Consider the following 72,089-nt stretch of genomic DNA (forward strand, 5'->3'; position numbering starts at 1 on the left):
AATTGCGATTCGCAATTTGCTAATCGCAATTTGAGAATAATTTCAAAGGTGCAAGGGTGTCACGATGACACCCTGATGCACCCCTGAAATGGGCATGTGTGTGCATATGGCGCACATACATGCCCTAAGGGCATGTATGTGCGCCACGTGGCACTTTATAAAATTCCAATAAGTGCATTTTTAACAGAAATCGCAAATTACCACCAACTAGAAGTTGGTGGTAATTTGCGATTTCTTAAGGATAATTTGCAATGCTTTGGTGCGTGGTACATATCATTTAAGAAATCGCAATTTGCGATTTCCTAAATGCTTACGCAAAATTAAGAAATCGCTAAATTAGCGATTCCTTAAATTTGCGATGAGAATTTGCCTCATACATCCCGTTTTGCGAATTTTTAATCGCAAACGCTGTTTTTTGCGAATCGCAGCGTTTGCGATTAAAAATTCGGTTGATACATATGCCCCTAAATGATTTAGGGGCATATGTATCAAGTTCCGTTTTTGCAATTCTCAAATAGCGATTTTTAGGGAATCGCTATTTGAGAATTGCAAAACGGGATGTAATAAAAAATTCGCAAATGTTTTGCGATTCCTTGGCATTCCTTAATTGCGATTAGCAAATTGCTAATCGCAATTAAGGAAAACCTTCCCATTCATTCCTATGGGCTAGGAGGCCCATAGGAATGAATGGGAAGACATTCTCATTTTGCGATTCGCAATTTGAGAATCGCAAATTGAGAATGCAATTTCAAGGGTGCTAGGGTGTCAAAAGGACACCCTGTTGCACCCCTGAAATATGTATGTATGCACATGTGGCGCACATACATGCCCTAAGGGCATGTCTGTGCGTCACATGGCTCTTTGAAAAATGCCAAAAAGTGCATTTTTCAATGAAATCGCAAATTAACACCAACTTGAAGTTGGTGGTAATTTGCGATTTCTTACAGCCAAATTGCAATTTTTCTAGGCTTCATACATTGCATTTAAGGAATCGCAATTTGCGATTCCTTAAATGCAATCGCAAACTAGAGAATCGCAAATTTTGCGATTCTCTAATTTGCAAGGTCGTTTTGGGATGATACATCCCAAAAGGCCTTTTCCCGTTCGCAAACGGGCCGATTCTGAGAATCGGCCCGTTTGCCAACGGGAAAAGGGTTTGATACATATGCCCCTCAGTAACTAATGCAACCCTACACGAATCTTGGAATAATATTCACATAAACCTGGAAAAGACTTGACCTGATCTTTTGAATTTGGAAGAGAAGCATTTTTGATGGCATGAAAAAAAGTCTTCTTTGGGTCTGATTCGCTCAGAAGAAACCAAGAATCTTTTTTTAATGGTTGGCCACTAAAACGGGGGACACTCGTTCTGCAATTTCAGAACTCTCAGTGACCTCATCTGTAACTAGTTGTTGTAAATATTTTCTCAACTCAGCCCTTAAGCCTAATTATATATATATTTAACTTTCTGCTTTCTGAATACAGGACCTGCCTTAACCCCCAGTATAGTTATGTGATCAAAACCTTCAACACACCATAATCTATCTTGAAAAATGTGAGGTATTTCTCCAAAATACCTTCCACCGTCCAATAGGTCACATCCATTAATCTTATTTCGATAACATTCTAGATGTGCTCCCATCCCTAACTTTCATTCGTCACACCAGCCTAATATGTTATACCCTTTCTGAGCCACGCAAACTTTAGTGTTAACCCATCTAGCTGAAACTAAAAGTGTATCTTCAAAGAAACCCAGATGTTTGTTTTTCTGTCTGTAGTACGTGGAAGGTCGTACATCAGATAAATTCAATGTAATATTACCCTAAACATCCTTACCAATCTTATTTGACATCAAAATAATTGAGGATCCCATATAAACCACAGCCCATAGTTCCTTAGATATAATCCCAATCTTGAATATGGGATCTTCTGACTCGTGACTGTCCTTTGAATGAATCAGCATCTTGGACAGAATTACCTTGAGTGTTGATTTCCTCTGCGCACTTTTGTGAAACTGTTATCATTGATTCCCAATAGCGGGACAGGTTTCTGAACTTCCTAAATGTACTTTGGCCCTCAGCTGAAACAAGTTCATTTGTTCTTCCTCTTTTTTGCAATCACTTTTAAAAATCACAGCTCCCACGTTCTTCTACTTCATTTGAATTGTTTAATTATTTATATGCTGCAATTGAGTGATTAATCCCTGTTTGTCAAAGTTGCTGCCAGAGTCAGATTTCTGCAGCAAAAAACACTTTATTGGGTCTTTTTATAATAGGGGATCACTTGGTCTCTCAAGTATTGATCAAACAAGAAACCAAAGTCACAGGAAGCAAACAAAACCACTGAAGGCTGCAACATACTCATTGATGGTCTTTGGAGGAAGTTTATTCCTGGTAAAAAAAAACGTTGCTTAGTGAAACCTTGCTAGATTCATCTGAAATCGGTTTCTTTGAACACAGAAATGTTTCCATGTATTCAAATTGTCTCCCCAGCGGCGGCTCCTCCACTAGTGTGAATGAGCGTCACCCCATTGCTCTACGAGCAGTAGTAAAAGGAAAACTAAAATGATAATAACCAACGTTATTATCATTTGAGTTTTCCATTTCCTGGTGCAGGGTGGGGCTGCTCTGCTGACAGAGCAGGGGCCAGGGGGAGGAGGGATTTGCCCACTCAAAGTGCGTATGAATGTTTGGCCAGCCGTCTCAGGCCGGCCAAACATTCATGCGCACTTTGCATGTTCACCACTCAGGCTGCTTTACACAGGCTAGTGGGGAACATGCACAGGCTCCCTGTCCCCATCTGAGCGTCGATCCACAGCGCTCAGACCAATCACAAACTGCATTGTAGCATTGTCCAGACAGAAAGAAGAGAAGAAGAGGACGGAGGAGAGACAGAAGTGGGCAGTAGCCAGGTAAGGGTTTTTGTTTTCTTTTTCAGTCATCAAATATAAGCAACTTGATATAAAAGGATCAAGAACTGGATGGACTTTATACTTAGATTACCTTTTCCATTTATGGACATCACTTCTCAATCGTGCTCCATCACGCCATCCACACCCTGAACTCACCCGCGGTGACTCAGTTCAAAGTGTGCACTATTCAAGATTTATATGTTGCATGAACGAAACAGCAGAAGGAAAAGTCAGATCGCTCCAGAGAATGCTGGATGAAATTTAACATGTGAAATATAAACAAGACCCGAATTACTCTCATGGATTCTCCTAAGGGTTCTTGCATACTTGATTGTTAAAATTAAGTGTTTTATCTGTAAAGTTAAGGACATGAATATACGGTCAGGTAGGGAGCTGTTTCAATGTTAGATTGTAATTACTGTCGGGTCTGGCACTGACAGGACCCATCCCACTTAAAGTTCTGTATGTGTTTGACATAGCGGCGAAATGCTGGTCTGGCTGCTTCGGACCACTTTAAGCCACTATAAATTTACAGGGAAAAAAAACACTGCAATTTAGAGAATATACATAATCCATTAAGGGTTTAATTCCCAATTCAGGAACATGCTATTGTTGTGCTGTATTATATGATTCTTTTCTCAATTAATGTCCATCAATTGTGATTGTAAATGTACACTCTCGGTTCTCATTGGAAAAAGTCAACTTTTAACCATCGTCTATGCACTCCCATTTTATTTGGTAGCTCTAGATCCCGAGCCCCGGGGGGAGAGAGTAATTTCATTTGCCTCGGGTCACGTGCGAGCGCTCAGAAGAGAACACGCGAGTCTTCAAAGTGCTTGTGCTCAGTTGTTTACTGGTGTGCGCGTGCAGCTGCACTCTGGAAGGGGAGACCCCGTCGGCGCTGGCGTGCCTTCTTTTCAAGCGCTGTCCCCTTTAAGTTGCTGGAGTCTCTGGCAGGTAAGCAGTGCTGCACAGTGCAGAGGGCTGGCTCCTTATGTATGCACCGCATGCCTGACTGCAGAGCCAATTGAGAGCCGGTGGCTGCCCGGCTCCGAACCCAGCCTCCGCGCCCAGTGCACAAAGGATGCCCGGGGTGGATGATGCAAGCACCGCGTCGGAGCAGGTATCGCCGCCTCAGGGTCACACCGTCATAATGCAGCGGAGCCGGGAACGCGTGCCGCGCCTCGTGCCTGCAGTGTGTGCATGAGGAAAGGCTCGTGCCCCGTAACCTAAAGCAGAGTCTGCCGCTTGGTCCCAGAGCCTACCCTCGCGGGTCCCAGTCCTATGGTGGTAAAGTTGATGAGGGTCATGGACGTGTAACAAGCAGAGGTAGCGTGAGGGGGGATATGCGTGTGAGTATGTGGCGGGCACGGTGAGACTGTGGCACGGTATGGAATACCTGCATCATTGTATTGCATGGTCTAAAAAAGTTATAGTATGATGTGACACCACAAAGCAAGGCGTGGTTGGTTTTCGTATGCTATGACATTTCATTGCTTTTTATTGTGCAGTATGGCCTATCTTGGCTTGTATGATGTGGTCTGTTTGGTATGGTATGGCATGAAATATCAAGGTCTCGTATTCAGTGGAAATGTGTGGCCTTGTATGGCATAATCTGTTATGGTCTTTTGTGGCATTGTATGGTGTGGTATAGTATGACATTGGAAACCATAGCAGCGCACAATCTGTTATGTTATGCTATAATTTTGTGAAGTTTGTTGCTGCGTGGCAGAGCATTCTATGCATGCTATAGCTTAGTATTGCAAGGTGGGATCTCATGATTTACTGTGATATGACATGCTATGCTATGACATATTCACTTGTATGTACTGGTGGTCTGTTACATGTTTAGTGTTATGTTTATGAGCGTTTATTTAACGGCACTTGTGTATCTCCAGCCATTGCCATAACATGGCAGAACAAAAAACAATGCTCACAATTGGATACTGGTTGTGCATGTGCGAATCCTAGGAAGGCAGCCTCAAAGCGGCGAGGCGCTGTGCTTTGGCTGTATTGTGCATGGCTTTGTGTCGGCGCCTGGTGCTGGCGCTGTTACTGGGGATGCTTCTGAGAGCCAGGTTTGAATATGCAGCAGGAATGTCTTCCCCGCCCCCACCCATACTCATTGTGTGGACGCAAATGCTGCAGCGACCTATACCATGGCCCCAGCTCCACTCCCTCCATCTCCTGCTCCCCACTCCCTCCATCTCCTGCTCCCCGCAGGAGATGGAGGGAGTGGAGCTGGGGCCATCTCCAAATCGGGGGAAACCTTCCCACCTCTGAAGATGTGCGGGAAGGAGCACTTGGCGGCTGCTGGGTCTGTCACGGAGTGAGGGCGGGAGGGGCAGCAGTGTGGGTAGGGAGGAGGGGTGTAGGAACTCCGGCTATAATATTATGCTGCTGAACAAAGGGGGAAACACTGACGCAGAAACACGTGCGCCCTTATTTCTAAGCAAGATTCACCCGAGTCAAGCATGCTACAAACAGTAGAGATGTGTGAGCAAGCTGCAGACCAACTGTCTGAATTTCATTAAGTTAAACACGTAGGTTCATACTCTCACTGCATTGAAGGGTGTGGGGGTGTGTTTGTGTGTGTGAGAGAGTGGGAGTGTGTTTGTGTGTGTGTGTGTGAGAGAGAGTGCGTGTGTTTGAGAGAGTGTGTGTGTATGTGTGTGCGTGCGTCTGAGTGATCTAATGTGCACAGCTGAGTTGGTAACAGTAATAACATGTTGTTTACAATGGGTAGCTGCCTTGTTTGGGCCGAGAGAGGTGCAGCACAGACCACAGACTAGCTTGTTGGTGTGGAAAAGGCCGCTTTTTTGAAAACAGGTGCACTTCACATCAATATTCCTTGGCCTGCGCCGTACCAAAGTAAGCCTCGCTAAATATTATCCTCCTACCTTTCCTCCCTCCCCCTCCTCTAAAAATGTTCCCCCCTCCAAAACATTTATAAACCCCCAAACTTGCAACTTTTAAACCTGTCTTCACCTAGCTAAATAAGTACACTCCTTATGCTCTTTCCCCTTCCTACATGCTCCCAGAGTGACCTTCCCAACCAATAAACAGTAACTGCAAACCGCTGTACCCACCATTACCCAGGAAAAAAACGTCCCCAAAAACATTCTTCGCCACACCAGCACCTGCTTCCAGCGACAACCAATTTACATATCCCCCCCCCCCCCCAGTGCACCTGGTCCCAACAAAACTACCACCGGGAAGAAAACCTCAGAAAAAACATACCTACCCCAACAAACCCTCCGGCAACTCCATAACCGAAAGAAAAAAAACCCTTCCTAGGGCGGGAGGGTGGGACAAATTTGCACCGCTATGCCTCCCAGGCCGGCTGTCGTGTCACAACCACTAAAATGGTGGCTGGTGACACGACATGGCCGGTTATATGGCCTCCAGTCCAAAAGTAGCCCAACCACCAGCCCAACCAGCCCAAAACCGCCCGGGGCAGCCCAACAAGCCCAACTGGGCTCCGGCTGCCCCCCCCCGGCCCAAAACCCCCCGGGAGGTGCAGGCCTCCCGATGGTCGGCCGCCCCCCCCCCAAAGCTCTATTGGGCCGAGAGGGGTGCAGCACAGACCACAGACTAGCTTGTTGGTGTGGAAAAGGCTGCTTTATTGAAAACAGGTGCACTTCACATCAATATTCCTTGGCCTGTGCCGTACAAAACTAAGCCTCGCTAAATATTATCCTCCTACCTTTCCTCCCTCCCCTCCCCTAAAAATGTTCCCCCCCAAAACATTTATAAACCCCCAAACTCGCAACTTTTAAACCTGTCTTCACCTAACTAAGTACACTCCCTATGCTCTTTCCCCTTCCTACATGCTCCCAGAGTGACCTTCCCAACCAATAAACAGTAACTGCAAACCGCTGTACCCACCATTACCCAGGAAAAAAACGCCACTCAGAAAAGTCTGGGCATAGGCTTTTCTGACCCCCCCCCCCCCCCCTTAGGACTCCTGACGTTTCGGGTATCTGCGGATGCCTAACGCCCTGTCCAAAACCTCCTTCACCTGTACTATGTATAACTCCATACCATAGCGGGACAGATGGACCCCGTCTTCCCTAAAGAAGGAAACCGCCGCATAATGCAGCTCTGGGTGCTCCATCCTACCAAAACCCTCCTTGCTGCAAAAACTTCTCATATCTCTGTTAATTTTCCTCCATGCCCTATCTATGGCCGCTGGTCGCTCCGCCCCCCTCCAATACCTCCTGGGAATAAACTCGGACCATACTACATGGCAACCCGCCCACTGCTGCCGAATTTCCAAAAGGTCCCTCTTCATTTGCTTCAGCAAAGCTAAACCCTTACAGGTCACCAGGTCGTTCTCCCCCAAGTGGATAACCAAAACATCCGGGCAAATCCCACCTCTAATCGACCTGTTCAATGCCGGCAACAACTCGTGCCATCTCATGCCCCCTTTCCCCTGCCAATGACACTAAAACAAACTAGGATCCAACTCCAAATTTAAACTGTAATTCTTGTCCCATTCATAACGCTCGGCTCTTTTCACAAACGAATGCCCGATGATGAGAATGGACAAAGCCTCCGATGCCGACCCCGCTACTGCACCTGAAAAGACACATATGTGAGAACGAGGAAGGAACATTAAGCCTGGACCCTTCCCGGAGCCCCGCATCCTGATGTATGTCCTATAACAGTCTGATTTCCATCGCCCAGGTGCATCAGATCTTCCCTCCCCCACCCCTGCTTCGCTGCGTCCATTGCCGCACCTATGCGGAATGAATGGGTCCCAAACTGCCTGGGGTCCACGCCGGGCCCTTGCAGGGCGCGCCTCAAGACCCAGATGAGTTGAGCCACCGTCACCTTGCCCCCCTCCTCCCTGCGAAAAACCTCCCCGACCAGCTGGCCCCCCCGGCTGCCAAAATCCTACCCCAGGCCTCAGGGCATACCTCCCGTTCCCCTACCGGCCCCATCGCCACCCACATCCCTGCTCCCTGTTGGTCCGTCTTTGAGCGCCCCAGGCGAACTGCCACCTCTCTGGACCGCAGATCCACCTCAGCCCACTGAAGCCCTTGCACCCCCCGTATACCCAAGAGCTCCGAAACCCTGAAAGCCCCGAAATACATCCCCGACATCAACATGGAAAAGAGCACCATTTCCTCGCGGTTGCGGCATACCTGTGTGTCCCTGGCTGATTGCCTGTTCACGACCTGCACCACCAACAAATTGTCCACCTTGAAAGTCACCCTCTTGTGAGCCAATGCCCGTGCCCACACCACCACCGCCACCACCAATGGGAAAAGTTCCAGAAATGCTATGCTTCTCCCCCCGCTCTTCCAGTGTGACGGCCATTCCGCGGCGCACCACTTCCCTTGCCAGTACAGCCCAAAACTCCCGCCCCGCCGCATCTGAAGAGATGGTAATGTCCCAGTCCCAGTCTTCCGCGGGGGCCATTGGAATACCATTAAAGTGTTCCAAAAATGTTCTCCACATGCACAAATCCGCCTTCGTGCCTGCCGATAAGCACATATGGTGATGCGGCAGCGACAGCCCCGACAATGACATGCCGAGCCGCCTGCAGAAAGTCCGCCATGCCCGCACCACCCTGCACGCGAAATTAAAGTGCCCCAGTAGGACCTGTATCTCACGTAGCGTCACCTTCCTTTTCGCCAGCGATGCGTCAATTAACAGCAGCATACACCCTTTTTTGTCAGAAGGCAAACGGGCCTCCATGGCCACTGAATCTAATTCGATACCCAGAAATTATAGCACCGTGCTGGGTCCCTGCGTTTTCTCTGGCGCCAAGGGCACACCCAGGTAGCCCATGAGCTCTGTAAAACTGTCCAGCTGCTGCCGGCAGTCCGCTGAACCGGGCAGTCCCACCAAGAAGAAGTCATCCAGGTAGTGCGTCACCATCTCTTTGCCTGTATGCCACGAAAAAAACTACTGCAGGAAGGTACTGAAACGCTCAAAAAGGGCACAGGGTATGGAACACCCCATGGGCAATGCTTTGTCCACGAAAATGGACCCATCAAACTGTATCCCCAACAAGTGATAATGCTCCGGATGTACCGGGAGCAACCGAAATGCCGACTTGATGTCGCATTTTGCCATAAGGGCCCCCGTCCCCACCATCGCGACCACATCCACGGAAGAGTAAGACACGGAGAAAAGCTTGGTTACAATAAAATCATTCACTGACGCTCCCTCCGGCCAGGACAAATGCTGTATCAGCCGGTATTGACCGGGCTCCTTCTTCGGAACCACCCCCACAGGAGAGATGATCAGGTCCCGCATAGGTATATCCCGAAAGGGGCCCGCCATACGCCCTTCCCGTACCTCTTTGTCCAATTTTTCCTGCACCACTGTGCCATGGGTCTTGGCAGATTTCAAATTCTCGGCCCACCTGGCAGCCAACGGACCCCCGTACCCCAGACGGAAACCCTCCCGAAAACCCCATTGCAGCAGTCCCGCGTCCTCCGTCCGAGGGTAAACTGACAACATTGTGTCGAGCTGATCCAGACTAATTGGAGTAAGAGCCTTTGCCCAAATGTCCCTGTCCCCCCCCCTGCCCTCTCTACCCCCTGGCTGCTGTCCCGCCTGTGCGGACTGCTGTCCGTGCCCGCCGCTTCCGGCCCCACCCCAGCTTTGCACCACGGGAAGGTGCCCTGCGCAGTTGGAGCATTCGTGCCTGAACTTGCAATATTGTTGGGCGCAGGTCCCTTTGTTAAAATCCCAGCACGTGCCCACTGACCACCCTGCCGTGGCTCCTGCCTGCCCCACCCCCCCACGGGTGGGGCAGTTCGGAAAGGGGCGTGGTGCTAGCGGAAGGCTGCTCGCCGTGTAAATCGTCTTCCCGAATTTGGCCCTCCCCATGGTCTGCTGGTAGAGGTCCGCGTCAATCTCCCCCCACTTCGCCTCCGGATCCCAGGCCAGCCGCGCCCTGAACTACTCATCGTAATGGGACCAGGCGTATCCCCCGTATGTCACCTGCGCCCGCCTGATCACGTCCATGTACTTGAACAGTGCGACTGACCTGTCCGGATATTTTTCGCAGTACACACTAGCGAAAATCAAAAACCCCGCCGATCAATTCTCGATATTCATCGGCACCCTCGGCCTCTTGGCCAGCTCCAGCTCCTCCTCCTTGGAGCCCTCCTTCGCTGTCAGCTCCCTATGAAGGAGCTTTAGAATATCCACGTACTCGCCCTTCCAGATTTTCTCTTTGGTCGCTAGCGTCAAATGGGCCCCCAATGGTTTCGTGATGCCCATATATGGCAACTTCTTTACGGGGATGTCATGGCTCTCCTTACCTTGTTTGGGCATTCCCCCTTCCTCCTTCCCACCCCCTGACCCCTCGGCCGACCCCGCGGACCCTTCCACCACCGGCGCTGCCCGACTCGTGTCATCCATACTCCCCGACTCTGGCCCCACCCCCGTGTCTTTCACGTATGCCCCTTTGCGCAACCGCACTCCCCCCTCATCCCCCCACCCCCTTGCATCAGTGCCCACCGAGACCCTGGCCTGCGGGACACCACCCGCATTCGCCCCTGTGTGCGCCTTACCTGGCGTCAAGGTCGGCGTCCGCACCGGATCCCGCCGCCTAACCAGTCGTGTAGGTGGGGCCATCACACTGTCTGCTTTTTTCAACCGAACCACACCGCTCTGGAAAACACTAGGTACATTGTTAGTCGCAGCCCCCCCAGCCTGCCCTTGCTCTACACTTTCTCCCTCTTCCACACTCTCTTCATCATAGTCCAGCAGTAATGGGCCGTCCTCCTCGGACTCCAGCCCTGATACCCCTGCGCGGCCCCTATCTAACCGGCTTGGCCATGGGCCGCCCTCCGCAGGCTCCAGCCTGCTCAAGCCTGCCCGCTCCCTACATGTGCGTAGCAAGTCCCCCAAATCTACACTATCTCTCCACTGCCCTGCGCGCTTCTCCTCCTTGTCCTGTTCCTTGTAGTCGGACCCATGACCCAGTCCCCCAGCGGCCGCATCGACCCATCGGGGTGAAGCCACCGGGACCAAGTCTCCTCTTGGTGAGTTGTAGCCGCATGAAACTCTCCTGAGCGCCGCACCACACTGTCCTGCCAAAAAAAAAAAAGTGGAGTCTGACATGCCGGGGTTAATTCTACTCCCCGCACTGCCGCTCCCCAAACCCACCCCCCGTGGGAACCCCCACCCCCGGCCTGCCCCCGACGCACTGGAGGAATGCCCCCCCGCCGCGATGGAGTGGCCTGCCCGCACCCGGCCCCCCCCACCCCAAGCACCCCACACGCCCCCTTCCCCCCCTCCCCATCGCTCCACTCCAAAGACTCCAATACCCACTGCTCCGCCGGCCCGTGCCCCTCCCCCCTCTCACCACCCACCGCGGCTGCCCCCAACCCACTCCGTCCGACCACCGAGCGCGCAGGCCCTCCGGCGCCCTGTCTAGCCATCCCCCCGCCTCTAATAGGTGCTTCGGCCCCCACGCGCCCCCTCTGCGACTGCTCTCTCTGCCCCCCTCCCCTCCACTCCCCCCTTGGATTGCCCAGGGGGGCCCCTCGCCCCCGTGCCGTCCCCCTTTTCTCTCACCCCAACCCCAACCTCAGCCCCCCCACCCCCACTCGCGAGCCCCCTGGCGGACTGTGCGTGGGCCCCCACGCCCGCCTCCCCTGAAGCTCCTGCCCGCCGCTAGACCCTCCTGCCTCCTCCCCTTCCTGGTCACTATCTATCAGTACTGGGGAGGCCCACCCGCTGTCAACCCTCGCGGTGGTGTGCCCCCCGCTGCCCAGTGCTTGACGCTCCTCACCTGTTTTGGCCTCGGGCGGCCCCGCCCGCCTGCAGGCACCTTCAGTGCCCCCCCTGCCCCCTCCCGGAACCTCAGAGCCGGCCACGACACCGAACCCCGCCCCGAACACGCTTCCCCAGCGCGGCCGCGTGAGCAGTTCGGGCGCGGCCCCCTGCCTCTGCACTTACCCTTTTTCGTGCACGTGGCGGCTCACAAGCCAGCACCGCCGCCGCAACGCCGCCCTCCTAGGTGGCTGCACTTTGACGTCGGGCCACAGCATGTCCATGCGGCCCGCATCCTCGATGCAACCGAAGCGCCTCCACTACGCAGGGATCCAGTAAACCCGTCATCCGATCACCGCAGTAAGCGAAAAGCACGCAATCCACCAACCGCGACCGACAACTGTGCGCTCTGCCCACAAATCCGTCAAATTAAAATGGTGGCTGGTGACACGACATGGCCGGTTATATGGCCTCTAGCCAAAAAGTAGCCCAACCACCAGCCGGGGCAGCCCAACAAGCCCAACTGGGCTCCGGCTGCCCCCCTCCCCCCCCAAACACCTCCCCCTCCCCGGAGGTGCAGGCCTCCCAATGTTCGCCCCCCCTCCAAAGCCCTATTGGGGTTTACCGCCATCGTGCACGAAAAGCACTTTCCTTTAGCTCTAAATGGAGCATATTCCGCCAGCAGCCCTCGAGATACCTTGCCACGCTGTTATCAGTGGAAGTGTCATTCTTCAAAGGCTGCAGGTGTCTGTGGAGATCACGCGCCTCCCGCCCGCTCGCGCACCGGGTGGGGCTGCACAGTAGACATGTTAAGATCGTTTCCAGTGAAACACTTTCTGCTCGCGCCGGAGTCTCCAAGCACCCAACGGATGCAAGGTCCCTAGACAGCTCGTTTGCGTGAACGCTCAACCGGAAGTCACGTGGCAAGACCCGAAAAGTGCGAGTTTAGAGCCGTTTGAAAGGCTTGGATTTCCTTTACCTTTAATCCTCCGTTGTCGCTGGCATTCCAAAGATAAATGCGCTGGACCAAAGCAAGAGCCGCTTGAAAGCCTCGGATTGCGTCCTTTCTACATTTGCGTTTGTGCGTGTAAGGAACACTCACCGTTGTACCTTCTGGAGCCGTCAAGGGGCTCGGTGCCTGTGCAGGATTTATCCTCATATAGTCTTTGTTTCTTTTCACGCGCTGAAACCACGCTGTTTCCTCCTGAACTACGTCTTGGAGTAGAACTCCCATGGGACTGCACGGCTGAGGACTTAACTGTGGAAACACTCCATGAACTCTTTCAGCTAAGTACTCTTCTATGTTCCATTACCTGTAGGCCAGAATAGTGCTGGAAAAAGCGCAGGCGCTGCGTACTGCCTTTGTAGGCGACTCCACAACCCTGGGTATAGCGAAACAAAACCCTGTTTGTTCTTCTTACCGGTTCTGGTGCTGGTTTACTAACTTTCCTGCCGCTGCCGCTGTCGTGCTCCCTAGCGGCCGCAGAGTGCAGGACTTCAGCCCCCAGGAGCCCTAGCGGCGGAAGGCCGCCTACATCACCAACAACGCGCACGGAGGCGCATAAATTTGAACAGAGCCCCGGCTGAGCAGGCGACTCCACAACCCTGGGTATAGCGAAACAAAACCCTGTTTGTTCTTCTTATCGGTTCTGGTGCTGGTTTACTAACTTTCCTGCCGCTGCCGCTGTCGTGCTCCCTAGCGGCCGCAGAGTGCAGGACTTCAGCCCCCAGGAGCCCTAGCGGCGGAAGGCCGCCTGCATCACCAACAACGCGCACGGAGGCGCATAAATTTGAACAGAGCCCCCGCATCGCGGGACCGCGCGCGGGCGGCGCCGGGCTAAGCCCGGGCAAAGGGCGGGCCCTCTGTGGCCCTCAGAGGCTCGAGGAGACTGGTCTGGGCCCATTCACTTATCGCCGCTGTTTTAAAATCTCTGCATTACTTCCATTATATATTTATGGTGTGCACATTCTCCTGTTGATCAGGAACTCTTCGTTACTTACCTTCAAATATTTCATCTTCTTTTAATTTAACATATATTTATTGTATTCATTTGGGGTTATAGTACCTTGTTGTATAAAGATGTCGGCCAAAAAACTACGTTCGGGGAGAGTTTTAGGGGATAGGGTTTGTATGTTGTCAAAACCCACTTCCCCTAGTAACAGATCTCCCAGTAACCCGCTACTAAAGGGTCAATCCCTGCTGCCTCAATTTTGGGAGAAGACGGTTTCTAGTAGGGGGATAAAAGATCAATCAGATATCCCGCCTTCCGAAGACCCCTTCCCATTGCCACCTGATAGGTCAGGAAATAATGGGGATGTTTCTTTTTATCCCAAGATTGAGCAGCAAACCAATGTGCCAGTCATTTCTACAGAGCTTCCTCTTACTGATCCCATTAGAGGTTCACAATTAATGATGGACAGTAAGGGTGTTTCTCAGTTGTCAAGTATTGACCTTGAGCTTTGTGGTCGATACTTAGCTGACGGTCTTTTGAACTTACCTGAAGTGATCAAACCCCCGACTGGTGTTTCTTCTTCTGGTCTTTTTCTTTTTAGTAGTACCCCCTCCCTAAAATCGCCAGATATTTTTTCTCAGTCTAATTTTTCCATGAGTCCACTGCTTAATTTATCTGACACTGGGCATAAGGGTTTGCTCGGTTATGATAAAGTGGAAAAACCGATTTCTGAATCCTTGATTGCATTGGAACATGTGCTGGCCTCCATCCTGCAGTTATTGAGTAAATTTGTGGGAAGTTCCGATTGCATTCTGGAATCTGTTACTCAGATATTAAAAGCTTTATTGTTAAAAGCTCCGGAAAAGGTTCTTGATATAATTCCTAAAGTAAGCCTTCAGGGGCACGAGTTGGGTAGTGTGCTCTTAAACGAAAATGAAAACTCAATCCAAAATAAACTCGTGGATACCCCTAAAAATAAGCCCCTTGTAGCCCCCATTTTACTCGTATCTAATTGCGCAAAGCTCTGCGACCTTGAAATTGAAGAAGAAAGCGTTGAGATTGCTGCTCCAAAAGCTGAAAAAGAACTATTTCCAATTTTTATACCTGAATCAAAGGGATTAGGGGGGGTTGAAAAGGGAAAAATTAGAAAACAAAGAAAGAATTTAGGAAAAAAGAGGAAACCAATCCGTAGATTTAGAAAGAAAAAGCAGAAACAAATCATTTTTGAGGATTCTCAGGTTTTAGACTTTAAGGTCCAAATGTCCGGAGAATCGGCGGGCAAGGAGGTGGTTTCCCATTCCTCTGATATCTTAAAGCCCCCAGTTCCGGGCACAGAAACCTTTTCTGATTGCCCTGGGAATGGTCCCCCACCGGAAGTAGGGAGTTGGGCAACTCCTTTACCCGAGGTAGAATTGCCTGGGCCGGTCCCCTTGCAGTCTGTAGCCCTTGATTCTTGTGCCCCCGTTTTTCCTGCTTCGGATGTTGGAGAGGTTCGGCCCCAGCATTTGCCCTCAAAAATGCCTGAAGCCTTTGTTGACACATTTACAGTAGATTTTTTACCCTTATTCGATTCTGACTTATACCTAAATAGAGCATGGCTACTCAAATATTTTAAGGAAATTGAGAGCCTAAAATTAATTCATTCAAATGATATCGACTTAGTTTCTATATTAGGAACAGCATCCGCTCCCTTTGTTAGGGTAAAGTTCTACTCTAAACTTATACTAAATCTTATTTTGCAACAGGCGGAGAGTTTTCAGTGTAGGGGAATTGATGTTTTACCTGTTCTCCCCTTTGGGAGAAATTGTTCCCCTCTTAATAGACTCTCTCAGCAGGGCAATGATCAAGATACTTTCTCTTCCCTATATGATGAATTAAAGATCTCTGTTTCTAAAAATACTCGCCGGGTGACGCAGGTAATGCCAGTTTCGTTCTCCCAGAATATTCCCCCAAACAAAGATAATTTTCAGTGGAATTGGTTGCCTGGGGTTTTGTCTACTAAAACCTTAGACAATCCTAAGCTCTTTCAACATCTTTAGCAACAGTTTAAAAGTTATCTCCTGGAATGCTGCCGGGATACATAATAATCCTGAGAAACTTCAATATTTATTCTCCATGAAAGCTAGTATTATTTGCCTCCAAGAGACCTGGTGTCCTAGTAGTTTATGTGCAGGGAAAGATTATTTTGTCCTTGAGGCAAGGGCATCACCATCAAAGAAAGGGCATGCAAAAGGTGGTCTTGCGTGCCTCTTGTCAAATAGTTTGAAATGGAATTTTACACATTATGTTGACCCAAAGAACCTCTTTCAGGCAGTGACCCTCCGCTCGCTATCAAGTAGGGGTACCAATACTTCATTAGTTATAATAAATGTATATATTCCCCCAGATGAATGTTTTAATATTTTATTGAAGCAAGTCTTTTCATATATTAAACAGCTTAAAGAGCTAGATACACCCCCCCATGTGCTGTTAGTCGGTGATTTTAATTGTAAGGTCTCTAACTCTAGTTTAGAGTTATTTAGAAATAAATGTAAAGAAGAAGCCTTCCTTATCCCTCAGATTCTCTTCCCTAATAAAATCAAAACTAATAAAAGAGGGAAGTTGTTATTGGAAGAACTTTCTGCAACTGAGGGGATAATAGTGAATGGTAGGCTCCCCTCTGATTCTCCTGCCAATTATACTCATAGATCCCCCTTCAGTCAGTCAATCTTGGATTATGTAATCATTGACTATGATATCTTTTCTTCTGTAAAAGATTTGGTAGTCCTACCGACATTATTTAGTGATCACAAGGTGATTACTATAAATTTGTCTTTATTTTTTCCAAGTTCAGACTCATGGTATCTTAATAGCGATATAGTTAATTTTCATAAGAATACTGGAAGATGTTTTTGGAATTTTAAAGCCAGGAAGGGCCTGAAATGTATTTTAGGAAAAACTATCCTAGAATTGAATGATTGGCAGGGTTCTGAACTGACTCATTTTGAGAACTTCATGAAGGAGGTTATTCGTGTTGCTAATAGATCCACTTTTTCTGAAAAAAGGAGCTTCGTTCCCAGTTCTTTGATCCCTTTAAATAAGGCGATAAATAGGTTAGTGCGGGAACAATTTCTGTGCAGATCTATTGAATTAAAAAACAAAATATATCTGTTAAAAAGAAGGAGAAGTCGCATTAAGAAGAAACTTAAAAAGGAAAAAGAGGATTCTCTTTGGATAAGCTTACGGGAGGCGGTTGTTCATGGTAATGTTAGAAAATTTTGGTCTCTCATTGGAGAGGGTTGTGGAGTTAGAGTCAGCCCTCATCCTATTCCTATTGCTGAATCGTTATGGGTGTCGTTTATCTCCGACCTTTATGCTGGGAATGGCGTAGCATTTGATTGTGAATGCTCCTTAGGAGCTCCTAGAGATGTTGAGCTTCCCATTGAAGCCCCCTCAGAGAAAACCATTGAAATGGCCATTAAGGATATGCGCTCCTCTGGAGCTATGGGGCCCGATGAACTTCCCATTTCGATACTAAAGTTAGACCCTGTCTTATGGAGTAAGATTCTCTTTCCTCTATTTAGAGCTTGCTTTTCCAGTAAGATTGTGCCATCCTCTTGGAAGGGGAGCATTTTGGTTCCCCTGTTCAAGAAGGGAGATAGGAATAACCCAATGAACTATCGTCAGATAGCCCTTCTTGATGCTATTGGAAAAGTTTTTTCCAAATGCCTTCTAGCTCTAATTACCGATTGGGTCGAGGTGAACCAGATTTTACCTCTTGAACAAACGGGCTTCCGCAAAGGGCATGGTACTTTGGATAACCTTACAGCCCTGCAGGTTATGCTAGATAAATATGTAAGAGTTCGGGGCGGAGGAGTCTATGCGGCCTTTATTGATTTCTCCACAGCATTTGATAAAGTGGATCGTCCTTTGCTGTGGAGAAAGCTAGCTATATTGGGTATGCCCTCTCTTCTATTAGACCTAGTACGATCTCTACATTCGGACACTTGGTGTCGAGTGTTACAGGGTGGAGAAAGGGGGCTCTCGCGGGCTATTCCCTCCACTAATGGTTTAAAGCAGGGTTGTCTTCTGGCTCCTCTGCTGTTCTCCCTGTATATTGCTGATCTTCCAACTTCACTTGCATCTTGTGTTGGCATAGCCCCGGTAGTGGGGGGTTATCCTATAGCCTGCCTTCTATATGCTGACGATATTTTAATTCTAGATCTAACCCCTAAAGGTCTAGCTAATCGTCTGCAGGCTTTACATGACTTTGCTGAGTCCCACTTCTTGAGGATAAATGCCTCAAAAAGTAAAGTTATGTGCATTACGGGGAGGAAAAAATCTAAATTCGAGAATTATGGCTGGTCAGTAGGTGGGCAGAAATTGGAAGTGTTTAAATCATATACCTTTTTAGGAAGAATTGTTTCTGCAAACCTGAGCGAGAGGCAGCACATTGATAACAACTCTCGTAAAGCCCTGTCTCAAGGCAAAAGCTTGAGTGCTCTTTATTCCGCTACAGGGAGAAGACACTTTGCTTTTTTACTAGAGGTTTATAAGGCAAAAATCCCTTCTACTCTCCTATATGGAATAGAATTGGTCGATTTAAAACACTGGGGCTTCCTTCATATGATTGAAGGAAAATTATTAAGGTCTTTAACCTCTCTGAATTCTGCTTGCTCTACAGCTGCTCTTAGACTTGAATTTGGTCTGCGTAGCAGTTGGGTACAGGCCCTGTCTGCATTAGTACGTTGGGTCGCCAGCCTCGCTAGAGGAGAAATGGGGACTCTGAGATCCCTGCTCAAGAGAGAATTACTGGGAAGTTTTAAAGAGCACTCTCAAATTGTTAAGAATTTCAGAAAGGCTGTGGCACTCCTTGAATTAGATGAGAGTTCTATCTTTACTATTTCTCCTTCCCAACTAAAATCTCTTTTGAAACAGGCTTCCTGGACTCTTTGCTTCACGAGGGATAAAGAATCCATGACAGCCAAGAAGCGAAGCGTCCTTCTGTTTAACACGTATTCTAGGAAGCTTGCTCAATCTTATGTATTTTGGAATTTATCACACGGCATTCGGAGATTTTGGTTTCTTTTGAGGCAAGATCTATTGCCGCTTAATTCTCTCTTGGCTAAATGGTATGGATCTTCACCCCTATGTAATTTTTGTAATATGTCCGCACAGGATTGTACTCATGTATTGTTTATTTGTCCTGCATTGCGCTCACTTCGTTTAAAGTGGCTACGATCAATTTGTTTACAATTGGGAATTCTTGATGCAAATTCTTTTTTAAAGGCTTTATATACTCCTCCCAATTAAATGTTTTGCTTCAATATTTTTAACTTTTTTAAAGGTTTTTTAGATATTTATTGATGAAATAAGGAGGACTGTGTCGTAGTATGTCCTTTTTAACGGAGAGTGTTGTAACTGTTTACCTTTTTCTTCTTATGATGGAATATGTACATGTATTTTGTGTATTTTGTTTGTGTGGCCCTCTTTGGAGTGCCAAAACATAATAAAATAAATTTGAATTTGAATTTGAATTAATATGAATAATACAACTTGAATGATAACAGTAATAATACAATAATGCACACAATATTAGCAATACAAATCAGGCCAGTAATTGTATTGATAATAGTTTCATCAGTAAGAACGATGATAGAATCTATATCCCAGATAAGCTTAGTAATAAGTGTGATGCTAATACTTGTCATAATAATACACTCATCGGGAATGATGACAATAATGGTTATTTACTCTTTATTTCCACCATCTTGCGGCCCCTTGAAAGGAAGGGCAGGAGTTACCATGTTTTAATGGATAGCTGCCTTTTTTTCTAGCAGAAAATGCATTAACAACAATCACGTTGCTGGGCTTTTGGGGGAGCAAGTGGGTAAGGGGCAGGGAGGCCGATGCGCACGCATGTCCTAGATGAGTTCCTGTGCAGGGAGGCTGGAGAAGGACGTGCCTGCGCGGCTACTGACTGTGTGCCTTGTTTGTTGCATTGCAGAAGCATGAGGATCCCTGAAGCCGCCTAGGACCGCAGGGCTGAGACGGTGGCTGCGAAGCACGGGCTCTCTGCAGAGGCGGCTCTCGGCGCTCCCTCCACCTCACCGCTGTGTTTTCCAGGCCGCGTCACTCCGCCCGAGGACACAAGGGACACCGGCATTTGCTTAGTTTAGCATCTTTTGAGCCTCGGCAGAAGGCTCTGCACAGACGCGCCTCTTCCCTCAAGGGATGAGGTTCTGAGGGGACCAGGAGCTTCTCGTGCCTGACGGCGCGCAAAGTCGCCAGGCTCATTCCGGGGCCTCCCCTGCAGATGATGACTCATCAAATGTGCTAACTTGGCAAACGGCAAGTTATGGGATGCCGGTGTTCATATTTAGTATTCCCTGGAAACCGATCCAAATAATCTGTGTTGCTAGGCGACCCCCGACTTGCTTCCTAAGGTAACTTCATGTTTATATTGGCATGCCACTGTTCCTGTACGTCATACCCACTTCCAGTGACGAATGCTAAAGCCAGGGGGCGACAACACGATCAGTCACGTGGGTGCAGTTGCCTCCTCTGGCAGTCACGATGATATTGTATAAAAACACAGAAGACAGGTCGGAATAATAATGCTTATGTAGCCCTGACATTTAACGGGGTAGATTGGTAGTTTGAGCAAATATTTGCGAAATCATTAGTAAATACGTTATTTTGCACTACCAGTGTAAGTAGGTGTTAGAAAACAGAACAGTTGTGTTTTATGTCTGGGATCCATACATTTCCTGGAGGGCTTACTACATTTCTACCTTAGCACTTCCGTTGCGACAGTATGTTTTTTAATTTTTTTTTTATTGAAACCACAGTATCAAAAGACAATACAAAAAGAGAGGAAAACATAATAATTTGACAAGATAAGGTACATTCAATCAAAAAACACTACCCCAAGGGGAAAACGTAAATAAAAGCAGAAAAGTTAATAAAGCTACCTCCCAGTATGATTGATCATGGCTTTCCAAATAGTGAGGCCAAATTTCTCCCTACTAGGCCTTTTAACAGAGTATAAACTAACTTCTAAATTAAAAATATTATAGAACTTTGCACACCACAGTCGAGCTACTGCTGTTGCGATACAAATTAAATAACAAAAATTAGACAAGGATTGACCATCCCTTAGTTCCTCCCCAATCCCTAATAGCATCATACTGGCTGAAATTCTGACTGGGTTTCTAGTAACTAATGACAAAAATCTTTCTATATCGCCCACAAACTGACATAGCTATAAATAAAATATATGCAAAATATCAGCATTGTCAGTCCTGCAGCGAAAGCATTTCCCATCGTTTACATTATTACCAGCACCACCCCATTTCATCATTACGGCTGGAGTACGATAAAGGTTAAAAACTGTTTTATAATGCTGCACCCTCAGTGAAGCTGAAAGACAAACTTTCCGAATAATTTCTATCGACCTTTGTACGGAAATCGTATTGTATCCCAAAGTATCTAGCCACCTAAGGTTGACTTTATCCAGGTCATCAGCCCTGCTGGTTAGCAGTATTTGATACAAAGACCCATTCCTTTCCTTACGGATGATAGCATCGACTATTCTATAAGGGGTTAAGGCAGAGGCATGTTTACTAAGAAAATCCCGAATCTGTAAAAACTTATAGAATTGTGTAATTGGTATTTTATATTTATCCCTTAAACTATTAAATGAAACACACACCCCATCTAATGAAAAAAAATCCCCCTGACGTGCAATACCTTTTAATCTCCATTCCAAGACAATATGATCCCAAAAAATAGAAGGCAGTAATAAATCCGCCGACATTGGTTTATAAAACGACACCCTGGGGATATGAAAAAGTCTTCTAACGGTGTTCCATACCCCATAAGCAGCCCTCAAAACTTTAAAGCGTGTCCTCTTATAATAGCTGCCATCCAGCCTATTAAAGAAAGAGTTATAAGTCGCAGGGCCAAGAACCATTTGATAAATGGAAGGTACCTCCGCCGGATTACTAATTTCTTCCCCAGACAATAAAATACGCATGTTAGCCAACAGACAGGCCAAATGATAAAAAAAGAAATCCGATACTGCCCACACACCCCTGTCAAAAGGCGGAATCATAAATCTAACCGTTCTCCGAGGTTTCCCCAGGGCCCAGAGATACCTTGCACAAAGTGATTGAAGATATTGAATCCGAGGTTTAGGTATCTCTAAGGGCACTGCTCTAAAAAAATACATCGCCCTAGGCAAAATAACCATTTTCAAAAGATTAGACCTCCCGACTAATGAGAGGTGCAGGCTCTCCCAGCTTTCTAATGTAGCTTTAGTCTTTCCCAAAATAAGGTCCCAGTTGATCTGAACTAAATCATTTAAGCAAGGTCTGATTTTGATGCCCAAGTAGGTAGCTTCCTCGACTACTCTATAATCCCTAACCCGTGTGCGATCTGTACAGACAATTTGGGTTTTAGTTGTATTAAGCTTATAGCCTAAGACCGCTCCGAATTTCCCAGCTAGATATTCAATTTCAGGCAAAGCTGTATCCGGGTCAGCTGTTAAGACCGCAATGTCATCTGCGTACGCCAAGACAGAAAAATGCTCGTGCTGTACCATGAAGGGTAGAATGTGATGACTTAACTCTAACATATTTATAAAAGGGTTAATATATAACGCAAACAGGAGCGGAGAGCACGGACACCCCTGTTGCGTCCCTCTAGAAATTACAATGTCCTTAGAACAGTACCCCATTGTACAGATCTTAGCTGTAGGAGATTGGTACAGAACCTTCAAGGCCCGAACAAACCCTTGACCAAATCCCATGAGTTGTAAAACCCTCATAGGAAATTCCAGGCCACACGGTCAAATGCCTTCTCGGCATCGAGCAGGACAAGCCCCAGGGTCCTGGACTCGACCTGTGCGATGTCGAGAAGGGTCACAACTCTATTAATATGATTAACAGTCGCCCGCCCTGGAATAAAGCCGTGTTGACGTATCGAAACCAGGGGAGACACGACCTTCGCCAACCTGTTAGCAAGCAACTTCGCATAGAGCTTGCCATCGCAGTTAACCAGCGAGATTGGACGGTATGACCCAGGAAGGTCAGCGGGTTTATCTTTCTTCTTAAAAATTATTATATGAGCCTCCTTCCAGGTTCGAGGCGTGCAACCCAAACGAGGTGCCTGAAACGTGACCAACATATCTTCCTTAAGATCTTGAAAAAACACTTTGTACACTTCCATATGGAGTTTGTCAGGACCTGCGGCTTTGCCCCCTGTCATGGGGCTCAGGGCTTGTTCCAACTCCTCGCTAGTAAAAGGACTATCCAAAAGCTCAATACCCTCACTGCCCAACTGTTCCCAAGGCAAGGGGGGGAGTCCCAAATCTAAGGGAAGATCCACAGGCCCTTGCTCAGTATAAAGATCCGAGTAAAAGGCATGTAAAACCTTCAGAATTTCTTGTGGGTCATGGACCGTTAGGCCCCCGCTATTTTTAATAGCTTGTATTCTCTGCTGGGCTTCTCTTGCTCTAATCTTCTGGGCAAGACACCTACCCGTAGCTTCACCGTATTCGTAGCATTGCTTCTTGTAAATCTGATATTTAAAAGCAATTTCTTGAGACCATATATAATTTATATTAGATTTACATAGTGCCAAATTATCCAATACATGAGATAGGTCATTACCGGCTGCTATGCCACGAGACAGACTCTCTTCCGCTATTTTTAGTTGGTTACATAAATTCAACATGGTAAGCTTAGCTTGTTTTTGTAGAAAAAGGCTATAGCTCAGCACTTCGCCTCTGAAACAAGCTTTAAACGAATCCCAAACCATATCACACGAGGCTGACCGTCTATTTATTTGAAAATAATCTTTTATCCAGCTCTTCATGTAAGAAACAAATGAAGGATCCAATAAAAGCTTCCTGTCAAAGGAAATTTTTTTATCGGGCTTAAAGGTCGCAACTTTAGGAATACTAATTGTCACTGGAGCGTGATCAGAGGTCACCCTAGGATAAAGTTGTATTAAAGAATCGGAAGCCAACCCAGGAGATGTAAAAAAAAAATCTAATCGTACCAGCTTATTATGAGGGGAAGAAAAAAAGGTGAATCCGGGCTCTTGAGTGTGCAGAGTAGCCCAAACATCCACTAGCCCATGATCAGAAAGTAACTGGCTTAGTGCTTTATAAACTTTGGGCTTTCTGCCCTTATAATCCTGGATCCCTGATTGTAACATATTGCCGGACAGATTAATATTGAAATCCCCACATAAAATTAGTGGTGTAGGCCATCGCGCTAGTTCCTTGTTCAGATATTCCAAAACCATGGCTTCGTCCAAATTAGAGCCATAGACAGTACATAAGGTGAATCTTGCATCCCCGACTAGACACTCCAAAACAGCCCAATGGCCCTGAATATCTACGGACTGACAGCCTGCTGTCACCACAGTGTGCCTAGCCAAAATCGCTCCCCTCTAACCATATTAGATTGCTTAGATGCTGCTAATGTGATAAACCCTAAATCAGTCAAATTCTGCCGCTTCACCCAGGGGAGATGAGTCTCCTGCAAGCAAACTATATCGGGTTTAATAGCCCTAAGTTCAGCTTGGACTCTCTTCCTTTTGTTGTAATTGTTAAGCCCACATACATTAAAGGAACAGATTCGCAAACCTAAATTGGCCATAGATAAAGCAGCTGCATCAACCTTTTGAAATGTACCAGATCCATGATCAAAAAAAGAATTTTACTCAGAAAGCATGATACTGTGGAATTTTTTTCTTTTAACCCCCCCAACAACCCCGCAACACCCTTCCCCTCCCCCACCCTTACCCCCACCACCCACTCCCCCCCAACCACCACCCCCACCCACTTCACACGGCAAAGGGACCATAGGTCCCTGGTGATGAGGAGCTGGAGGCCCCCGCTGGAAACCCCCCTCCCTAAGAAAAAAAAATGGAGAAACATATTATTAGAAAATCAGCTCAAATTCGTCACAAGGCCATGAACCATCTCATAACCCACATCAACCTAAATCGAACCCAAAGGGCACGGCCTGCAAATAGGTAACAAAAAAAGGAGCAATGCAACTCGAAATTACTATACAGATGCCTATATGGCATGTTGAATTGAGTGCAAAACTTCTTTGGCCTGAACTTCAGAAACAAAAAACTTTGTCTGCCCCTGATATAGCACTTTTAGTTTTGCTGGACTGAGCAAAAATGCTTGTGCCCCTTTTGCTTGAAACAAAGAGATCAGTTGGCGAAGCTGCCACCTTCGCTCAACTGTCGCCTGGCAAAAATCTGGCCTTACAAAAAAGTCACAACCCTTCCCTACTCTTTTCTTATTTGGCCTGGCCAGATCAAATAGAGCTTCTCGAGCCCAAAAATTATTTAGAGAGATCAAGATAGCCCGGGGTTGCTCTATAGATTGTCCAATTTGCTGTCGCATTTTAAAAGGAAACCGGTGGGCTCGTTGTAGTTAAATTTTCCAGTCCCACTGATTTAGCTCTGGGAAAGCTTCTGAAAACAGTTCTATAACATATTGACTGATGTCAACACCTTCAGTCCCCTCTGGAATACCCAGAATCCGAAGGTTATTCCGTCTCATCCGGTTTTCTAGATCAGAAAGTTTCCAAGTCACGTCATCCTTCTGTGCTTTAAGTGCCTCTGTGAGCCCCTTTTGCACAGCCAGATCATCTTCAAGCATGGAGATCCGCCCCTCTGCCTCACCAACCCTGGCTGCGATATCTGAGCATGCCTTGGCTACCTTTCTGATGGAATTCTGTACCTTGCGACAAGCCCCCTGGGTTCGAGCACTTTCCAGCCTTGTCTCAGCACGGTGAGCCATAATAGTCTGGTATATTGTGTCCAAAGTTATCTCTTTCGGAAGATCTTGAGCTGGAGTTGTAATAGGCAGAGCTTCACCGACTTCTGCCAGTAGGGTATTACCAACCGGAGTAGAAAAAGAGTAGTCCCAAACCATGGAACCTACATACCCCTGTGTATTACTAGAAGTAATATCTTCATACTTTCTCTGTTCTTTAGCTCTACGAACAGTTCCTGTCTGGAATGAGGATGTATCTTCCTGGCTTCCCCTACCGGATGGCCAGCCAGCACTATCAGTCTCATAATCTGCCCAGTCTTTACTCCGATTTACATCCTCAGAGGATGAGGAGGGGTCTGATAATGAATAGAACTTATCCAATACATCAATTTCTCTACCAAGATCAGTTTGATGTCTTTCTTGCAGATTGGATTGATCCATAACAGTCTTACTATAACAAACACCATTAACCTCCAAAACACCATCTCCTTGCGTATATTTTAAGGAAACTACAGGACCCACAATGCCATAGCTGGGTGACACAACCTTCCTACTGGGTTCAACCCCTTCAGATGCCTTGCTTTGTATTGGTGCCGTTTCAACAATATCTGAGCTGGCCTCAGGGCCCGTGATAACAGCTGTCTACCCAGATAAATTCTCTAAAATGTGTCCCCCCACAGTCATAGTAGATGGTAAAATCAAACCTGGGCTCGAACCTGCTGTAGACATACCGGTAACAGATACACCAATACTCTCCTTTTTCTTCGTGTCCTCCCCTCCGGTCAAAGATTTCTTATTTTTAGCAGTCTGAGTTTTAAAAATGGAGGGTACGGTCTGCTTCCCCGGTTTGATGCCGTTTTTAAATTCGGGTCGTTTTGACCGCTGCTTCCCAATGACAAGTCTTTCCCCTCTTTTACCGCGCTGCCGGCAACACCCGTAGTTCCACGGGTCCTAACATTCTTCGGCGCTTGCTTCGGCGCCATTCCACCGTCCGTATATCCAGAGTGATTAAGCAGCGCAGCCACAGAGAAACGTCGCGGTCAAATCCATTGATGTATCCACAATGAGTCCCTCTGTACCAGCAGCGCAAGCCTCCAAATCATTCCGATCACATCTACATCATAAAGCCTTCAATCCCAGTTCCTCAGACCCCTCGCAATTCATTCCCCAAAATAAAAATGTAAGAGACTGCGGGAGACTGCGGGAGGAGGTAACCAGAGGAGCGCTCGACACCAGCTCACTCGGCTGGTCGACCAGCCGCCATCTTGCCGTGCGACAGTATGGTTCTTATGAATGTTTCCAACTATGTTTCATAAACTCCACTTTATTGGTTTCTTTGCGTGACCTTTAATTAATGTTCAATAGGTTCTAATGCAACCTTTTTATTCCAGGTTGAAAGGCACCCGAAATGCCAATAAAAGCGACCCCAGATCAATCTTCCAGATCTCACAAACAATGATTTGATGTGTCTGACAAGCTGGACCCGGGGCTCTCAAAAACACCGATAGTGACGAGTTCTGTCCATCTTAAATATGACTGTTGCCACTGGAGAGCACACAGATGATGCTGCGGCTTTGGCAGGCCACCCCCAGGACAATTATGACCCTGAAGCAGACCATGAGTGCTGCGAGCGAGTCGTCATCAACATCTCAGGATTGCGCTTCGAAACACAGCTCAAGACACTAGCACAGTTCCCAGAAACCCTCCTGGGGGACCCCAAAAAGAGGATGCGCTACTTTGATCCCCTTAGAAACGAGTACTTCTTTGACAGAAACAGGCCCAGCTTTGACGCCATTTTGTACTATTACCAGTCTGGAGGGCGGTTGAGGAGGCCAGTCAATGTGCCCTTGGACATCTTCTCTGAAGAGATCAGGTTCTATGAACTTGGTGAGGAGGCCATGGAGATGTTCAGGGAAGATGAAGGCTTTATCAAGGAAGAGGAGCGGCCTTTGCCTGATAATGAATTCCAGAGACAGGTGTGGCTTCTTTTTGAATACCCCGAAAGCTCTGGTCCAGCCAGGATTATCGCAATTATCTCTGTGATGGTGATTTTAATATCCATTGTCAGCTTCTGTCTTGAAACACTGCCCATTTTCCGAGATGATGATGTAGACATGCATGGAAGCGTGGTAAGTTATCATCCAAACTCCAACACTACCGTGATCTACCATCAGTCCACATCGTTTACAGATCCATTCTTCATTGTAGAGACACTGTGTATAATTTGGTTCTCTTTTGAGTTCCTAGTGAGGTTTTTCGCTTGTCCAAGTAAGGCTGGGTTTTTTACCAATATAATGAACATAATAGACATTGTAGCAATTATCCCTTACTTCATCACCCTGGGAACAGAGCTGGCCGAAAAGCCAGAAGACGGCCAGCAGGGTCAGCAAGCAATGTCCTTGGCGATACTCAGAGTCATTAGGCTGGTGAGAGTGTTCCGAATATTCAAGCTCTCAAGGCATTCTAAAGGTCTTCAGATTTTGGGCCAGACACTGCAGGCCAGTATGAGGGAGCTGGGCCTCCTCATTTTCTTCCTTTTTATCGGTGTCATCTTGTTTTCGAGTGCTGTCTATTTCGCAGAAGCAGACGAAGAAGACTCTCAGTTCCCCAGTATCCCAGATGCCTTTTGGTGGGCTGTAGTTTCCATGACAACAGTGGGCTATGGAGATATGGTCCCTACCACCATCGGAGGGAAGATAGTCGGCTCCCTCTGTGCCATTGCCGGGGTACTAACAATTGCCCTACCAGTACCAGTTATTGTGTCCAATTTCAACTATTTTTACCACCGGGAGACCGAAGGGGAGGAGCAAGCACAATATTTGCAAGTAACCAGCTGCCCAAAGATACCATTGTCCCCTGACCTGCTAAAAAGCAGAAGTGCCTCCACCGTTAGTAAATCTGATTACATGGAAATCCAGGAAGGAGCCAATAACAGCACTGAAGACATTAGAGAGGAGAACCTCAAACCTGCCAACTGCGCCCTGGCAAACACAAACTGTGTAAATATAACAAAAATGCTAACTGATGTGTAAGAGTAATCCATAATTGTGGTATCCATGTAGCTCAAATAGAATATACGTGAAGGCATATCACGGCATATTTCAATTGATCTAGTTTACAGTGTGGTTCTCTGCAGGGACAGCAATAGTAAACAAAATTGATTTTGTATTCATTTTGTAAACTGCACACCAGATGTAGAAGCCTTGGTCAGTTGGCTCATGTAGATGTGTTTTTTCATAATAGGGATTTAAGTTTCCAAAGATAAGCAATATGTGGGTATTTTTCTTTTGAAAAGTATTGCCACATAACCAATGCAACCGCATCAACTGTCCTAACCATTCTTTTGAGGGACCTCATGTAAACACTGACAACCAATGACCCTAAAAATGTAGCAAATCTTGGTACTTTAGTATCATACGGACACTCAAATCTATCTATATCTACCTGCTTAGATATAGATAGTGTAATACTGTAGCAGACGTTTGAAGCACATATGTAATTGTACAGAGGGTCATGCATATTTTAATCGAAATACATATATTTTTCAGTTGAGTTTTTTAATTTATATATAAAGCTCAGTTCTTTTTAACAATTGTGAGAGTGAAAAATATTCCTCGGATGGCTTGATAACTCGAATTGCTGCATTGGTTTCTTTCTCTGCAGTGTCAGCTGGAGAACTAGAGGCATATGATAATTATAATCCAAAGTCATGTATTAAGTCCAACATTGTCTCCTGCTGTTATCCAATTTGCTGTTTTGAGGTTCATCGAAGCACACGCACTGCCACATCATTGAGTTAGAACATCCTCGTTTACAAAGCTAGAGCAGCTGTCTTGTGGCATAATATCTTAGTACTGCTGCGAAGGCATATGTGATAGCGTAGTGCTGCATGAGCCGTGCATGCTTCGTACATGTTTAATACACAGTGCAAATATATACCTAGATATACACCTGTATTTATATTTTCATAGCAAAATACACAATACTAATGTTTTCTAGAGTGCATAATCTAAGATAGTCTCTAGGATGGGATTTACCTATAGGAATATCCATTTTGTATATGGGTGCAGCACTGGCTGAATGATCTTTTCTAACAAGGCAGTGCAATATGTACAATTTATAATCAATGGAGTTTAGGGGTGAGTGAGAGATTGCAAACCGGTAAACTATGTTCACTTTTGATTAGCCTAGCCTGCCATGTTAGGCAGGGCTTTAAGTGGGCCGGGTCCAGCGGGTGCTCAGCACCGGCAGCTCTTAAAAAGCAGGCGCTGAGACGGGTCCCTATCAGGCTCTCCCTTTTTTGTCCTTACCTCAGGGTGGAAAAAAATCTTAACTCTGCTACAATTCACTGCATTTGATGTAACCTTTATGTTTTTTGCAGTTTTATATAGCGTGAAATCAACCCAAAGGAATTGGAGCACTTTTCATGAGAACCTACTACATTACACAGTGACATATATATATTTTTTCTTTTGGCATGCACTAGAGAGATTAAGTGATTTGCCCAGAATCACAGGATGTTGAGCTGACCCTACTCGAACCTGCTTCACCATGGCAGCTCTAGCTTTGCGCCACAACCTCTACCACAAGAGCTGAAGAATTTTCAATATTATCTACAGCTTTATACAACAAACAACCATTGACACAGACAGCCCTGGCTTCTTGTAGGTGTAATGTTACTTGTATTATATATCTAGATACAATGATAGAAGCAGCAAAATATCAGTCAGGTGGCACACTATGCAACACACAGATTTTTAGCATGTTTTTTTTAAGCCACGCCCTAAGTTGCATTGGCCACACCCTATTAGAAACCCTCTAGTTTTTTCATCCCACTTACAGCCCTGATGTTAGGTGTGTCACTCATGAAATAGCTAGGCAGCAATAGAATGTGGATTATTACCTCTAACACTGAAAGATGCAGAAATTTCAATTTAGGAAATACTAACTTTTTGGTGGTAAACTGAATGAACAATAACCAGTTCAAAGATCAACAATCTACCCACGGTTAATGTGGGCATAGTGTTAGAATAGTGCAAAGCCAGGCGGTACTGCAAGCCCTTTGAGCGCAACCGATTTATGCTATGAACTGGTTCATTATATACAAAGTTGCTCTCATAAAGACACAGGATTCCTACCTTTTCTGTGGTCAGTTAGGATGTGGGTATTCCTAAAGGCTGGTTGTGTGCAGTTGGATGGTGGATTGTGCTGTTTCTAGAGGGGGCGCGTGACCCGTATCCGTGGTGTATCTCTAAAAGAAGTATTTAACCACTCACTATCTTATAGCATGCGTTCTCCCTTCTTCTCATGGGAGACAGGACAAGGCCCTGTGCTTGTCATATACACCATACTGCTCACTGGTTCGTGCATCTCTTGTGCTAGATTGTCACAAAGGTAAAGCATTTATGATAAAGCCTTTCACCATTGTAACAGTGTGCAGGGGCAATGTTGTACAAAGAGGGGTTTCATGAGCCGAAGGTTTTCAATGTAAACAGTGAATTTGCTCTTAGAAAGAGCTGGCCATCTGACACCCTATTCACTGAGAAACTATGAACGTGGCTTGAGACAGTGTTTTTTTTTTGCTTTAAATTAGGGGTGGTTCAAAAAACAATGGTCTGGTGAGGTCAACAAAATCCTCGAGTAGCAGTGCTACAGAAATTTATTTGTGGGGAAAAAATAAATTTATCACTAAAATTTTTTGATGGTAGCAGAGAATGAATTAGATCCAATTACGGAACGTATACAAGGACACAGAAAAATAGAGGAAGACATCACATTTTATTTACATCATAAAATGGAGTTGCTTCCAATCCCATAATTTTTACTTTTGTGTATTGTATATAAAGTGCTCACATGTACAAAAGTGAAAGTGCGTGACGTGAAGTGCTAAGTGACAATAAAAACATCTCATCGCATTTAGAAACAAGTAAAAAAAAACCCAATTGGTTTAGACAGTATTTAAGGGAATTTTGACGTTGTGGTCGACGACGTTTCGATCTTAGTTAGTCAAGATCATCATCAGGACAAGGTAAATGTGAGCACGTAGGATCTAGAGTGGGGAAAACAATCAATTACTGCTGTGTCCTAAGTAAAAAACAAGTAAGCGTGTTGTGGCGGAAGCGCAATGAAGGCGTATCAAGAGGAGTCAACATCAAGGCCAATAATGTGATGTCGAGGTACTTGAGTAATTATAAAGCAAGTGGGTCATGCTGTACATTGAAGGGTGGCGGTGAAGCCGACAGGAACGCATGACGGAATTAGCGCGATATTGATAGCAGTTGGCAGTGAATGGAGAAAATGATATAATTAATATATAATTATATGTGCCATGCAACCGGTGCTGCGAAGCGCATAAGAGGGGGCTAAAAAGTGATTTGAGCAAGGTAGGAAGCGACTAGTGAAGAGCCAACCCCCGGTAGAGAATAGTCGTGAGCTGCTGGCTGCAGAGAGCGTGGTCGATAACCGGGAAGGGCCAGTGATGAATACAGACTATAGGGGGTGACAACCGGAGAAGGAAACTTACTACGCAATTCCGTAGTGGGGGCCTACACGGTTGGCCGAAGAGCGCCGTAATTACAGGAGGGAATCCGGGTTGCTGACGAGGTGACCGTTCCAATGCCTCTGGAAGCGCAAAAGGAGGGGGCGGAAGAAAAGTGAATATGATTCGAAGCCGCAGGAATTACAAGGTTGTCATTAGTAGCGGCGTGGATGCAAGAACTTACATGTGTGGGCAGAACCACGGAGGCCGATGTCAACGGGAGACGGCCGCTAGCAGCCTGTGCTATGCGGCGTGTTACGAAGTTAGCGGGCGTGTTGCTGGCCCAGGTGAAGCTGTAACCAAGAGGGGGATTAGTGGAATAGAAAGAATTTACTGAAATGGGGCTATGGCGCAGCGTGAAGTAGCAGACTTACTTAGCATGAAGAATTATGCGGGGTGAATGAATCACGTCAGGAGCGGGTGGGCGGAATTTGCGAAATTCACTTTCACAAACTATCGCGAAAATGTTAAAAATCTCCGCAAACACGTGGAAATATCGCAAAGACGCGGAAGTTTTTTTGCCGCCCGTTTGCGGTATTTTCTGCGTGATCGCGGCTCGCCAACTTACCCATGCGTTTGCTAACGGGCGCGAGATCTCAATCATCTCATACTCTCGCGGTGCATGATCGCGAGAATAAAGTTGGATCGCGCAACGAATGATGTGATCGCGTGACAAATGACGTTAATACGGGCGCGAACTGTCGCGAGACAGCGCAAATGGCTACCAACAATCCAACATCTCGTGGAGAACGCGACCGGATCAGGAAAACTAGTCGGCGAATGCGGGGATTCCGGTAAGGCGATCGCGCGCACGCGAGAATGTATTGTTTTACAGAGCGAGCAAGAAAAAAATTCAGGTAAGATGCGGATTGTGGAAATTTTGACATTTTCGCGCTCTCTGCGGAACGTGAAAATGTCAAATTATCGCAATTTCCGCGAGCGGAACGGAATTTTAGCCCAGGCCTACTTTAAATATAATTGTATGGTTCAGTTTGTCACAGTGAGATGACAAAGGGACACACTGCCGGGTGTGGTAAGCACGTGCCCACTCACTCTGAGTTGCGGTTCTTTGGCACCCATATTTGGCGGGCATTCTCTTTCAAAGAGTGAATTTGCTATTTATAACGTGGGCTAGCAATTGCATATCATTGAATGAGCATCATTTTTAGAAATGATGGAAGTAATAATTTTTCGAAACTCAAATATGTGGTGAGGTGATCCATTCTGACAAAGAAACCATGCTAAATTCTGCTCAGATTAAGCGTTTTTCCAATAGCATATAATATACGTCCCTGTGTGCTATTTCATATGTATTTTCTCTGGTCTATCATGGGAAGGCCTGTACCTGAGAGGATGAACACTCAGGACTCATTACAAGTTGCCTAGAGTAGTCTCTCCAGGGATTAGACCACTCTCGGCGAGTCTCCGAGGTCTGGTGTTACTGGACCCAGGATTAGTTGGTTAGGAAATACCAGGCCCAGAATTCCAGGATCTGCGAACATTAGGTCCCTTTTCACCTGGGGGGGATCCACACCCGATGGATCTGCGGTACTGGCTGTGGGCAGAGGCCCAGCCCATTCTGGCCCCTGTAGCACCACAGTGGATGCCGAAAAAGCTGCATTGTACTGCTGTGCGCCACTGCCCCCTAAGTACCCGGACCTCCTGGCTCCCAGCTCTTGCAATCTCATGCCACCATCTACCACCTGCCCAAAGAGGGAGGTAGACGGAAGCATAAAATGGCTCGCCATTCTGCCCAGAAAGTGGAATTTCATGCAGAAAAGGTCCGATATTCTCGTCTGCGTATTCAACATTCCCGGTAGCACACCCTGGAATATGCCTTATTTGGTGTAAGGACACCATTCTCAATCGGCGATTCCAGCTCCTGGGATCTCGTCCCAAATAACTGGTGACTTGCAATGAGGCCCTCAGAGATTTGAAATCCATCTGCTCATCTTGGGATATAAACCACTAATCTATATAGTCTGTATTGCTGGGTTACTCTACCTACCACATTTTAAAATCCAGTCAGGGATGTCGAATGATAAACAAATAGGAAATCATGGAGAATTAAAAAAACATTCAGGAAATTGCGCGTCATGCATATTACTTGTTAATATCATGAAATCAGTTTGCTGATTGCCGCCCGAATTCTTTTAGCAGCTTTTACTGAAACCAGCCAACAGGTCTTCGGTAGCCCATGAGGCTGTGTCAGAGGCTTGCGGTGATCAGTTTCAATATGGCCAGGTACAGCCTAGACCCCCTCCTCCCTTATCAATACTAAGACAGTAACACGCCTAGCACAAGGAATTTTGGATTAGGGAGTCGTAAACCCCCGGCCGTATTTATTCACATAAAATTAAATCAACAATTTTTAATTATAATATTTAAACAATACGCAGAAAACCATTACATTGATTACTTGGATAGGTACAGGTGTAATTTTCCTAACCTTAACATATCTCTAATACAAATATATTCCTATCCGAATCTAAACATTCCATAATCAATAATCATAACAATAACATTTCATTTTCTGCGTATCCCTATTTTGAGCCTACAGCAAGGTCATTAACTGGTGCCAGATCCTTATCAAATTATGCCCGCACTCCAACGGAGTGCGCATGCGCAGGGGGCCCGTTTACCGTGAGGGTACTTCCCCCCCAGGTTGCCCCTGTACGCCCTTATGCCCGCCCTCCAACCGGAGTGCGCATGCGCAGAGGGCCCATTTCCCGTGAGGGTACTTCCCCCCCCCAGGTCACCCCCGTACGTCCTGTAAATTCTCTCCATAAGGGGCCCTTGCAGCTATGCGCCATTTTCTTGCGCCCTTGTGCACGTGCGGGGTAGCCAAGCATCCTACTGGAAAAGCGTGACTCCCCCTCCCCCGCACCCATCCAGCCAACTGCCCCTGGAGTTCTATGAGAGACCACTTGTCCCTCCCCCTTGGGCGACGCCATTCAAGAATGGCGCCGCCCTCTAAGGACCTTAAATTTACTGCTCACCAATCATGACCTTACCGCCTGACCAAGGAATAGCACTAAAATACGACAATAAACAACTTATTCAAGAAAACAATCTCCTATAATAATGGGAAAGAAACCATCACACATATGAATAGACATAACCATGTCAACTTGAAGGGACTAAAATACAACAATAAACATGACCTGTTCAAGAAAACCATCTCCTAAAACAATGGGAAAGAAAATCATCACACATTTGATAAACGTAACCATGTCAACCTAAAATTAACTTCCTAACAATACACCCTGTAAACCCTGCTTTTAGGGGACGGTGGGTGGGGAAATTAAAATACAGCCTCCTAGCGAGGCTGTTGTCCTTAAGGGGGCAGGCTGTGGGAGCGGTGAGCAAAGAGGTAGACTCCGCCGCTCCCCAGCCTTTTATTCAAAACCTATTCAGGCCAGGCCGGTTCTAACCGGCCTAGCCTTGATGCGATGCGTGCCCCGGAAGTGATTACAATCACTTCCGGGGCATGCCCCAACAACCTAGAGACCAACCATTGGCGGGACACGCCTGTCGCGTCACCCTTGCGCGCGACAGGCCCACCCCTGTGTGGTCGTCGGGGGCCGGCAGGACCGACATACATGCATATCTCTAATACAAATATATTCCTATCCGAATCTAAACATTCCATAATCAATAATCATAACAATAACATTTCATTTTCTGCGTATCCCTATTTTGAGCCTACAGCAAGGTCATTAACTGGTGCCAGATCCTTATTAAATTATGCCCGCACTCCAACGGAGTGCGCATGCGCAGGGGGCCCGTTTACCGTGAGGGTACTTCCCCCCCCCCCAGGTCACCCCCGTACGTCCTGTAAATTCTCTCCATAAGGGGCCCTTGCAGCTATGCGCCATTTTCTTGCGCCCTTGTGCACGTGCGGGAAGGCCAAGCATCCTACTGGAAAAGCGTGACTCCCCCTCCCCCGCACCCATCCAGCCAACTGCCCGTGGAGTTCTATGAGAGACCACTTGTCCCTCCCCCTTGGGCGACGCCATTCAAGAATGGCGCCGCCCTCTAAGGACCTTAAATTTACTGCTCACCAATCATGACCTTACCGCCTGACCAAGGAATAGCACTAAAATACGACAATAAACAACTTATTCAAGAAAACAATCTCCTATAATAATGGGAAAGAAACCATCACACATATGAATAGACATAACCATGTCAACTTGAAGGGACTAAAATACAACAATAAACATGACCTGTTCAAGAAAACCATCTCCTAAAACAATGGGAAAGAAAATCATCACACATTTGATAAACGTAACCATGTCAACCTAAAATTAACTTCCTAACAATACACACTGTAAACCCTGCTTTTAGGGGACGGTGGGTGGGGAAATTAAAATACAGCCTCCTAGCGATGCTGTTGTCCTTAAGGGGGCAGGCTGTGGGAGCGGTGAGCAAAGAGGTAGACTCCGCCGCTCCCCAGCCTTTTATTCAAAACCTATTCAGGCCAGGCCGGTTCTAACCGGCCTAGCCTTGATGCGATGCGTGCCCCGGAAGTGATTACAATCACTTCCGGGGCACGCCCCAACAACCTAGAGACCAACCATTGGCGGGACACGCCTGTCGCGTCACCCTTGCGCGCGACAGGCCCGCCCCTGTGTGGTCGTCGGGGGCCGGCAGGACCGACATACATGCATATCTCTAATACAAATATATTCCTATCCGAATCTAAACATTCCAAAATCAATAATCATAACAATAACATTTGATTTTCTGCGTATCCCTATTTTGAGCCTACGGCAAGGTCATTAACTGGTGCCAGATCCTTATCAAATTATGCCCGCACTCCAACGGAGTGCGCATGCGCAGGGGGCCCGTTTACCGTGAGGGTACTTCCCCCCCAGGTTGCCCCTGTACGCCCTTATGCCCGCCCTCCAACCGGAGTGTGCATGCGCAGAGGGCCCATTTCCCGTGAGGGTACTTCCCCCCCAGGTCACACCCGTACGTCCTGTAAATTCTCTCCATAAGGGGCCCTTGCAGTTATGCGCCATTTACTTGCGCCCTTGTGCACGTGCGGGGTGGCCAAGCATCCTACTGGAAAAGCGTGACTCCCCCTCCCCCGCACCCATCCAGCCAACCGGCTGTAACTGCCCCTGGAGTTCTATGAGAGACCACTTGTCCCTCCCCCTTGGGCGACGCCATTCAAGAATGGCGCCGCGCTCTAAGGACCTTAAATTTACTGCTCACCAATCATGACCTTACCGCCACAGGCCTGCATAGTTGACCGACTATCAGGCCCCCCCCAAACTCACCGAAAGGTCATGCCCTGCCCCTATACCTAACTAACCCGGCTAGAAGAACCTCCATAACGATTAGAAATCCCTAACTTTGACAGATGGATGCCATCTTTTAAGAAGCACGACTCTATAGTCTGGAGGTGTGGAGCCCTAGATAGCCTCCCCTTAGGGGATCTTTGCAGTCCTCGTGCCAGGATGTACCCCGGGCATAGACGTGCCTACCCACCTACTTTTGTGATTAGTGTTTTGTCTATCCCCCTTATTACCCAAGCGTACCCGGTCCTCCCCACCCCGAGTGTAGGATAATACTCCTAGGGCTGACTGGCTATGGGGAAAGTGACACATCGTCTGGGAGCCACTAAATGGCCCCAATTGGTAGCATCGCGATGTGCCCGATAGACACACTGCCCCTGACAATGATACCCATTGCCGGTGGAAATGCCCCATTGGAAGGCTACACCGGGAGTGCCCCTACGGGCCCCAAGATCTCCCTTGTGCATATCGTGGGAAATTCCGTGAACAACCTACCCGGAGCACTATGTTCGGGGCTAGGGTCTGCGCAAGCTTCTCCCCCTGCTACAGAGCCTCCCAACTTTTTTAGCTCGCCTATGATGGCACCGGCGAGCACAGGTGCCGTAATGGCAGAACACCTTTTCCCGACCGGGGGGTGTTGTATACACCTTTTATACCTGGGTTCGGTCAAGCTGGCAAAGCACACACCTGCGGAGTAGCGTACTGCAAAATACCACATCTGGCAACAACAAATGGATGACACTCTTACACTTGTAAAGCAGCGCACTGCTACAATACCCGGGCTGGCAACAACAAGTGGTTGATACACCTATATTCAACCCATATATTGCATGGGCAGCACCATCTCCCCCATGCACGCTGGCACCTCTTGAGCTGTTCCATTGATCGCCCATCAGCCTTGATGCCGCTGCTTGCCACTCCCGTCTCGGATCTTCCGGTCCCCTTGCCTGCCCGCATCTTGCAGCCATTGTGGTGTGGGGCGCCTCCCATGTATCACAGTCATGAATCCAGCCATACATAAATGAAAACCAAACGCAGACGATTAGTGCTTTCGTCTTTGGGTTAAAGATACAGTGTGATACAATGTGTGACACAACACAAATGCAAGATAACATAGGCATACAAAATACTAAAAGTGCCCAAGCCATGAGCGGTAGGTAAATAGGTACAGTGTAGCACAGGAATAGAGTGCAGAGTTACCGCTTTCAAACCATAGGCCTATAATGTTTGATCAGGCACATAGTGCACACCGGACCGTGCGCCACAACACATCCATCCAATTCACCAGTGTCCCGGCACCTGGGTGCAGGGACACTGGTAAAACCCCTGGCAATATAACCTTGAGGTCTTCGCATTCTGCTGCTCCAGCCCCCCTCATCGCAGTAAGAGTAACCACACAAGTAAGTAATACCCCAAAAGTGAACTACATGTGGAATGGATGTGTACCGGATGAAAGCTGCATCTATAACTTGCATTTTTTGTGAAGCCGCCCAACTCAATTTATCCGACAAATGCTGACTCTATACTTGCCTTTCTTGTGAAGCGGCTCCAACCCAATTTACATGCATGGTGTTACAAACCAGCATGGGAGTGCAAACCTTTTACTATTCGTTTTCCTATTCAGAAGATAAATTACTGTGGATAAGTTCCACCGCAAGTAATGCCACCAATGAGAAATCATAAGTTGAGCGAGCCAGTGTGCCTGTCATAGACCTTTTAGCAAGCGAAGAGATGTTCGCTTCAATAATGGTTAAAACCATAAAAGTAACCGGTAATATGCTGAACACGCCCCTGCTCAGCATATCTTACTAAGTACCGGCTCTGAACGACTGTGACCGCCATTGATCGTTGCATTCATTTTTAATATACCCAACACCTTGAGACTGGACCTGGTCAACGAGGCAACACAGATTACAATGACGCTTCATTATCTGGTTAAATTGATAACAGCTGTGTGTACGAAATTCACCGCATGTTCCCAAAAAACAGCCCGACATAACCTGGAAAGAGGGCGTGTGACCTTCAATAGATCGATCACCGTGAAAATGGACGAGGGCATTAACCAGGGGACTACTGCATTGTTCGAAATAAAGCAGGGGGACCGGGTTTCAGTACAATAAAACTGTTAGTAACACAAAGGGTGTACCTTGACAACGCAAAAACTCTGCACAAAACTTTGCCACTCCTCCAGCGATCAAGAACCCCACGACGTGAGTCTAACGACAGGGCTGCGCACACCGCGTTAAAAACCAGTTGCTTGTAACCTAGAAAACAGCAAGAAAACAGGTTGGTGATGCCTCCGGAGAGGCTGAGGAGCAGAGCCTCCCATGATCTAGGGAAAGATGGCTTGATAATGGTAAATGTACCATGCACAGCCCTTGATTCTCAAATGAACCTTTAAACAGGGTGCTAAAAACAATGGGTAGAATATTGCCCAGTAACGCTTTTCAGATTTTACAAAATACCTTTCAAAGTCATTAGCACCTTTTAAAACCTAATCTGCCCAGCCCCTGATCCCCACAACAGTTTAAATGTGGTGCTAACATAAAGGGCAATACACCGCCCAACTAGGCTGCTCAGATGTTCTACAGCCACCCTGTAAACGTTACCCCTGTGCTTTAAACATGCCCTCAAGAGCGCGCTGCTTGTGCTATCATAATCAAAGACAAACAACACTTGATCACGCGGGGCGCAATAGTACAAAGCAAAAACGGCGGGAATTGCAGTACCCAAACCTGCCTCAAGATTCACTTAAATAGCATCCTGCTAAGTACTCAACACATATACAATTATCTTTGCCCCTTTTGCCTCTGTCCAACCAAGGCTGTCGGTAATCAAAATGACTACTCATGAGATTAGAGGAAAGACAAACGGGCATACGTGGCTACTGTGCTAATCTGTCCTTTGGACCCTTAGAGAAAACATTTGTGGCAAACCAGGTGCAATCCTTCCTTTGACTATGTGATGCATGCGAACACGTAGATGTAATAACTGTATTCACAAGACAGCTTACTCGTGAAGGAAGGAGGTGTAGGTAAGTACCTATATAATACTGGACGTTTCTTTACCCCACTGGTTGCTGTTCATACCAACAAGGCTGTAAGAATGAATGGCTTGGAAAGCAGTACCTGAGTTCTGATGTAACTCACATTTTTAAACAAAATTAAAGAGACATTGCATAGTGCTCTTCCTACAATTTATACAAAACAGTGCCACCAGTGGTGGGCTGTCCCATGTGCCGGAGATTAAAATTAGGTGTCGGTGCCGAGTAAGAACTGGCCAATAGATGAATCAATGTACAGTGAGTGACTGCCTGAAACACTATCTCATGTCCGGGAGCCCAGCATCCATGTATGGCCGAGATAATATTTTAAAACACACTTGTAAAATTGGGCCAACAGAGTAGAAAACGATGGGCCCAGACCCCTCAACCAAATGCTCTTTTCTCTACAGGGGGTGATTTCACCGTACATTGGAAACTGAGGTGCCAACTGCATGTGCCATGAAGCGCCCAACTAGATGTATTACAACCATTCTTATGAAATTTACGTGCATGCATAAGAAACGGACGTGTGAGCAGGCGCAGCCACAAGAATAAATGCGCTACCACAAGAATAGCAGACAAAGCAAAGATCTTTAAACTACTTTAGTCTTCAATTCGGAGATTATCTTCAAACTGTAAAACGGATTCACTTATCAGAACACTTCCATTACATAGATTGCGTTCAGCCCTAACACACGAGGGATTCACATGCCAAATGTGCACTGATTAAAGTATAACAGACAGGGCGCAACTTGCCCGGGGAACATAATGTCATTTCCACCGCCCCTGCACCCCACCGTGGGAAAGCACGGTTAAAGGGAAATGTTCACATGTACTTGAAGGTAACCTGGTGACGCCACAAGGGCTGCGACAGCACAAGAGGCCTCGTTTGCGCGGAGTTGAGCCCCGATGTGCTTAAAGTCTTCTTTAACGCATACCTTTTCCCCAAGGAACAGCTGACTCAGGCATAGAAAAAGAAACATATCTCGAACCTGTGGCCTTCCGTCTTAACAACAGATATTTTACAGAACGAGAACAAGAAAGCCGAGGAAGCAGTTAAGAGCAGTCCAGGGCGGGGCACGGGGCCTCAAACCGTGGTCTGTGTGGCCAATCGCAGATGTACTGCCAGGGGGAGCTGCGGGGCTGTGCTGAGCTGTGCGCGATTTACTCACTGCACCATTCGGTTGGGGACCTAACAACTGCACCTACATTCAGTGCAAGCGGCATGCAGCACGCAACATAAATACCAAATTTCCTGGTCCCACTCGCGGCGTTCCCGCCACCAACGATACCGCTCACGGTCTGCGATCAGCAGTTTGCACACTCCAGGCCCCGCTACGACGATGACGATACCGCTCTCGGCCTGTGACCAGCTGCTCGCCTACTCCGGAGCTCCGGTACGACGATGACACGTCCCTGCTCCTGCCGCCCACTGATCTTTGCAACGAATCTCGTCCGCTCACGGCCCCCTTTTAACAAAAGCCTGCAAAAGAAAACAAAGGCCTCCACGCGAGGCAGCCCGATTCTGCTACCGCCATCCAGCGAACCACACAGCGACGATGGAATCTTCTCAGTTGAGCTCTCAATACATTCTGAAAAGACAAAACAGAAATTAAAATACAGCCTTCTAGCGAGGCTGTTGTGCTTAAGGGGGCAGGCTGTGGGAGCGGCGAGCAAAGAGGTAGACTCCGCCGCTCCCCAGCCTTTTATTCAAAACCTATTCAGGCCAGGCCGGTTCTAACCGGCCTAGCCTTGATGCGATGTGTGCCCCGGAAGTGATTACAATCACTTCCGGGGCACGCCCCAACAACCTAGAGACCAACCATTGGCGGGACACGCCTGTCGCGTCACCCTTGCGCACGATAGGCCCGCCCCTGTGTGGTCGTCGGGGGCCGGCAGGACCGCCATACATGCGGCGTGTCCGATGCCGGCCCCACCTTCCTATGACAATGGTTGGGGGTCTCTTACATTGAAAGAAACCTTTCCCTCCTGTCTTCTCCAGGAACATATTTATTTCAGTGCATGAGAGAAGTTTGTTCCTGCTAGGGCTCAGGTGTTCAGGATATTCACAGTGAACGTGTATGATAAAAAAGTACATACAATGGATCTTAATTAGCGATGATTATTTGCTGTTTTGTTCCTCATTTTGAAAGCCCACCCGCATTTTACTATCCAAGGGGCGGCCTTCTCGTCAAGGTCCCAGCTGATCATGTTATGTCCGCAGTGGGTGGCCTCCTGTCTGGGCTGCCGGAAGTGCGCGTTCCCGGGGCTGGGGCTCTTTCTAAACTATCACGAATTCACCGCACCTGCCAGTTATCCACCATCATCGAGCCAGTGGAAGGATTTAAAAAGCCTGCAAATACGCAAACGGTGGCCCTGGGGGAACACAGGAGGTTTTAGTTTCTAAAAATACCAGGACATTGTCTTCATTTCGGACAGAAAACGAGAGGTCAGTCTAAAATGTAGGTTTCAGATACGAGAAGGACCGACCTACTTCTCTGGGCCTACGCATCTTGGGAACTAGAAAAACGTTCTCTGAAGAGGGTCACTAGCAGCACATAGGTGTGTTGGTCTGTAATTTATGACTTTTATACACTTGTGCCTTTTAAAAGCCCTCATGATAAGAGCAGAGGGCCTCAAAGATGAGACATCTCCCTATTGGAAGCCAGTGGCGCTCAGTCAGTAGGGAAGAGGGAAGTACACTAGAGGCATTGAATAGCAGTTATGCTGCTGCATTCTGCACCCTCCAGTTTTCTAACCCGATAGTGAGAAAATCCAAAATCCCTAAGGCGGCATTATAATTTGCAGAGTATGGGTCATCTTTACAAAAAAAGTGAGGGAGCGCAACGTTAGCCTTAGTGGCTTTACGCCTCGCTCCGCCACTTCTGAAACGCGGGACTGCACCGTATTTACAAGAATACTGTGCAGCTCTGCGTTTCTCCCTGCGCTGGTGCTAAAGTTAGGAACCTAGCACCAATGCAGGCACCCTTGCACCGTAGTGCAAGGGTGCCTGTGTTGAGGGAAAGGATTGTTAATGTGTAGGAAGGTGTCCCTTCCTGCACATAAACTGTGGACAATGCAGAGTTCCATTAAAAGTTGATTACTCTCAAGATAATCAGCTAGTTTTGGTTTGTTGTACTTCGAGAACTTGGCTATATTTTCCTAGAATTATCTTTTGTTTGGAATGCCCATCTGTGCTTGAGCACTGCCCAACCTTCCATGTTGCCACACCTCCCTTCTCTGCTTTAGCACCGCCTATTCTGCTCTTGTGCCACACCTCCCATCTCTGCTTAGCACTATCCACCTACCATCTGCCACACAAACTATTATCTCTGCTTTAACTCTGCAATTCAGCCTGCTTCACCAAGGTTGCCCTGGATACATGCTGTTTCCTCCCTCCCAGTCCCAGCCCCTCTCAGCCTGCTTTCTCAGATCTTACCCCGAGATTATGACATGCCCTCACTCAGTCATGGTAAAAGTCTCAGTTTAGGCTAGTCTCTCTACCCCCTCTCATCCTGCTGTTGAGTCTCAATCTCTCTTATCAGCCTATTGGGCCAAAATCCTTAATAGACCGTTTCAATATCAAATTTCCCAAATCAGTCTCTCTGTGTTTGTCCGCACTCGCAAAAAATAGATTTTGAAGGGGTTTTCTCGTGCAAAAAGGACGTTTTTTGTCATTCTTTTCACCCATTTCTTTTTAACTGTTAGCTAACTTTGTGAAGTTTGGGAAGCTTGCAAAGGGAACGGCACCACTGCTTAAGCAACACCGCCACACATTATTGGTATAACATAGACAGGTGTACCTGTCTATGTTCATCTTAATGACATTTGTTATGCATCACTCTCACAGAGCGCCACCATTGCACTGCTATGATGTAGAAACAGCGGGAACAAAAAAATGTTCCTCATATATAACATGGTCTCACGTGCTTCAGTGCCCTGCTCTGTCCTACAGGTGGTGCCCTGCTGTGTCTTACAGATGGTGCCCTGCTCTGTCCTACATGTGGTACCCTGCTCTGTCCTACAGGTGGTGCCCTGCTCTGTCCTGCAGGCGGTGCCCTGCTCTGTCCTACATGTGGTGCCCTGCTCTGTCCTACAGATGGTGCCCTGCTCTGTCCTACATGTGGTGCACTGCTCTGTCCTACAGGTGGTGGGTGCCCTGTTCTGTCTTACAGATAGTGCCCTGCTCTGTCCTACAGATGGTGCCCTGCTCTGTCCTACAGGTGGTGCCCTGCTCTGTCCTACAGATGATGCCCTGCTCTGTCCTGCAGGCGGTGCCCTGTTCTGTCTTACAGATGGTGCCCTGCTGTGTCCTACAGGTGGTGCCCTGCTCTGTCCTACAGGTGGTGCCCTGCTCTTACAGGTGGTGCCCTGCTCTGTCCTACAGTCGGTGCCCTGCTCTGTCCTACAGGTGGTGCCCTGCTGTGTCCTACAGATGGTTCCCTGCTCTGTCCTACAGATGGTGCCCTGCTCTGTCCTACAGGTGGTGTCCTGCTCTGTCCTACAGTCGGTGAGCTGCTGTGTCCTACAGGTTGTGCCCTGCTCTGTCCTACAGGAGGTGCCCTGCTCTGTCTTACAGATGGTGCCCTGCTCTGTCCTACAGGTTGTGCCCTGCTCTGTCCTACAGGTGGTGCCCTGCTCTGTCTTACAGATGTTGCCCCTCTCTGTCCTACAGGTGGTGCCCTGCTGTGTCCTACAGATGGTGCCCTGCTCTGTTCTACAGATGGTGGATGCCCTGCTCTGTCCTACAGGTGGTGCCCTGCTCTGTCCTACAGTCGGTGCCCTGCTGTGTCCTACAGGTGGTGCCCTGATTTGTTCCACGGATGGTGCCATTCTTTGCCCTACAGGTTGTGCCCTGTACGTCCGACAGGTGGTTTCCTGCTCTTACAGGTGGTGCCCTACTCTGTCCTACAGTCGGTGCCCTGCTGTATCCTACAGGTGGTGCCCTGCTCTGTCCTACAGGTGGTGCCCTGTTCTGTCCTACAGCCGGTGCCTGCTGTGTCCTACAGGTGGCGCCCTGCTTTGTTCCACGGATGGTGCCATTCTCTGCCCTACAGGTTGTGCCCTGTATGTCCGACAGGTGGTTCCCTGCTCTGTCCTTCAGGAGGTGCCCTGCTCTGTCCTACAGGTGGTGCCCTGCTCTGTCCTACAGTTGGTGCCCTGCTGTGTCCTACAGGTGGTGCCCTGCTCTGTCCTACAGTTGGTGCCCTGCTGTGTCCTACAGGTGGTGCCCTGCTCTGTCCTCCAGGAGGTGCCCTGCTCTGTCCTACAGATGGTGCCCAGCTCTGTCCTACAGGTGGTGCCCTGCTCTGTCCTACAGGTGGTGCTCTGCTCTGTCTTACAGATGGTGCCCTGCTCTGTCCTACAGGTGGTGCCCTGCTGTGTCCTACAGATGGAGCCCTGCTCTGTCTTACAGATGGTGCCCTGCTCTGTCCTACAGGTGGTGCCCTGCTATGTCCTACAGATGGAGCCCTGCTCTGTTCTACAGATGGTGCCCTGCTCTGTCCTCCAGGTGGTGCCCTGCCCTGTCCTACAGTCGGTGCCCTGCTGTGTCCTACAGGTGGTGCCCTGCTTTGTTCCACGGATGGTGCCATGCTCTGTCCTACAGGTTGTGTCCTGTATGTCCTACAGGAGGTTCCCTGCTCTTACTGTTGGTGCCTTGCTCTGTGACAGTCAGTCTCTCTGAGGGCCCTGTCAGTCTGACTTGAGTTCCCTGTCTACAGTGATCCTGGAACTTAACGAGCAATGTAGAGATACTCAGGGGTGGAGTGCGACCACCTTCTCCGGCCTTCCCCTGGCTGAGGATCCGAGAGGCAGGTGAGACCATCAGTCCCCATCCACATGCCAGGTCTCCAGAGACCCGGGCACAGTGTGGGCAAACGGTGCATGTGAACACTGCCATCATGGCATTGCAATGGCGGAAGAGGAATCTTATTTTCTACTTTTCCTGTGTAATAGCCAGACTTAGAACCCTACTTTCAAGCTTATGTCTCTCTATGTGAGACATTCATAACAAAGCACTGCATGCTTTTGTTCTTCACTTCGGAGTGCTTGACAGATAGGAAAGAGCTCAGAAAAACACGGCGTGTAGCAGTACAGGGAGTTGTGGAAAGACCACGGCAAGGGTTTGTGTTAGCCGGGATTCCTTACATTGAACGTTAGGCAGGGGTTGAGGAAGCTACCAGCTAGACAAGCCACAGTAGTACTCAAAGGGAGCTGCCCACATGCGTAGGAAGGTCACCCAGGTCTCTGGGAGGGCACTGAGCGTGGTATGGTTTTGTACTGGCATCTGTTCCAACATTCGGACCAGCCACTCGGTGGCAAATTACATATTTTACACTCTGCGTGGTGTAAGTAAGTGGCCTTTGTGCTCTGTGAGAAATGCTAAAAATTCATTTTAGACTGACCATGATGAGTCGTCCAAATGTTGGACCTTCTGCCAAAGAACAACTCGAACTGCCCCCGTCCACTCCGTGTAAACAGGCCCAGCAAATAGCATCATGGATATTTCACTGGTGACACTCTAGCCAAACTGGCACTACTGGCCTGACTCGTAGTGATTCTTGAATATTACGATTTGTTATGACTATCCTTACAGCACATGTCTACAATGGGTGTGCCGTCGAAGCGGTAGCCAATTATTGTTCAGTAGGTTTTACAGCGCTTAAAAGCTTTCTTCTGCAGGGTGTTTAGTGACCTTTCTTTTTGATTTAATCAAAAACACTGTGTGTTCCCATTGTACCAGAGCTTGCTTGGAATCACAGCACTGTGGGTCTTATTTACAAGCCCTGTGCGCCACCGTTGCGCCACTTTTAACATAGGAAAAAGTGACGCACTGGCGGTGCAAAGGGCTCGTAAATAAGCCCCTGTGTGTTTCTGCATCTGGGTGAGCGAGTAACAGGACGTTGCTATTTATTTCACTCCATATCAATGAATAGTTGTGCATTGTCCATATGGCTGTGTTGAATGATATGGTGTTACCAGGGAATTCCCCATTGCTTACTTTCATGCTTTGTTGTGCATGTGCGGGTGTGGGATGGTCTCATTCACAAGATTTCTGTTGGCTCTGTAGGGCGTGTTTCTGTGAGAAATACGTTGTTTACTGGGTTGATCGCTTTGCAACCAATGTATGGTCATCCTCCTGAAATCAGTAAAATGAATACTGTTGAGTTGGGCAATGGCAGGATTTCATTACAGTGCCATTAACTCTGTGGTAGCAAGTTTTAAACAACAGAGAAGATAGTTTTACTTGTGTTGATATATTGAAGTTCAAATAGTGCCTTTTCTCTCTGCGAAGCACACAGAGGGAGTGCACTTTCACAAAAGAACCATGGGTTGGTTGGAAAAGAATGTGGCAATGGAGCTTGTTGGCATGGTGTTTTGTAAGGAGCGGGCCTCTTTGAAGCATGGTGCCTCATCCAACCAGTGAAAGCGTCCCGAAACACAGGTTGGCTCTGCAATGTCTGTATAGCATTGTACAGGAAGCAATCTGTAGAGCAAATGTGTTGTGTCCTTAACTTGAAAACTTTGTAGGAATCTCCTTTTCCCACTGTGACAAGAATGAGAGGTTTCCAGCTCAGCAGTTTGGAAATATACCAGAAACATTTGGTGAACAAATGGGTGTCCAGAAAATAACAGAATGCCCTGTTTTGTGCAAGGCAGCTTTTGTTGTTGGAAAGCTACAATAATGTCATGGATACAGGATCCATGATATGCATTAGGTGCGATGCCCCTTTCTCAGTGTGGTACACTGGAGCGCTCGCTCATCTGCTGAGGGTGATAATATTTGTATAATCGCACAATTGCATGGATTTATTTCTGGCGTGGCGCGTGCTGTCTCCAGCCACCTCAATGACTTCCTGTTAGGTAGGTGGCTTCTGTAAACAAGCATTTACAATGCAATGGTCTCGGCATTGTTAAAGTTAGAGCTATTGGCATTGCTCATGACATTCTTTTTGTTTATGTTTTTGTTTTTAAAACATTTAAAGAAACGGCATTGTTATTTACAATGTCAATAGCTTAATCACTCTCAAATGCGAGACCTATTGCATTTGCACCCACACACAGAGCCACCCACACAGAGCCACTCACATAGAGCAATCCACACACAAATAGAGCCACCCACAGAGCCACCTACACACACACAGAGTTACCCACACACAGACAGACCCACCACGCATAGAGCCACCTACAAAAAAAGCCACCCACACACACAGAGCCGCACACAGAGCCACCCACACACACACAGACCCTCCCCCACACACACAGAGCCACCCACACACAGAGCCACCCACACACACACACAGAGCCACCCACACACACACATAGCCACCCCCCACACACACAGAGCCACCCCCACACACACAGAGCCACCCCCACACACAGCCACCCCCACACAGAGCCACCCCCACACACACATAGAGCCACACAGTAACCTCAAAATTTAACACATATCTACTTTTTGCAGGATCAACTGACAAACCCCTCAACAGGCTCTATGAAGATTAAGATTTCATGAGTAATTTTTTTTTTTACAACAGGAAGTGAAGTATAATTTGAAGGGAGCCAGATCCTAAATCTGAGAGCAAAATATATCCTGTTTTTTATTAGAATAACTGGCAGACGCTGCTCTTAACATGGTTTGGTAAATAGAGTTAACCATATTTGAATTTAAAATTAGAAATGCTAATTGCGGCTGCTCCTGCTTTATTACTGCAGTTGCAGAGTGAAGTTCAAAGCACCAACACAATATGTTTTCGTATTGCTACAGGAGCCCTGGTAGACATTGTGACACCAGCAATGCGGATAAATCGAAAAAGATTGCTTTACATAAAGAAACGACACCAACATAGCTCCCTATGAAGGACACGGGTATAGATAAATGTACCTGGCCTATAAACACACGAGTGTCGGTGGGAGCACACGCGTGTGCACGCGCGCACGCGATCACACACACGCACACACACAGATGAAGCTCGATGTGCAAATGGATGGCGGCAACAGGAGATGGAGACAGGAAAGTCATCACCCATTCAATCTTTGGCTCCTCACCGAATAAATCATTTTTGCTACACAATGAAATATTCATTCTCTGTGTCCAGCTCTTCACCATCTACTGCAGATTTACACAGAGTAACAGGGATGCGCTTTAAAAAGCAGAAATTCACTCGCAAAACATACACATATGTACCCCAATGTACTTATTTTGGGAACACGTGTGCTGCACGGGAGGGAGGGGGGGGGCGTGGCTGCTTCCATGCACTGCGCCTCTGGGTGTCAGCACTGGTGCTGGCTGACAATTCGTCCTGACAACTTCACCAGATTCTTCTATGCTAACATTAATTATACATAACTTCTCTGTATAAATCCGTATTTTTCCACATAACATATGGAACATGGCTGGGAGGAGGAATCCCTAGGGTTTCAGCCCGCTCTCTTGTGCAGAAGCGAACAGCCCATCACTTCAGAGGCCATCCTGCAGCGTTCTCTCATCTCGCACAATTCCCAGACTGCTCTTCGCCCCCGCACAGCTCACTGCCATTCATATTTCCGCTTCCCAGTCCGAGAATCTTATTAAAGAGCTGCAGTCCTAAACTTTTCAATGAAATCCTTAAAATGTGCATCACAAATGCTGCCGCGTGGCGCGCTGTGTGCAGGAGTAAGTACCGCCCTGCACAGGAGCTCTCTGGAGCAATGACAAAGGAATCACCAATCCCACAAGAACATACGGACATTTCTGATGTGGCGTAACGGCCAGACAGAGAGCTGCGGACTAGTTTGGAGCTGGGGAACCAGGTTCGAGTTTCGGCGTCGGCTCAACGCCCTATGATTCTGGGCAAATCACTTTATCTCCCGCGCCTTCCAAAAATGGATGTGCAACGTAACTGGTGCTCAAGTTAAGCGCTCCAATAGCTTCGGTCGAGTTCGAGATATATAAAATGCAGAAGGTGTACTGAAAGTGGAAGTGTAGATGCGGGGCTTCTCATGAGAGTCCTGGTGCGCAGCGATCAGGGACCCACTGGTATTCACGCCAGTCTCCGGGTTACATGCCTATGAATCTTGGCCTCGTGCTCTGAGCTTCGTGCTCCAATTTACATAGAACGTTATGACTCGAAGTTAAATCCTAAGTCTGCATCAGCTACTTACACCAAAAACATAGACTAATCGATCATTCGGTCAACGTACATTTTCTTGAATTGCCCTCCTTTCTGATCTTGTTTTTTTTTTGCAGATTCCTCAAGTTTTCTCACACTTGTGGTTTTACTGATCTGCGTGGTAATACCAGACAGTTGCGGGCAATGGTATGCCTGGTCCACTGATTCACTAGTGCATAAGCGTAACCGGTCCATGCATGGGGCTCAGACCAGCATAGACCGCTATTGGAGCAGACTTCCGCCAGACACGCCTGACCAGAAGTTGTATCAACCTCCAATCTGCATGGCATAGGTGACGGAGTATGTGCCTGCTTTACCACGTTTGGCACAATTATGTGTGTGCCACTCATGTCTGCTTCAAACTCAGTCTGCAGATGGCAAACCATGCTCTTCGAAAGGGGGCCACGCATATGAAATCAGAGAGAGGCGGCGAGGGCCGCCCCTCCCCGTCCTTCTGGTCCACCCCTCCGCGCGCCCTCCCCAGCAGCACTTATTACTGGTGATGTGAGGGAGAGGATTAATTGCAAAGGAAGGGCTCATTTAGCCGGATATTGTTCTTGGCGGCTTTGACTAGGCCGAACGGCAGGCAGCAAAGAATTCAATGCTCTCTGCTAGTGTAGCGGGCACGTCACGCGCGCATCGATTAAGGGGTCAACCATTTGACTTCACAGCTCTGTTCTGCTGCAATTTACTCTGCGCATGAAACAGGGGCACAAACTTACCACCACGCTATCCACTCCCGAAGGTAAATAAGAAAGGAAAACAACATTCACCATCACGGACAATCATTAACAAGCCGAGGGCAACGGAAGACACCACCGCCTTTCTCCGAGGCAGAGCTGAAATGCCTCGGAGAAACGCAGCGTCCTTTTCGGATTCGGGGGCGTGTTTTGCTGTTGTCTCCTCCTTGAGACTTCTCGCAAAAAACATGCCCCCCGATCCGAAAAAGACGGGGCCTAATCGGAGTGACTGACCTCTTCTCCAGTGGCTGGCCAGCATTTACGAGGCCAGCCAATGGAGAACAGGGGAGAAGAGGGGCTGGTTCAAGCCCCTCTTCTCCAAGTCATTAAATCTCCGACTTCCGGTTCTGCCTTTCGGCAGACCGGTAGTCCTCGACCTAAAAATGTCCTAATATGAGCAAGCGGTGCAGCAGCAATCTGAAAATGAAAGCAGTGGAAGATGTAACGTTACTTGCCATTGACCCCCATGACATCACAGGAAGTGGCCTCATATGATCCTAATGAAGACTTCTGCACTTTTATTTTAAACCATCTTGACAGAAAATTGCAGGAAACGGCAATTTAGAAAACATTAAATGGGAAGGAAGTTGTATTCCGTATTCAAAGTCTCTAATCTTGCCTTTTCATAACCATACTTTGCAGCTGTACCTTCTGACGGGGCTCAGTGTTAAACTCATACCCGTTTCCCACACCCAGCTCCCACTGTGGGGGGAGGGTGGGGTTGTGGGGCTATGTCAGAGAGGGGGACATTGGTAAAATAACAGCATTACTCTAATGTCTGGATCAATGTACATTCCCACAAAATACATTAGCCCCATCATCGCCTAATGTGTCCAACGCTCCTCCATTCTGCTTCAAACTGCAGCACACCCCAAGACCTCCCCTCCTCCCTCCCCTTGTCGTTCAATGATGAAGGGAAATGGGGTTTGTTTCTGTCTGCTTCCGCACTTACCATAAAACGCAGGAAAGCCACAATTTCTACGCGCTGCTACATGAAAACGGTACCTAAAAATAGTTCTGATGCTAAGGAGAGTCCCCCGAGAGTTGTTTGTGAATCCCTGCATTGTATGGGAGGCTCGCTGTTCCCATCAGCCCCTGCTCTGTGCGCAGTGAATATTCCGTATGAGGTGATGCGGCATCGGAAGAAGCCTGTGAAGTGGAATACGCGATGATTAAGACCCTGACCTCTTACTCTGTAGCACTTATTCGGCAACGGAGGCCACAATTATGTTGCACAGTTGACTAAATGATACAGCAATGAAAGGCAAATTACGTGGCATAATGCATCACTTCCCGTAGCACTGTTGTTTCACTATACTGGCATTTCGACTGGATAAATATTTCACCGTATTAGCACCAGTTAAACACCCGAAGTCATCAATGGGCAACTGAAGGATGCCCAGGTTAATGATGGGAGGAGTCTGCCATTTCTTTTAGTACCTTTTGATCCGTTTGAGCTAGAAGTGCCATATTTTGTTGCTGAACTCTGAACAATCAAGTAGCAGATATAATTCGAAACTGAGGAAAGTGTAGGAAATATATATGCATGCAGCATACGCCAATTTAAGTGGGCCAGGCCAATTTAAGTGGGCCAGGCTGTATGCTTTAAAACTAGTTATTGATTAGAAAAAGTGCCTCAGTAAAGGGTGGTGCTATTTTAAAAAGGCCCTGCAAACACGGTTGCCCACACCTACCTCTCTTGTAACATACGTTTATGTTGGTTCATGTCGTATGACACCAGTTATTCTGTGTGCTCTCTGTTTGCATTTTTGACCTGTAAATTCAGAGGGTGTGCAGGAAATTACAGCAAATTCGTTTTTTTTCTTTTTCTATGTACTGTTACATAGTTCCTGTTGAGTTCCACGGTTTACCCGTTATCTGGCATAGGTGACAGTTCCGGTTGGGTTCCACTGTGTTTAACAAACATTTTCACATATTTCACATTATTTTCCTTTTTACAGATAAAGCAGAAAAACGTGATGCTTTTTAAAGTCATGTGATTAATTTGTGCCCCGGGACATTTATGCTGTCCTCATATTAAGCTTCCCTCTTTCCCCTTCCTTCATTATATGACACCTGGGGTGCCCCTGCCCCCAAGCAAATCATGTAGTTATCCTGTGCTATGTTTCAACGAGTACAAAGTGCGCTTGTTTGCATATATATGGTGAAAGCTAAATGTACAGAGTCTTGGGCTGGGTGGCCAGAGTTTCATGTATACCACTCGTGGGTTGAGGCTTGTACCTTTAAGCTGTGTCTTCTGAATGTCCTGAAGAGGGAGTGTCTAGACACAGATGGGATAGAATGTGCATCATGACAGCTGTGTAGTATGACCTCATGAAGGTAGAGTGTTGTAGCTTCAGGTCGAGTGCTATGAATCATGTGAGTGTGATGCTGCCTTCAGTATTTCTCAAGAGCTTCATGATCTGTGGGCGCTGTAATCCCAGGCATAATCTGATGTACATATTAATTGTGGTGTATTGTGGAGTTAGATCGGGCAGATAGAGTTCACGATTGTGACACTGCAGCCTCAATACTTTGTGATCATAAAGTGTTGTTGCTTAGATATTATCTAATGTACATACTCTAGTGTTCTGAACCTCAGATGCAATACTCATACATCATGAAAGTTGCTTGTTGTATCCTTAGTTTGAGTTTTCTATGCTGTATGAGTTTTTAATGTAGTAGCTCCTGATCTAATTTCATTTGCATCACCGGGCTTGCTTTTTGTGGGGTCAGATGCAATCTCATTCTTTAGTTTGGAAAGGCCTGAGACTCAAAAATTGCTTAAAGAGGTAGATTTTCAGTATATTACCTGGACGCTAGCTCGTATGGCAAAATAGAACTGAAGTGCAAAATCTAGGTGGCGAGTTCAATACTCTAGGGGTTCCACTGGAGAGAGAGAGGAGTAGTCAATTATACCACATTATACCACTGGAGCAGACTTGTGTCTGTTTGATAGCAACACGGTTTTAACCATTTTTAATGGTCCATTTCTGTTGAGCTTGAATATTAATCATATAATGACCTCAAAGAAAGAATGAGGGAATGGATATACCTTCATTACGCAACACGGGTAACTGCATGGCCTTAGGTCTCATCCAGCTATCAGTGTCCAGTAGCACTCTTATCTATAAGCTTTCGTCGCTGGAGTAATGGCATATCCTCCATACTTGAGATTAAATACTTTGAGCTCCTTCGTTGTTACATTCAATTTGATTTTTTTTACTTATTTAGGAAGGCTCATGACGCACTATTATCAAATAAAATGCCTTCATACTTACGCTCCTGGTTCACCCCCAGGTATTCACATTCTACTAAAATTTCCAGTTTCCATTCCCAAAACAACATACCTTCTCCTTGGTAGAGCTGAGCATGGATGCCTGTTCCAAAAGATTTCCAGGGATATCATTACCCTTGGAGCCCACAGATGCATGGTCAGACCTGCGTCCGAAAGTATAAGGATATTTTTACGCTGAATTTTTGGGACAAGCCTATTTACTTCATCTAGATTCTAGGGCATAGAGGTGGTTGACAAAATAAAGGTGAATAAAATGTAGGAAAGCAACAAATTAGCCCCTTTCAAACCCATGCTTTGTCTTGAGTCTCATGAATAACTAGCCTGCAACGGATTACTCATCCAGAGCTCCGAACGAAGGATGCAGGTTCATTATCATAGGTAATAGGGACTGTGGATTTTCCAAGCCCAAACTTCTCTACATATCTTCCTACCTAACTTATCAAAGGTATGAATAGTAGATAAAATCCATAAGATAGTTCACTATTCTCTCCATTGTGGCACCTAAATAATATTCATATTTACCATTTATACAGTGACCTTAATTAACTGATAAGTGTATATAGCACAGTTATCAAATATATGGTAGGCTTTCATTACATACTTAGAAACAAGTGCATAGAAGTTAGTTGTGATTCCTCTTCTAGTTCTGGGCCAAAAGCACCAACACTGTGCCAAAGAAAGCACAGAATGGCTTGCTTCACTGCCACTCTTTGGCTTTGCTCAACCCACAAAACAGAAAACACCAATTACATATATTAACCAATCTAGAAGGCAAAACATATGGAGGTTTTTGGCAAACAGATTTGCTGGAAATGTTCTGTATCACTCCTGTGGTGACACCACAAATACAAATCCAGAAGGGGCTCTGTTCTAATCTACTGGCTGCATGGAATTCGTAGGGATTTGGGCCATAATAAATATTAAGAAATTCTTTCACCCATCCCCTAATCTGTTATCATCTGTAATGAATTTAAGAAACGTATATTTTTACTTTGTTATGATAACTCATTGTGACACAGTTCAGAGGTCACCACATCAACCCTTTGCAGTATGCTCAATGCAGAAATCCATAATGCACCCAGAAGCCTCAGGTTACGCATGAGAAGTAGGCTTTGAATGGCTGGAGAGGAGAAGGCATACTGTTTTGGACAGTAGTGAGTGAAATACCACAAGCAGGCTTCATAGTTATGTAGAATCTGAGATATGCCTACAGAAAACACCCGCATACATTTCTGATCGATTGTTTCAGAGGGTTTTTATTCCATAGAAACTGTCCGAATGTGGATTTCATAGATTCTGTGAAACCCATGTGGTTTTCTTACAGGAAATTTAGTAGAAGGTTTTGAATGAAAGAATGAGAAAGAATTGGGTTTTAATTCCTTCTATAAAATCCAAAGGGCCCAATCCGCAAAGGTATATTTACACGTGTATTTTTACTCATGTTTAAATGTACTCTTAATACTTTGCAGTAACTGCAAACTGCACTTTGTAGTAAGTTTAGTACTACTCACATACTACAAAACACTGTTCACAAACCTACAGATGGTGACCTTGTGTGCAAGGGCTTGAAGGAGAGAGTCCCATGAAAGCATTAGATTGCATCTCTAACCAATAGTGTCTATAGATAGATCCTAATGGCTCCTTCTCTTTCTATTGATCTAACTTATTTTTTTCCTTAGCCGGACATCTCCAAATACAATAGAATATTGGATCCTACGGTTATATTTCCCATTCTCATACTCTCCCCTGACTGCCTTTGGTTAAATTCTTGGAAGAAATAAAATCTGCTTGCGCTTTGAGCTTTTGTAACCAATTTGGCGTAGGGATTCCTTAAACATTAAGGCTAAAGATGTGTAAGGCATTTAGATTTTTAGATGCCTTAATGACTTTCTACAAATGTATATCAACAGTTAGCTGTGAAGACAGGCCGAATGGCGCAGTGTTTCAGTTTATTGACATCTCACTACAGACAGATTCAGATGTTCGTTGCGCTCAGCATTGCTTACAATACTAAGTAGTCTGAGCTTTGAGTCAGCCTCTTGCTATTGACTGGATGCTTTCTTGTCCTTTACTAGACCCTGCTCCTGATTTGATGGATTTCTTGACTGTTCCTATGCTGCCCTTATCCTGGTGCATATCTGCTTTCCATGCATTTGATTGAATGCATTGTTTCCTCCCATTGTTGATATAAGGGAACTATTATTTCTTTTTTCCTTTTGTTTGTAATTTATTATTTCATGGGAGGGGGTGTCCTGTTTCTTCCTTTTGCCACTTGAGCATGTGTTTGTCCAATTGCACCCTTTTCTTCAGCACTCTGCCACAATTCCCTCTGTCCAACACTGCACACTGCTGCCATTCAGCATGGTGCTCTCTCTCCATCACCTCTCTTTTGCCACCCCTTTCCCTACCTTTTCTTGCCGATGTTGACTTTGCCAACGACGGATGCCTTTAACATTTTTCCATCATTAGCAAAATCAATTCTGGTGGACCCATCTTAAAAATGTATTTTCTTTACATTCAAGATAGATGCTAATATGCATGATGCAATGTGGTGTGACAAAATATGAAAGAATAAAATCGTTATTTTCTATTAAGTCTTATCATGTTCCATCACGCAGTATAGCTACCATCTTGAAAGTATAGAAAATATACTTAGGAAATGGCAGGTCACTGCTATGAGGTTTGTCAGTGTTAGCCAATTTTAAAATCATTGCAAAGTCACTAGTGATGACAGAAATAGCATTGGTAAAGGTACACTGATTGGTTTTGGCAATGCTTGATTATTCTGATCCGAACGGTTGACTGAGGAATCACTTAGTCTTATTCTGGGACAAGGGACTGTAGAGGAAAGACATAAGGAGACCATTAACAATAACAAGCAACCACTGGACTAACCATTGACATTGGGTTCCAGAGTAGTGTGCTACTTGCCTCCGGGCGCTTCATTGCCTCATCAAAGGTAGTAAGTGCTATATAAATACAATTACAATTACCATCAAGGAAAATAATCTGGTCATTGAACAGTTTAGGAATTCTTCTGAGGCTCCATGTATGATAGTGATATTGTCAGCACACTGTGATCTACGACAGTTGTGACCTTTGTGACACCTATATTTAGAAGAGGGTTTTTTTTTGTTTAGCTTTTTCTTGTGTCAGTCAAAGCATTGCCTGCCAATATGCAATGGGTTATGTAAAGATACTGTGATTGGTGATATGGCTTTTGCACCAATAGGACTGAGGCCAGTGAAAGGAGGACTGAGTGAGTTTTTTAACATGCAACAGAATGAAAACATTATCCACACTAGACGCTTGTGATATTCTGGGTTATGCTAGATAACGGTGCCTGAATGAAATCACAGGAGGACTCTGGAGGTCTCAGCACTAACACTTTCCCAAGTGCCATATTTTGACACCTTCATATACTGCCAAAAAGTGAGATTTTCCCAATCTACCCATTAATAAAATATTTGCACAGTTAGTCGAGAACGAGAGATGATAAGGAGCAATCATTTACATCAAACACCACGAACAGTGAAGTCCAATTGGGGCTTCAGAAGAATCGGTAAAGAGAGTTGGTGTGAGTTTAAAACGTTTTATTAACTAATTAATTCAAATTGATTTATTTGTTTAGTAAATATTAACTTTGGTTATCATCGTTACAAATTTAAATAATCCATTAGTTGATATTTCATGGAAAGATAAAATACCACATTAGTTAGAATTCCATATGAAATAGAGAAAATACAGCATATGTGTTCCATAAAGGAATCCCTAATCTTAATTAATAGGTTTATTGGCATAAAAAGAAAATCTCTTCAAAAAGTAAGGTACAGTATCCGTTTTAGTAACCCAATGAAGGATTCTGATGAGAGAAGGAAAGTGCATAGGCATGAAGCCTTAGTACTTAAGCAGTGGAAAATTTCTAAAGCTGGAAAGTGTTCTCAGATCAAAAGTCAGCAGGCATTTCTAAAATTTGCGAGCTCTATTCTCTGAGCAAGAAAGGGAATCTCCTCGGGAAGGGGTCTTCCTAACAAATCTAAGGAACACACCCTAATATAATTCTGCAAAATATCACTAGTAACAAATCTTAAATTTCCCTAGCTTCTCACGTCTTCATAATGGAGTGCAGAATCGAGTCCTTGAATTGTTACATTTGATCAAATCTTGTGGTTCAGGCAGTTTTTGCCCACGAGGCGTGTTTCCTGCCATCTCCTCTCCTCCTGGTTAGAACCTCATTATCAGTTGTCTAATACATAACAAATTAATATTCACTAGCAAACAGAAGGCTTCTGGAAATGTACAGCATCTGCAATAGGGAAGAGAAAACATCTTGTGCAAAACAACAGTTTTAATGTGAATACAGGACTCTTAATCAGAACATGTAAAGTTGACATTTAATATGGCATCAGTAGTCAGGCTAAGTCAAAACAGTATGTAAATTCATTGGTGTTCTTTTAATGTCTAAGTGCGATTACGTATCACAACTTTGTATTTATTAGATGCATGTGTTATTCAGCATACATATTTGCACTTTTCAGTTAAATACATTTAATTTGCAAAAATTAGGAAATACGCTCTATCACTGCCAGTCATTACTAGCTTCTCACACAGCCCACTGGTGAAAGCTCTTCACATTAAGCCCAAGTCCAACTTCCTCACACTGCCATTCAGCACAAGCATCTCATACTGTCCACTAGTGCCTGTCTCTGAAACTGCCCGCAAATTCAAACTTTTGGCACTGCCCATCAGTATGCTCTATTTTTACTGCACTCTGTAAGCTGTTTTAACTGCAATACTAGTGTGCAGTTTTGATACTTTTCACTAGAGTATATCCCACACAAAGCAAGTGTACAACTTGGCCATCCGAATAGTTCAGGCTTGTCAACGTGTGTTCCTACTTCATGCCTTTCAGTCCTTGCTCTCCTTGTAAACACTGCCTCAAAGGCAATCCTTTGACAATTGTTGTGTTTTAATAGGAAATACTGTGAAGGAGGATGGATGTAACACTTTCCAAGAATACAGAAGGCCAGATGAATTTGGACAGTAAACCTTATTGGGCCACTGTGAGAGCAAGGAGTGGTCATAAGTACCTAATAGAAAAATATGCTTACATCACTCCCTCAACAATGACTTTAATCTAGCTTCATATCATCGAGATTAAATTGGAACGACTAGCCAACAGCATGAAGGGGTGGGATCTCTTTCTCCCCTCGGTAACATAGAGATCGGGCTCGAATCTTCAATATGTGTAGATAATTTGTATTTTCCCACCCCTCTCCCTAAGGTATTCATCTTCCATCAGGTGTGGCTTTCCAAGTCGAGTGAACATAGGCAATCCCTCTCGCTTGAGAAGTTAGTGGTTGGCTTGCTAGATGAACGGGGAAATGCTTCCAAGAAATGTTGGATAATTCATGGGGTTCTGGTTGAAGCAGTGGTTACTATGCCAGCAAAAGGATTCAAAATGGCATTGGGAAGCAATAATGATTATAATATGAGACCAAACACTGAGCTGAAGAAACAGTAGAGTATGTGGTGTTGCAGCAGGCAGAATAAGGATTGCTCTATCGGTTTGCTTGTTTCCTTTATATGCCCTCAAATTTTCTTTATGCATGTTTCTTCTACAATGCCATATATATATAGAGAGACGGGTGACTGTGTTGGTGTCTCTAAATACAGCATAACAACACAAATGGGTGTTGCAAGGCATATTAAATAATTCACCTTCATTTTATTATCATGTGAGAGCAATCTGACACAAGTAATAATGTCAGTCAGTCATATTAGCTTTATTTCGATAAAAAACATATCTTAAAAGCTTTTTAAAACAAAAATCAGCATTTACAGAATACAAGACATTTCATCAGAATTAAAAAGACATTAAAAAACAAGCTAATTAAATTAATAAGATAAAACGTCGTAAAATCATTTGCGGGGCACAAATTGACTCTTAACAGTAAAAGTATTCAAAAATCGGCTTTTAAATTTCTCGATCTAATCTTCCATGCCCAGCTCAAGAATTTTGCCACACTACAAGCATACAAAGTTCGTGAATCAGATCTTAGGATACGCAATGCCGCAGAGTGGCTGCGAGTATCCAGCTCCCTGCAGAGTGGTTTGAGCCAACATTTCCTTGGGATTTTGTAGGCTGGGCATACGAACATGATATGGGCTATTGTCTCATGCTCTGCCGTACAATTTGGGCAAGAGGCTAATGTTTTGTAGGGAACATTCCATTGGGCAGACATTACACGGGTAAGGAGTGAGCCAACCCTGAACTCAAAGTATAAGGCTCTATCATAAGGTTTTTGAATAACATCTAGGTAAGGTTCATAATAGATGGTAAATTTATGCTGCATAAATTCCTCAGTGAGCCTACCTAGTTTACGGTCTGAAAAAAACTTGTTATGGTTCCAAGTCCAGTAAGCTTTCTTGAGTTCTGCCTTAGGTGGATAAGATCTAGTTATCCACATCTCTTTGAGGCCCAGATCGTAGAGCAGTGATTTCAAGGTGGTAAGCCATTTGATTTTATACCAGCCATCCATGTTCATGACTTCTTTTAGACCTGCAGCATACTTGGCTAGCTCAGGGGTTCGCCACAAGCGAGCCCATAATAAAAGAGGGCGAAGTCTAGCCAAGTCTCTAAGTGAGTGGCACCCTAGATCTTGTAACAAAGGTCTGGTAGGAGTCCTTACAGGCAACATCATAAGATCTTTTAAGAATTTATTTTCAGACTTCACAATTTGATCTAAATTGGAAAAGTCACACAATTCGGCTCCATAAAGGGCCGAATTTGCTCCTCTAGCCTTGTATATATCAATTGCTGGAGCTATGGGCTTGCTTACTGAAGTACGATGTTCTTTAAATATAGCTCCAGTGACTCTTTTGTGATTCAGAAGCAATTTTTGGATGTGTGAGCTCCAACACATAGTGTCTGAAATGCGGATGCTTAGATAGTCGAATACAGTGACCCTCTCAAGCGGGACACTGTTTAAGACAGGTGAAATTCTAAGTTTAGCAGGAGAGTTCAGCACCAGATACTTAGTTTTTTCTGTGTTGATAACCAATCCTCTGATGGTACAAAACGATTGGAAACCATCCAACAGGCGCTGTAGGCCCTTCGGGGTCTTAGAGATAAGGAGGGTGTCATCGGCGAACAGGAGAGTAGGAATTTTTTCGCCCGCCAGTGCTGGTGCATCAGATGGTATTTGCTGCAAGTGCTCCACCACCCCATTTATATCCAAGGAAAATAGGGTGGGGGCTAAAACACAGCCCTGGCGGAAGCCCCTGTTCACCGATATTCTGTCCGTTCTCTGCCCCTTCGGGCCCCATCTGACCTGGGCGTAGTTTCCCTCGTGAAGGCGTACCAAAAGGTTTAAAATGTACGTCGGGAGTCCCTGATCAGATAAAACCTTCCAAAGACACCCTCGAGGAACCAGGTCAAAGGCAGTCTTTAGATCTATGAATGCAAGATAAAGACTGCCTTTGCCTATCTTGACCACCTTCCAATACAAGAGAAGTAGTCTGAACACCTGCTCAATTGTCCCCGTGCCTGCCCCAAAGCCTGCTTGGTAGTCAGAGAGAATCTTCTTTTCATCCGCCCATTCCAGGATTCTCTCCAACACCACCCTCCCAATGGTCTTCTGCATGGAGTCAATTAAGCTTATTGGGCGATAATTAGCTGGATCGTCCCTTTTTCCCTTTTTATATATAGGGACGACCTCAGCACCTTTCCAGGAGTCTGGTATCTGGCAGCCAGTGACAATAGCATTAATTAGGATGGAAATTAATTTTGCCCATTTTGCAGGGTCCGTACGGAAAAGATATCCAAGTATGCCGTTTGGACCGGCTGCCTTGGCTGGAACTATGCGCCGGATGGCAGTTTCCACTTCCATTTCAGAAAAAGGAAGGCTATTTGGTGCCCCTGTAGTTGATCCTAATTCTATTGATGAATCCATTAGTGGAGGGTCATCGGGGGCAGAGTAAAGCTTCAGGAAGTGTTCATACCAAACGGAGCTTGGGATGTTACAAGTAATTATGTCACTTTCGGGGCGCGTCGTTGTCCTAATGATATTCCAAAACCGGCAGGCATCCTTTTCTAGACTAGCCATTTTCAGATCCTGCCAGTACTGCTCTTCCCATTCTTTTTTAGCACTATGTACTGCCTTCTTATAGTCCGTCCTTGCTTGCTTAATCTTAGGGTGCGATCTGCTTCTAACTGCAGCAACCAAGGCCGTCTTCTTGTGCCTACAAGATTTCGTATACCATAAATTGGCGCTGTTTGTTTTTGAGGGCACGGGCCGATATCCTGCTCTAGTCGTTGTGCAAAAAAGATTCTGGAGAGTGCTAATTGTTTTGTCATGAATTTCAGGAATTTTGACAGCAACATCATGATCCAAGAAATCGCCTCCCAATTCTTCCAGTGCCTCTGCAACAGTTCTATTAATGGCGCATAGCTTCCCTTCATCTAGGAGGACCCTGTTCCATTTCAAGTACCTGCTGCAGTTAGAGGGAATTACTTCCCTTGTTGGCATTAGATCTTCTAGTAACAAACCACCAGAATTGGGTAACCACACGGATTTTAGGGTTAGAGAGAGTAGATTATGATCGCTATCAACTGTCGGTATTATCTCCATCTCTATTAAATACTGTGTGAGAAGTTGGCCTGGTATATGATGTTCACTAGTTAAAGTGACCACCTTGTACCATGCCAAGCAACCCTTATGGTGTGGTTGTAAGTCAACCTTTTCGGACTAGCTGCCCTAGTGGTAGCGTAGGCTAAGCAGTCTTTGAGGCTAAACTCGTTAAAGCGTGTTAAGCAGGCTGTTTTACCAAATGCAACCCCCCTTTATACCAATGAAAGGACACCACACAGATATATATTGAAAATATATATGTATTTATTTCTCAAAGTAACCCCTAGACTCTTTATGAGCACAGGAGCACAAATCGTTAAACAAGACAACGTTATAATATACAGAAGTTGCACTTTATTTGGATGGGCCCTGGTGGCCACTCAAACCATATACTAAAATAGTGGTATAAGTACCACGAACAGGAAAGGGAAAAGGCCTAGGGCCTCTAGAATCGCTGGGCCTACAAGGAGCTAACTTCAGTTAGTGACCAGGAGGTCCACGGGTCGCGTGTGCAGTGAGGAAAGTTACACGCGGGCTCCCATAGGTTTTCAATGGGTGCGTAAAAGTTAAAAAGTTACTGCAGAAAGGGTCTTCTGGGTGGACAACGATCTCAAGATTCGAAACACAGACACTAGAGATGATTCTCTACACTTGGGTACCGGAGTGCCAGCTTTACCTCACCCACAGGAAGCGGGTGCATAGGCCTCGAAGTGCGTCGGGTTTCTTCTATCGATTCAATGGAGCCTGATGACAAAGATGCTGCAGGCGGTCGGTCCAGAAGAGCTGCGTTGGATCCAAGGGTGGATCGGAGTTGTAGAAGACCTGAAAGCAGAGGGGACAGTGTTCACAGTCACTAGCCAGTGACCGGCGTGGCACCAGGTAGGTACCAGGCGATGTCGGGTGCAAACAGGTGGTTAGGTGTAGCTTGTCTGCGCAGCCACATGGTCCCTGAAGGTCGACGACGTCCAGGAGTCGAGTCACGAGCTGTCCCACGCAGGCTCTCGCTGTCGGCGGTGTCGGCGACTCGAAAGAAGCAAACAAGCCTTGGCAAAGGTAGGAGTCGTGGAAAGAGAGGAAAGCTGATTGTTCTGACCAGCAAGGTCAGAGGGGCTGCTCTTTTGGAGAGCAGCTAGGGCCAGTCTGGAGCAACCAGACCAGCATCGTTGATTTCAAAGTTCGTCGCCAAAATGGCCACTAGCCAACGGGCCAGGGACCGGGCAGGCGCGTCGAGATGCAAAGTGCAGAGGGGCCCCACGCAGATCGTGGAGATGCTGGAGGGCTCACCTTTGGTGCAGATGCTGCTCGATGGTTGGGCTTCTCAGGACCCGAAGCACAACTTGGAGGGAGCCTCTGTCGTTGCGCTTGCAGCTTGTCGTCGGTCTTCCAAGATGGCTGGCTCCACGTGTCTCGGTCCCTCCACGGGTTCCTTCTTTGCAGGGACTGTGGATCGGGCTGTGAGAGGTCTGGAGGTCCGGGTCTTGTCGTGCTCTGGGCTCGGGCTCCGGCAGGAGGCGGCGGCAAAGCAGACGTTCAATAGCTGGTTGGTGCTTGCGTTAGCAAGATGGTCACTCCCTGACCATAGGGGAGATTTCCTTCAGTCCTCTGTGCAGCAGAGCGTCGAAGTTCCCGTCTTCTTCTTGTTCTTAAGTTGATTCCAGGATGTCTGAAGTCTTAGGACACAGCTCCTACCTTTAAGCGGATTCTAGGGGCCGGACTACCTGCTAGGTCCCTCCCTAAGGGTGGGACCAGGAAGGGGGGCGGTTACACCCCCAATCCTTTGTCCAGCTCGCCCCAGGTCCGGGGCTGGTGTGCCCCAGGACCGGATTGAACTGGCATATGCACCGAGGCTCCTCGTGAGCCTCAGGCATGTCTGGTTTCTTTCAAGCCCTACCTGACCAATACACAAAATCCTGTCTGGGGTGGTGCTCGCACCTCCCCTGGCAGGAAACCCTTTGTCCACGTCTCCCAAGCTGGAAGGACTCCCAGCAGCAGGAGGGCAGACTTGTGTCTGTGGTGGCAGCATCCATTTTGTGGAGCTGAGGCTATGTCTGATTTTACCCGGGTTTCAGGTACTGTACATGTCGTGTCCTTCTAGAAGGGTGGAATGCTAACCCCGTCACCAGAATTGGCGAGGGGTTAGTATTCCAATTCGTATGACACCTTACTCGACATGTTTTGATAAAGCCAAACCAAAGATAGCATTTAACCGCGAGGCTCATAATGCACTTAAGAGTATATGGTATGACGATATCTGGAAACGGTAGAAGGAAGTTGTTCCGACTACTGCAGACAGGCTCAGCTCATGCCAGAACACCATCTCACATGGAACCAAGTACTCTGCCTCCAGGATTATTAAGGCCTGCCATAGGAGTGACTTATAGGTTAACATGTGTCCCATTTAAGGTTAGGTATAGGTATACTACACCTAAGTAAGAGGTGGTTACACCAACTTACCCCAGCTGAGTAATCAGCCAGTTGTGTCAAATTTGTTAGGCCAAGCCTGGGGTGGCATAATACATGCTTCAGCCCCTGGCAGGCCTTAGATACACCAATGCCCTGGGTACCTAGTGTACACTGGTACAGGGGCTCACAGGGTGATCCACTTCCAATTGGTTATGCACCTAGGGTGCATAGTGTCAATTTAGTTAGAGAGAACAGCAGGCTGGGGGTCTGATTAGCAGGCCCACAGCCTCAATATGTCAAAAACCAGTGAAGCAAAAAGCAAAAATTTGGGGTGACCATAGGATAGCAGACCCTACTCTCCTACACAACCCCCCCCCAAACGCAGGGACATTAAACTAGCCTTGACCAGTCTCGTCTTCATGTCCTAAGTGGAAGTACCTGGAGAGACCATCTGCATTCCCATGGACTGTACCTGACCGGTGCTCCACTGTAAAGTCCATCCCCTGTAGGGAAATGGACCACCTAAGCAGTTTGGGGTTTTCACCCTTCATCTGATTTAGCCACAAGAGGGGCTTATGGTCGGTCTGAATCTTGAAGTGAGTGCCAAACAAGTATGGCCTCAGCTTCTTCAGGGCCCACACCACAGCAAAGGCCTCCCTCTCAATAGCTGACCAATTCTTCTCTCTGGGGGTCAACCTTCTGCTAATAAAAGCAATGGGTTGGTCTTGACCATCTACATTAAGTTGTGACAGCACAGCTCCCACACCCAACTCAGAAGCATCTGTTTGGACAATAAACTCTTTGGAGTAGTCAGGACTTTTCAGGATAGGTGCAGAGCACATGGCCTTCTTCAGGTCATCAAATGCCTTTTGACAGCTTACTGTCCACTGAACCTTTTTGGGCATCTTCTTGGATGTCAGATCATTAAGAGGAGTCACAATGGACCCATAGTTCTTAACAAACTTCCTGTAGTACCCAGTCAAGCCCAAGAAAGCTCGAACTTGAGTCTGGGTGGTTGGAGGAGACCAGTCCTTGATGGATTGTATCTTACTCTCCAGTGGTTGAACTTGGCCCCCACCTACAAGGTGGCCCAAATACACAACCTTACTCTGCCCTATCTGGCACTTAGTAGCCTTGATAGTGAGGCCTGCCTTTTGCAGAGCCTCAAGTACCTTCTTCAGGTGGATCAGGTGATCCTCCCAGGTGGAGCTAAAGACAGCAATGTCATCAAGATATGCTGCACAAAAGTCATCCAACCCAGTAAGGACTTGATTCACCAACCTTTGGAAGGTGGCAGGTGCATTCTTCAGACCAAAGGGCATCACCACAAATTGGTAGTGCCCTCCTGGGGTTGAGAATGCTGTTTTGGCCTTAGACTCCTCAGCTAACCTGATTTGCCAATAGCCAGCTGTCAGGTCAAATGTGCTCAAAAACTTAGCAGAAGCTAGTTTGTCTATGAGCTCATCTGCCCTTGGAATAGGATGTGCATCTGTCCTAGTGACAGCATTGAGTCCTCTGTAATCCACACAGAACCTCATCTCTCTCTTGCCATCTTTGGTGTGAGGTTTGGGGACCAGAACCACTGGGCTAGCCCAGGGGCTCTCTGAGGGTTCAATGACACCCAATTCCAGCATTTTGTGTACCTCAGCCTTTATACAGTCCCTGACGTGGTCAGGTTGTCTGTAAAGTTTGTTCTTTACAGGCAGACTGTCACCAGTGTCCACCACATGGGTACACCAGTCAGTTTGGCTAGGTATCAAGGAAAACATGTGTTGAAATGATTGTAGAACCTGTCTACATTCAATCTGCTGATGATCAATGAGGTTGCTTCCAAGGGTCACTCCTTCAACTGAGCCATCTTCAGGGTTCTGAGACAACAGGTCTGGGAGAGGGTCACTCTCTTCCTCCTGCCCCTCATCTGTAGCCATGAGCAAACCCATGTCTGCCCTGTCAACATATGCTTTTAACCTGTTAACATGGAGTACCCTGTGGGGACTCCTGGGAGTTCCTAGGTCCACCAAGTAGGTAACCTCTCCCTTCTTTTCCAGGATTGTATGGGGTCCAGACCATTTGTCTTGGAGTGCTGCTGGGGCCACTGGCTCCAACACCCATACCTTCTGCCCTGGCTGAAACTCAACCAAGACAGCCTTTTGGTCATGCCAAGCTTTCTGTAAGGCCTGGCTTGCCTCAAGGTTTTTGGATGCCTTCTCCATATACTCAGCCATCCTGGAGCAGAGACCAAGTACATAGTCCACTATGTCTTGTTTAGGCTTTTTGAGAGGTAACTCCCATCCTTCCTTCACTAAACACAGTGGGCCTCTTACAGGGTGCCCAAACAACAATTCAAAGGGGCTGTAGCCAACTCCTTTTTGTGGGACCTCTCTGTAAGCAAACAGAAAGCAGGGTAGAAGGATGTCCCATCTTCGCCTGAGCTTTTCAGGTAATCCTTTGATCATACCCTTTAGGGTCTTGTTGAAACTCTCAACAAGCCCATTGCATTGTGGGTGATAAGGAGTGGTGAACTTGTAGTTGACACCACATTCCTTCCACATAGCTGTCAAGTAGCCTGACATGAAGTTGGTACCTCTGTCAGAAACCACCTCCTTAGGAAACCCCACTCTGGAGAATACTCCTAGCAGGGCCCTGGCCACAACAGGAGCTGTAGTGGTCCTAAGGGGAATTGCCTCTGGATACCTGGTGGCATGATCCACTACCACCAGTATAAATCTGTGCCCAGATGCAGTGGGAGGATCCATGGGACCCACTATATCCATTCCCACTCTTTCAAAGGGGACCCCCACCACAGGTAGTGGTATTAGGGGGGCCTTTGTTGTGCCACCTGATTTGCCACTGGCTTGGCAGGTCACACAGGAGCGACAAAACTCCTTGGTATCTTCATTCATGTGAGGCCAGTGAAAGTGAGGGACAAGTCTGTCCCAGGTCTTGTTCTGGCCTAAGTGTCCTGCTAGAGGAATATCATGGGCCAAGGTAAGAAGGAAGCCCCTAAATTGCAGAGGTATAACCAACCTTCTGGTTGCACCAGGTTTTGGGTCTCTAGCCTCTGAATAAAGGAGCCCATCATCCCAATACACTTTATGGGTACCTTGAGCATTCCCAGCAGCCTCACCAGCAGCCAGCTGTCTGAGGGGTTCAAGAGATGGACAGGATAACTGAGCCTGCCCCAAGTCAGCCCTGGAAGGTCCCCCTGTCCCCAGAAACTCAACCTGATCAGGTTCAAGCTCTTCAGGGACAGTTCCTTCAGGGTCCTCTAGATCATCTTCCTGGGAAGGCTGATCATCACTTGTAGGCAGGGGGGAAGGCACAGCCTTAACCCTCCTGTTCTTCCTCTTGGTAGGTGCTTGGTCCATTGTTCCAGGATCCAAGACCTGTGGTTCAGTAAGGCACTTTTTGGCCTGTGACCTGGTCACAGCAAGGACATGTGGTGATATACCTAACATCTCTGCATGTGTCCTGTACTCCACTTCTGACCATAGAGAACTCTCTAGGTCATTGCGCAACAAACATTCTACTGGGAGGTCTGCACTAACCACAACCCTTTTGAGGCCAGTTACCCCTCTCCATGAGAAGTTAACAACTGCCACACTATGTGAAGTAGTGGCATTGCTGGCATTGGTCACCAGGTAGTTCTCACCTGGTATGTACTGTCCAGGATCCACAAAGCCTGGTGTCACCATAGTGACACTGGCACATGTGTCCCTGTAGGCTTGAGCCACTTTTTCATTAATTAAAGGAGTCTGTCTGTACTTGCCCAGGTTACTGGGGCTCACAGTCAGGGACAAATCCATGTCCCCATCACAGATCAAGACTGCCTGTGTCAGGGTTCTGTCTAAGTCAGAATCTCCTTCAGTTCCCATAGTGATTCCCACTACACCCTTTGTCTGGGGACCAACACTGCTAACAGTAGTACTGGGAGCAGGTGCCTTAGGGGCAACAGTGTTGGGGGCTCCACCCTTCTTACAATCACTAGTCCAGTGAGTTGTATTCTTGCAAGATTTGCACCAGGGTTTCGTTGGACCTTCTTTCTTCTTCCCTTTAGGCTGGGACCCACCCTCGTTAGTACTAGTTTGGGGCCCTGTTGAAGACTTCTGGTCTTTGGATTTCTGATCTCCACCCTTTTGGTCTGTTTTCTTCGGATCACCCCCTTGGCCCTGGTTCTGGTTCTTTTGCTTAACCCTGGTTCTGACCCATTTGTCTGCCTTCTTTCCCAATTCTTGGGGAGAGGTCAGATCTGAGTCAACCAAGTGTTGATGCAGTTGCTGGTTCTGTCAGTTATTTAAAATCTGTTCTCTCATCATCAAATTGTACAATCCTGTATAATCAGATACCTTACTTCCCAGCAACCAACCCTCCAAAGCCTTAGTGGCACAATCAATGTATTCAGACCAGTCCTGAGTCTGTGTCTTCTGGGTGTCTCTGAACATTAACCTGTACTGTTCAGTGGTTAAGCCTAACCCATCAACTAGGACACTCTTCAGGGCTCTGTAATTTCTAACATCCTCCTCCCTAACAGTGAGGAGTCTATCTCTGCCTCTTCCTTCAAAGGAGAGCCATAAGATTGCTGCCCACTGGTCTTCAGGAACCTGCTGCACTTTGCAGGCTCTCTCAAGAGCAGTCATCCATTTGTGGATGTCATCCCCACTTTTGTAGGGGGGCACAACCTTGGACAGGTTCCTATTGTCAAATACCCTATCTTTGTCCTTAGGGACAATGCTGCCACCAGTGGGTATAGACCCACTCTCTTTAGGTTGCCTAGCCTTACTCAGTTTCTCTTCCATCAGAGCTACTTCTAGCTCCTGTCTCCTGATTCTCAGCTGAGCTTCCTGCAGTCTGGCCTCATGCTCCCTCCTCTGAGGGGTGGTCATCCTCCTTCTGGAGTGACCTTGAGAGCCTCTAGAGGCATGAGAAGCATTAGATTCACCTGAGTGATTCCTTTGCCTCCCAAGCCCCTGGTTAAGTCCACTGGGGAGATCCAATGGGATGATCCCATTGTCAGTCCCCAATAGCCTTAGGTTAGCTGGGCCACGTATAACACTTGGCACTGGGCCAGTTCTCCCTTCATCCCCACTAACATCTGTATCCCTATCACTTTCATCCTCTGTAGTATGAATCTCATCTAAGGGGTGATTATTGGAAAGGGGTACCTCAGTTGCATCTTCAGAAGGGGGGCCTCCTGTTCCAGTCCCTAAGGGTCCTAACTGGGAGGCTTTCTTGAGAGCTTTCTGATCTTCATCAGCTTGTAAAAGCTCTCTGAGTTCAGCAGAGGTAGGGTTCTTGGGCTGTTTAAGGCCCCTGATATTTGCCAACTGCCTGAGCTCATTTTGATTTAGGGTAGCAAAGAGAGTTGGTGCCCTCTGGGGGTCACTCTCGACAGAGATAGGTACCTTGGACCCTTCTGCCCCCTCCATTGCTCTTAAGTGTGGGTGGATGTGTTGCAATCTACCTACACTTGGGTTTACCTACTAAACCTATCTAGTAGTTGTAGTCAGGGTGTGCTACTCCCTTTGCTCTACAACAACTAAGTTCAGGAGAACTTAAGTATATCTATCTTGTTTTATATGTACCTACAGGTACCTATGTGATCTTTCCATTGGTAACCAAGAGATTACAATGGTAAAACACAGCAAGCTCAAATCCAACCGCTGCTCACCAATGTGAGAAGTTGGCCTGGTATATGATGTTCACTAGTTAAAGTGACCACCTTGTACCATGCCAAGCAACCCTTATGGTGTGGTTGTAAGTCAACCTTTTCGGACTAGCTGCCCTAGTGGTAGCGTAGGCTAAGCAGTCTTTGAGGCTAAACTCGTTAAGGCGTGTTAAGCAGGCTGTTTTACCAAATGCAACCCTCCTTTATACCAATGAAAGGACACCACACAGATATATATTGAAAATATATATGTATTTATTTCTCAAAGTAACCCCTAGACTCTTTATGAGCACAGGAGCACAAATCGTTAGACAAGACAACGTTATAATATACAGAAGTTGCACTTTATATGGATGGGCCCTGGTGGCCACTCAAACCATATACTAAAATAGTGGTATAAGTACCACGAACAGGAAAGGGAAAAGGCCTAGGGCCGCTAGAATCGCTGGGCCTACAAGGAGCTAACTTCAGTTAGTGACCAGGAGGTCCACGGGTCGCGTGTGCAGTGAGGAAAGTTACACGCGGGCTCCCATAGGTTTTCAATGGGTGCGTAAAAGTTAAAAAGTTACTGCAGAAAGGGTCTTCTGGGTGGACTACGATCTCAAGATTCGAAACACAGACACTAGAGATGATTCTCTACACTTGGGCACCGGAGTGCCAGCTTTACCTCACCCACAGGAAGCGGGTGCATAGGCCTCGAAGTGCGTCGGGTTTCTTCTATCGATTCAATGGAGCCTGATGACAAAGATGCTGCAGGCGGTCGGTCCAGAAGAGCTGCGTTGGATCCAAGGGTGGATCGGAGTTGTAGAAGACCTGAAAGCAGAGGGGACAGTGTTCACAGTCACTAGCCAGTGACCGGCGTGGCACCAGGTAGGTACCAGGCGATGTCGGGTGCAAACAGGTGGTTAGGTGT

The 72,089-nt window shown here is 46.7% G+C and overlaps 1 protein-coding gene across 1 annotated transcript; it reads left to right on the forward strand.

Moving 5' to 3' along the window:
- The first annotated feature begins 4,119 nt into the window (after nt 1-4,119).
- LOC146866626 (potassium voltage-gated channel subfamily A member 2) lies at nt 4,120-28,896 on the forward strand. The gene is made up of 3 exons (XM_085614422.1): nt 4,120-4,240; nt 19,595-20,033; nt 26,788-28,896. The coding sequence occupies exon 3, from the start codon at nt 26,929-26,931 to the stop codon at nt 28,426-28,428; it is 1,500 nt and encodes a 499-aa protein (XP_085470548.1). The 5' UTR covers nt 4,120-4,240; nt 19,595-20,033; nt 26,788-26,928; the 3' UTR covers nt 28,429-28,896.
- Nucleotides 28,897-72,089: the final 43,193 nt, after the last annotated feature.

Source organism: Triturus cristatus, chromosome 1_2 (genome assembly GCF_964204655.1).
Source record: "Triturus cristatus chromosome 1_2, aTriCri1.1, whole genome shotgun sequence".
NCBI classification, from domain to species: Eukaryota; Metazoa; Chordata; class Amphibia; order Caudata; family Salamandridae; genus Triturus; species Triturus cristatus.

What these genes read in the sequence shown, in the direction of transcription:
- LOC146866626 (XM_085614422.1), top strand. Translation starts at nt 26,929, where the DNA reads ATGACTGTTGCCACTGGAGAGCACACAGATGATGCTGCGGCTTTGGCA.